General features: G+C 41.3%; 2 protein-coding genes across 7 annotated transcripts in view; both read right to left on the minus strand.

The window, feature by feature from the left end:
- Window positions 1-25,503, minus strand: part of ppargc1a (peroxisome proliferator-activated receptor gamma, coactivator 1 alpha) — a 262,735-nt gene extending 237,232 nt beyond the window's left edge. For 2 of the 5 annotated variants that reach the window (XM_034901351.1, XM_034901349.1), the window contains exon 1: window positions 24,796-25,499. In XM_034901351.1, the coding sequence (XP_034757242.1) occupies window positions 24,796-24,876 (81 nt within the window). In that variant the 5' untranslated portion in view covers window positions 24,877-25,499. Of the gene's footprint in view, window positions 1-24,795 lie in introns of all 5 variants that reach the window. The other 3 variants (XM_034901348.1, XM_034901355.1, XM_034901356.1) reach the window with 3 other exon arrangements.
- A 6,327-nt stretch (window positions 25,504-31,830) lies between these two features.
- On the minus strand, window positions 31,831-60,259 carry dhx15 (DEAH (Asp-Glu-Ala-His) box helicase 15). 2 transcript variants are annotated; one of them, XM_034901170.1, is made up of 15 exons: window positions 60,249-60,259; window positions 59,181-59,328; window positions 57,404-57,734; window positions 55,326-55,519; window positions 54,753-54,912; window positions 53,208-53,426; window positions 49,080-49,247; window positions 42,058-42,144; window positions 41,516-41,665; window positions 41,201-41,309; window positions 35,533-35,724; window positions 34,451-34,573; window positions 34,169-34,359; window positions 33,098-33,267; window positions 32,372-32,489 (listed from the first exon to the last, which is right to left on the minus strand). In XM_034901170.1, exons 2-15 carry the CDS (start codon window positions 59,186-59,188, stop codon window positions 32,372-32,374), a joined length of 2,220 nt encoding a protein of 739 aa, XP_034757061.1. In that variant the 5' UTR covers window positions 59,189-59,328; window positions 60,249-60,259. The 2 variants fall into 2 exon arrangements, with proteins under 2 accessions (XP_034757059.1, XP_034757061.1); XM_034901168.1 differs by lacking the exons at window positions 59,181-59,328; window positions 60,249-60,259 and adding an exon at window positions 59,010-59,074 and having other exon boundaries at window positions 31,831-32,489.
- Between the last annotated feature and the right edge of the window lie 4,040 nt (window positions 60,260-64,299).

The raw sequence follows: 64,299 nt of genomic DNA on the forward strand, positions 1-64,299 counted from the left end.
AAAAGAGAATTGATGTGAAGACTATAAATAACACAAGTGGGAAGTACTTCATTTTTTCAGTTAATGCACTATTTAAATAAAGAAAATGTTCCTCTGGCTCTTGAAACATTGGTCCATACTATTTTCCATCATGACAACAGGTAATAAGGGGACTTACACATGCTCCCCAAGCAGTGTTTTTGTTGTTTGTTTTGTTAACTCTACTTGCTTATTCAATACAACCCAGTTTTACAAAGTCATCGCTTAACTCGGACACAATGTTCAAACTATTTGACCTTCCAAATAGCTGACCTAACAGACAGCTGTGGTGTTTCTGCTTTTGGTGGCTATTTACTTATCTCTTTTTTTTCTGTACTTTTGTCACGTACTTTTATTGCGATTTACTTTTTCAAAAACACTTTTTTTTTATATGATGTATTATGTAAATTCTTAAAAAAAGAAGTAATAATTCTACATTACAACTGTATGATAAAGTAGTCACTCATAACAGTAGATTTACTTTCTGTTAATCAGGTAATCATTTCAGATCTATTAAAATAAAAATGATTTTAAACAAGATTTTTTAGATGTAGCAGTATGTTTCCATTGTGGTGTTGTTACTCTGAGTAAGATAAGATAAGATAATAAGATAATTTGTTTATTAGTCCCCAATGGGGAAATTACTGCACTACACTCTGTGTACACACTTTTGTTAGTACTCACACACAGGCCTGAAAATACACACACATGCTCAGGACCTATACATGCACTATACATGAAGAGATGTCAGAGTGAGTGGGCAGCCAGCTGAACCAGCGCCCTGAGCGGTCGGGGGGGGTACGGTGCCTTGCTCAAGGGCCCAGGAGGTGAACTGGCATCTCTCCAGCCACCAATCCACACTCCCAACTTTTTGGGTCCATACGGGGATTTGAACCAGTGACCCTCCGGTTCCCAACCCAACTCCCTATGGACTGAGCTACTACCACCCCCAATAAAGTAAACGACTTCGATAAAGTATCCACCACAGAAAAGAAAAAAATATATTGACTTCTAGCCAAAAAGGCTGGGCGCCTCTTTGAGTAAATGTGATGTAGCTTAATAATATATTCATTCCCCGTTTTGTGTGTGAACCAGTGCTGAAACCAAACACATTATGGCCGTTTCAAAACGAAACCCCCTTTGTTTGGTGAAACCACTTTCTTAGCAGAGATCCACACTCCAGTTCAGCTGACTCGACCTCATGACCCGCACAAACACAGCCACTTTTCATCTACATGTGGGGAGTCAGCTGGCACATTTTCCAGACCATGATAGCTTGGCACAGGCAGCAGGAGCTTTACACACACTTGGTGGAGCTGGCATCAGTTTCCCCCTGTAAAGCTATGTAAAGGTCCAGCCGTGACGCAAGGCAGAGTATTTTGGAATCAAGTGTGTCGGTTCCCAGAGAGTGACAGGAGATAATTTTAACTGAATGAACATGATTCCTTCCTATTCCAGCATTCCAGTGGGGAAGTTATTTTTGGGTGATGCTTTACAAAGCACCAGGCACAGTGGAAAGAAATACCACACAGTTGGAAGAAACAGGAAATTAAACATCTGACACGGTATGAGGTCCTGCAGCCAGGGATAGGTGCTAAAACAGTGTATCCTACATAGAGTCACAGTCAAGCCCTTGGCTGGAGAACAAGTCTAATTTTGTGGCTTTAATATACAAGTTCCACAGCTTCTGACATAAAGTCTGATAGTATGATTGCATACAAACCTCCTATAATCAGTACCTACAGGATTTTGCGATGTTGCAATAGCGCCAATTCACGCAAAGTCAACCAATCATCGTGACTTTGGTGCAACTTGCAATTTTGACCAATAACCACAAATTTGACCAATAACCAGAGAACAGATTGACGTCACAGGTACGTGGCCATGATCATTTCCTTGTTTAACAAGACGTGTGTGACTCAAACAGCTCACATTTACTAACAAAACGTACAGCAAACTGTCCATGGAAAGACCGTGCAAAACATTTCAGACCGTCCTGCCAACCTGAATACGTTTAAAATCAACGTTTGCTGTAACATTTTCTCACTGTGATGTCTGCTGTTTCAATCCTGTCGGCTCTCTGCAGGGGGCGGGGCTGCTGAGTTCCATCCGCAAGAGTGAGCGAGCACACACACACACAATGCAGGAAAAACCAGGATGACTTAGAGCCGTACAGGATGACCACTCATTATTGTAAGTGCAAGTCCGATAAGTCCTTTATCAAACTAACAATGTAAAGATCAACAAGCCACTGACATCATTTTGTCTTAACTCCACCAGCCATTTTAATATTATACCAACATTTGCAACCTCTCGAGACTTTTTGGTAAGGTTACTAGAAAAACTCTACAGTACACTACAGCCTACAGTAGTTCTATTCTCTCGAAAACAAGTTTCCTTTTTATTTTAAAAGAACTATACAAAAAAAAAAATTCAAACTTTTTTTGCAACTTTCTCCGTCTCCCGCAACAAACATACAAAAACATCCCAACGTTTATCGCAATTTCCTACAAAAGCTCAAAAGATTAGGCATTTTGGGTGGCAACAATCTCAAAAGAAGTCCACAAAATCCTGGAGGGATTGTATAATAATGTAATAATGGGACTACTATGCATGACTGGTTTATTTCTACTAAGGATTAGATGTGTTTTTGCATTTTCTGCACGCAGTGATAAATTACAGGGTAAAGATTCAATGTGGCAGAAAAAATAGCAGATTTGGTTGGCTCAGAAACACGCTGCACGTTGAAAATATAGATGGACACTTTTTTTCACTTTCTAATTCATATCTTCTTCAGCAGAGAGACTCATTACATGATCAACACCTTCCTTGGCATATTGCCATGTCCTAGATTTACACAGCACACCTTGCACACTTCACACATGCACTCAGAGCAAAGGACAAAAAAATAAATAATGCAATCATTCCTATAAAAAGAAGCAAACAGAGTTTTGTTTGTGGCTAACAAGCTACCAGTTTCCGGGTTTCCTGTTGCAATGCTTTATGCGGACATTGCGTTTTCTGTTCCTGGGTTTCATGTAAAGCGATCCTGGCACACCACTGTTCCGGACCGTCTCGAGTGATCCATTACTCAGCCATGCCAACTGCACCCTTTTTCGTCTTCCAGCTTTGGCAGCTTTAGAACAGGCACACAATCGAAACATTTCATCCCAGATTCTTCTTGCAACGCATGTTTCTATTGCAAATCAGTGAATTTCTTCTTTCTGAGTGCACATATGCTTACACATGCCCCTTTATTAAGTCTCCATTTCAGTATTAAAGTATTTTGGGTTACCATTCAAGGCAGCAACAGTGGCCTGTGTACATCACTCATAATAACCTGCAAGCAAAACAGGTCATTTCACCATGTGAATATATTCTAATTTATTTAGCCCCAGGCTTTGTATAACTAAGCCAATGTCTGACTGTATTTAGACAAGGAAAAATGGACACACTGCATTCATTGAAGATCATGCAATAATTAGCTCCTGTCAGGCTCAAGAGAAGTTGACGGTTGAGTAGTTGAAATTTAAAGTTATAAGGAGGAAGAAAAACAAAAAAAAGACAAGATGCAGGCCAAGTATAAATCATTACAGCAGAAAGCAGTGTAAGAGTCTCCAGCCTCTGGTAGAAAGGGGACTTAAGGTGATATGTGTTGGGGTGGGTTGTTGAAAATGGTTGAAGTAAGGCTAACCTACCTTACTTTTTGCTCTCTGTGTGTGTGTGAGCTGTATGTGTGTGTGTTAGTGTGTGGCAAGGCCCGGTGATCCACGGCCCGTTCTCCTAATCGTGCGGAAACTCAGACTACTTACAGGAGCAATGAGGGAGGTAATGAGAAAGTAATTTTAACTAATTTCAGCTAGCTCCGCTTCCTTTCTGTATGACTGTGTGTGTGTGTGTTGTCTGCATCATTACAGGCAACATCTGCAACGACTCGCCATGTGTACGCCACCAAGAAGGGTGGATGTCAAAGTAAGGCAGTGGGGGGGGGGGGGGGGGGGGGGGGGGGGGGCAGAAGTACATGAGAAAGACAAGCTGCTGACTGTTTTGATGTGGCTTGAAGAAAACAAAGCCTTCCAATCCTCCATGCTCATACTGCCTCCTGTTGTCAGGAGTCTTCCTCATCAAGGTGGTTGTGGTCTGAGACAATGAAACCCTCTGTCTAGAAGCTTTTTTTCTCTCTCAACAAATTTGTCGCCAAGCAGCTGCCGCTAATCTCTGTTAGCAGAGCCCCACTAAACAGCTGACTACAGCCTTTAATCTGGTCCAACCACAATCATTACCTCCGGAGCCAGGAGGGGGGTGCCTAACACAATTGCAGGAGAGTAAACATTTGAAACCAGATTTGTGTCCATTTGTCTGTCTTTCCTCTGTGTGAAGGACCACTTTGGAGTTTTAATGTATGCCACTGATCTAATGAAATAAGTATGGAACGGGTTAGTGGTAAAATATTTGTATGTGCTTTAATGCTAGTTGTGTGTGATTGACCAGAAATTCTGCACACCTGTAATGTTGAAATGCGTCCCTTTGGTGGCACCGTAGTTTTTGCACAAGGGAACATGAGCTTTGAAAGGTAGCTGGCGGGTGTGAATGGCACGCAGCTGTGTTTGTGCCTACAGGATTTTATGTTTTATTTATGAACTTTGAGAATTTGACGTCTGTTTCATGACGGAAGAAAGGACTATTGTATATTGTTTTGCACTCCTTGGTGAGAGCAGCGAGGTACAATGTGTTTTATTCATGGTAATTCAGAAATTGTTGGCATGTAGCTGTATATACGGTCTATTTTGCTGTGTAATTAAGGTTTGTCATCCTAAATGTTAGTTTAAGTAATGAAGTTTTAATCCGTCTGTGAAATGTTTTTTTGTATTTATGTTTTCAATACAGTCAACTTATTAAAAGACACCTTATGCATCAGTCAAGACTCTCTTTATGGATCCAAGGGCTTTCATGTAATCTCATTTAAATATTTGTTAAGGAACCAAAGTCGTTTTCGTCAGTCTTGTGCATGCTCCACGGCTCGGCCGTGTGTTTGCCCAGTCTGTCTGATTGTTACAGAGATCTTTTTGTTAGCTTTAAAAAAAGCCAGACTAATTTAGTTTTATTCCACCTTTGACCTTCAGGAGATCCAAGCCGGATGTACGCACTTTCTTCAACATAGTCCAACTTTATTAAGCTGTGGCCCATGTAGCTGCCATAGCAGGCCCCAGTTTGACATTCTCTCTTGGTTGCTTTATCATTTTCATGTCATGCTTGCCTGTCAAACTAACACACTGAGGCAGATTTGTCTTTTTGAAACACGGCTCCACGTGTCACCACCCAACAAGGGCATCATGTAGCATGCTTCTGCAGTGGAGGCATTTGGCTTTTCTTGAATCACATGTCTCTGGCTTGGCCCCAGTGATTGAAGGAAAGTCTTGTGATTTGACTCCTCCGCCATGAGCACATGAGGGAACAGGTGCCCGTGAAATTAAAGTCAGGAGAGGAGTTGAGAAGTGTGCATGCAAATGCAGAGAGGCCCCTGCGCTACAGACTTGCAGATTACCTCTATATGGCATGAGGGCCGCTGGAGAGCTGAGGCAGCCCCCTGTGAGGAGCCCACAGGGAATATGTTACCAGCAACTTGACAATGACATCTGGACATTTTGTTCTTTGCTCCTCTGAGGGGGAAAAACTGGACTTGTTTGGTGATCACAGGGGTTTTGATGCTTGCTGTGTTATCAGAAGATGCAGTGCTTTGCCATTATTGTGCCCCTGTGCTTATTATAGATTCCATTAAGATGGCAGTTAAATTGGATGTCCCCATCAGCTCAGGAGCATGTTGTTTGTTTTAGAGAACGGGATGCTGAGTCATAGAAGTATTATTAAGTCTTCCAGGAGATAACAGATGAATTAAAGTGACAAAGTGAGCGGCTATCTTTTTTTCCCGTGACCAGCTTTATTAAGAAAATGAGAAATCAAAACATTGTTAAGCTACAATCCATAGTTAAGATAGTGTTATTACTTTTTTTTTTACATTTAGTGGAAATGTCTCAAAGCTCAATAGCATCAGCGACTTGAACGTGTGATGTCAAGTTACACAGCAGAGCAACGACATTGATAACAGACAACAGACTGACAACGTGGACACAGACAGTGGGACAAAACTAATGTGCTCCTATCCCCAATCAATAAAGTACTAACAGCTTAAATCAGTCCTTATAGATATGTTTAAATAAATGACAATTCTAGTTAGATGTTAGTTATAGTTACTTCTTAACATATAATAAATAATTATATTAACAAACGATCAAATAACTACTGGTACGTTGAAAGCAGTTTGCATTTAGTGACCCCCACAGATAACTATCCCCCAACTCTGCAGTTCTCTTTACCTTTCCAGAGTGTTCCAGTAACTTTCAGTGTCAAGATCTACTCAAAATGAGACTAAATACATCTAACTGATAATAAATCCTTTTTTTTTATGAAAATAAATGCGTAAAAGTAATGTTCCTATTAGTATAATGTTAGACAGGTGCATTCAGATTTTTATAGATGCAGCACGTACAGCATCTACTTACTGCCGCTAGTGGTAATATGTGCATTCCCAAACAAAATGGATCTTCTGTACCCTTTATCAATCATTTAAAAACGCTAAATCTCACCAAAGTTTAAAAATCAAGGTCAAAACTGGTTACGTGGTTACATGTAAGGAAACCAATTTTAGTCCACTAATGGCAGGCACAGACAGTCTCACACACACCTTACAAGTTGCCCACTGCAGCTATTAAAGTCCTATGACCTCTCTTATGATGATTACAAGATCCAGTAAAGGCAATTCCAGATATTTCTTTATTGCTTTGAAATTAATACCAAAATGAAAGTTTAAAAAAATAAAAAATACCCCTGCACAATCCTCCAAGGTGACAGTTCAACTGATGAGAAGCAGAAATTAGTCATTGTGTTTTTTTCTTCCCATGAAGCCCAACAATAACTCCAAGTACACAGTAACCTAGTTGAACTCCCATGCAACCAATCAGATTTTTTCACAGCAGCCACTTTGGGCTTTTAAGACATTTTCCTTGCATGGCTGAGGAAGGAGCACATTGTAAATGAAAGCTTAGTGTGATTGTGTTACATTATTGTGAGGTTCCCCTCTCAGCTTAGGCTGATTTGTGAGCCCGTTCAGCGATGTTTCCGGCACACTCCCTTTGTAATAGATTCACTAGGCCTTGAATTGTTGTGCAGTAGAGGCAGTTCAATTAATACAGCACCACCATAAAATAACTATTGAAATGACAAACGGGTAAATGAATAAGCATTTGCCTCTGCAGGCGCAGGGAAGAATGTGTGTCTGCTGAAATTTATGCCGGCAAATCAAGCGCTTTTGGGGACGATGATGCAGTCAACTAAATATATCCTGCTGTCGCACACAAGAAGGGAGAGGTAAAAGATGGACCCGTTATCTCTCACACCATCGACTGATGATGGCATATTTAAATATTTACAGCTGCATTTTAGGTAGCTAGAATGATCTCCCATCATTAGGCCCGTGCCTTCAGTGCAGCATAAAGATGTATCACAGAGAGCAGTAAATGCAAAAGAAATATTAAAGTTAGCTTTGTGCTCAACTATCTCACACACAAGTGAGGAAAAGAAAGGCTTTAAGGTGCCAGATGCACCAGGTTAGTGGGATAGAGAACACCTTTTCACTGTTATAGTCAGTATATTTGTCAATATTAATTTCCAGCAGCATTGACAAAAGCTGCCAGGATAAATATGCGTTAAGGCTGAAGGAGGAAGAGTAAGAACTCCTGGTTTTAGTCAATGAGCCCACAGTGTTCATTGCATGCTAATTAAACACTTAAGTGTAGGATGACTAAGTCATGTCTGACAACTGCGGGTGAATTTTTAATTTAAACTTCTGCATCCAGGAGGTTGTCTGGCATAAGTCATCATGGCTGCTGTTTTTAACTCGCTGTAATTGGACTTAGACGTTTTTGACTATCCAAAGCTGGTTATTTTTGGTGTTGCATGTCACCCCGATTGTAAGTATATTTGGTTTTGGTTGTCTTCTGACATTTTCCAGCAAAACTTAACTTTGACTTAATGGCTATCATGTACAGGGCTGGAAATTGCCCAAAAATGAGTTTAGTTCATATGGGTTTCAATTAGCATTGTCTTAGTGAATTAAGAGGTTTAAAGCCAGTGCTGTTCTAGTGGTGGTATTAACCTGGTGCTTCTCATTAGCCACCCCTGGCTGATAAAGAGAGTAAGGGGAGCAGCGGTGCAGACAGACACCTCTTGCTGACAACGGGTGACAGAGTGGATCACACTGCCTCATGAATAGTAATGGACGCCAACATGTCCCGCTCTCCCCCGCGTGAGGTGTGACGGATTCTTGTGTCAACAGGGCCCATGGCGAGGGAAAAAGGACTGACAACTGACTGAGACATTCTGGAGGGAGGAAGAATGGAGAGGAGAGAGAGAGAAAAAATGTCCTGACATGAAGGCTGCGTCATAAGATTGTTTGTCTGTCAGAACTGCCTTTAATGCCTCCATGAGATTGAGTAAATAAACATTGTTTGCAGGAAAAGGAAGTGAGACTGGATTGCTACCCAGTGCCCTTTGGGTGAGCAGGGAGGCGCTGGCACGTCTCAATAAATCAGGCTGAGCAGCCACTCTTAATGCACTCCCCAAACTATCGATAAGGGAAAGGCGAGGCCAACACTACTTTTCAGAGGAGTGATGTCACTGATAACCTGGCGGGCACACACTCTTCCTTACTGAACAGGTCAATCAATAGCAGCACAATGCCTTGCGTGGCTAATGCACAGTTGAGTAGAATGACAAATAAGCAGCATGAGACAGAGTTGAACAAAGACAAACGTTCTAATGGAGCCAGAAGTGGCAGCGCAAGCTGAGATGTCCAGCGCTCTAGACAGGAACCACACAAAATTCTTCTGAGCAGAGCAGTTCCCACTAGAGCCACATCCACAGCGTTGAAACAGGGATGGTGTGGAGTTGCCTCTCTGCTCCCACTTGTCTGGGTGGAGCTTTTTATTTTATTCTATCAAAATCTTTAATTTGGTGGGAGCAGGGAGCTGTTGACTGAAATCTAGGCACAGCTGGGCACATAGAGTTTTCATTTGCTCCTTGTGAACTCCCCTGGCCTGGGACGGAGTTTAAAACTAGTTGGTACAAAAATGTTATAGGTTGTACAAGAAGTCACTAACCGAATTTGTCCATAGAGGCCAATTACGGAAAACTCATGTGCAATATGTCTTGAGCCTTTTAACACGGTAGAACATGACATGTTTTATAACCGGCCAGTCCATAGTCCTTTATCCTATTTTAAGACACTCTACTTTCCACACTGCCGTCATGTATATGTCTCATACCCAGGACAAAATTATCTTCATGAGCCTGGCTTGTGACTCACTCCCAAACTCACATAATCCCATTTAGCAGGCTGCCTATCTCCACCAGGGGAAGCTGTTTCACTGTGCCACCTGTAGTAAAGCAAAGTAGAAGCAGCACAAGTTTAAAACAGTCACCTCCAACACAATGGCGGAGCCAGGGGGTGGCAAATGTGGGCCAGAATCTTGCATCACATCACAGCTGTTAATAATTTTCGCAGTGCGGAACTTTTCCTGCACTGCCATTACACTGTCCAACACTTAAGCTGCCCGCACATCCGGTCGCACACAGGGTAACACAAATCAGTGCCTGCTCAAGAGTTACGAAACCAACCCAACACGGGGCAGGTACATCAGAATGGATGTTGTTGTTGTCGTCTTCTAGTAGCTATGACTATCTCACCCATGACTGTATCTATTTTGAAAAGTTTAGAAGCAAGTTAACTCACCTTTTTTATACATCGTACAAAACAGTCAGAGAAGTTAACTCCAGTAAGTAGACTGTTAATTAAAACAAGGCACTAAAACAATAAATAGTTATGGGAAAGTGACAAGCATCCTAGTACGGGTTTGTTTTTAACAAATATAGTTATATAATATAATATAATAATGGTTAACACATTCTAAGCTCTACTAACGATCACGTTGGTAACATCATTTGCGGCATGGTTTAATCCGTTGAACCTATTAGAATGAAAAAAATCTGAATTTACAAAATATAGTAAGAGTGTTAAGAAGAAGTCAACTGAGGCACAGGAGAATGACAGAGGGTAAGATGGAGATACAACAGGCAGATGCAGAGGGCAAGAAAGAGAACAGTGGCTTAAGTGGACCTCTAGGTATATTATACTCTGTCACATACAGTATACGCTTGGCTATGAGGTCATCTTCTTTGCAACTGTCTACAGAGTGTGTGTTTAATAAACAGATTATGTTGAAAGTGAATTTTAAAACAATTTAAAACATAATGGCAATTCAGTCTGATTATCAGGCTAAAGATGTCTAAATTGTAGCTGGCAATACCTTGTCTGTAGATAGCGTATATACTGCTTTTACTTTCCTTGTTAACAGGTAGGCCTGGTTTCAGGTGCTTTGCAGCAATGCCACTGCAATGACACTGCTTATCCTTGGTCGGTTTGAAAGGTCTTCATGACCTTAGTACATTGCTAATAGAGTTGTGTGACAACTTTTGACTTAACAGACAAAACAACGGGTCAACAGACCCAAAGATTTAGTTTGTCTACTGTCGAATTAACTGGCATTGTTAACTGGTATATGTCACAAATTATGTCTAAATGTAGTCAATATGTCACCTGACTGTTTGAGGACATTGCTGGGGTAACAGTAGTCCAGGCCCCAGAAGATACAATGTTGACTGATATTTGAAATCATGCTCCAACTGCCCGGGATGTCACATCCAAAAAGATCTCTTTTGTGAAAGAAATTCATATTGGATCTCCCTCCCTCTAGATTTTTCTTATCACACACAAAATGTGCAGCGAGGCTGACAGGTCATGGTGCCGTTTGTCAGTCAGCCCTCAAATGGAATGGAATTTTTTTCCCCTGATTAAAACAGAAATGAACTATATTTTCAGGCTATTTGTTGTCACAAATTCAACCATTCTTCACATGGATGAGATACGTGCCATCTGTCAAGACTTACTGGTGGCAGAATGTTTTCATGTCTTAAATCAATGATAAAGTGCACTGCAACAGCTAAAGAACTTGCCCCATTTGTTAAATAAAATAGTTAAAGAACTGTGGTCATTGAGCAATACTCTTATATAAAGCTTGTGACAAACTGCACTGACGCACGCTCCATTAGATAATCTTTGACTCAATTTGTTTCTATATTTATGTTTCTAGTCATTTCAGTCAGCGAAATGGAAGGAAAATGTTCCTTTGAATATGATTTTCACAGCAGAAAAATGAGGGGATGCTAATCTAAAATCTTAAGGTGCATATTAAAAGCAATGGAAAGACATTTACGCGGCAATGTAATTCAACATATGCCATTAATGTTGGATTTTTCTATTATTTCCGCATTAATGTGATCACTGCACCCAGGGAAGCGCCTTACAGCAGTTATCGTAGGTGTTTGTATACAAATTGAAGGGTTTGTGTGTATGTAAGGGGGGGGGGGGGGGGGGGGGGGGGGGGGGGGGGGGGGGGGGGGGGGGGGGGGGGGGGTGTAATTGTAAATTCTGAAAAGCTGAGCCTGATTTCCAGCATCAATTATTCAAGTTTACAGCCTGTTTCGGTAATAGCTCTCCTATTGTCCGCTAAACGTCCCATATCACCACCGAGTCGACACGGAAGAAGACCGAGTGCATACTTGACAGGAAATTATGGCATGGGGTTTTTGTCAGCATCATTCTTGGGCATTTTTTAAGGTGGTGTGATTTACATTACACTGATAATTTTAATAAAATCAAATTAAGGTACATAGGTAGGTAACACTTGCTTATTAGCCCTAAACAGATGAGTCTGATGGGAATGTCATTGTTTTGCAGGAATTTAATCATAAACTTCATTATTGCACAAACTAAACACTTTAACTTATGATGAAAATTACCCAACTGATATCTCCATACTTTAAAGGCCGAGTGTGTGCATTATTTAATTTGGGTTATAAATGTCAATGTTTGGTTGTAAATATAATTCTCTTATGTTCTGGATATATAATCCATGAAGGACTGAGAGTAAAACAATCATGATGCCAGAATCAATTGTCACAGGGACTCGACAGCATCAATCCTCAGTTGTTCCATTTAATCATATTTAATCAATCACTGCTGCAATCACTTTTAATCTAGTTTTGTCACCCACTTCGTTTTGAAGTTGGATTTTGGCTGTCGATAGTCAACAGTCCTAACATTTATTGTCTGGTTTACAGCAAACAGAGGTTGATGTTCATTTCAGGGGGGGTTTTACTCTTCTCTGGGAGCTGGACAGCTCCTGGTTAAGGAATCAATTTAACTGGACAGCCTTACAAATTGCATAAAGAGACAAAGTTGTCCTTGGAGTGCGCCACAATTGATTGATGGCTCAACACACTTGCGCCGTAAATCCTCTCGACAGAACGTAGACAAGTCAGTCGCTTGCCTCTTTTTCCCACCCTTCTGTGCTATTTACTTACCTTCCCTATCTTCCCTCATTCTGCCTCTTCTCACAAAAAATGCTATTTGATTAAAATGTATTCAAAACAAAGTAAAAAATTCTTTCAACCTTTATGTTTAGCTAGAAATTGTGCAAACGTTCATCGACAACACAAATCAGACACTTATCAGAGCTTATCAGACACTTTATATGTAAATTTGCAGTTAGAACTGAATGACTATGACAGTGAGTTTGTTGTGAGGCTGTTACAAAATTAAAAAATATATCTTGTGTAGACTAGACAAAGCTGAATCCATCAGTGTTCTCTTTTATTTAATCAGCGCAATCATGTTCTCGTGATGTGAAAAACAAGGCATCGGCAAGCACGTAGTTTAAAGCCCAAAGTTAACAGCACTCTGGAGATAAAACAATTTCTCTTGGGGGGTTAAGCTGTGCTTGGGATATGGCAGTTTTCCCCGGGGAGGCTACACCACTGTTTGTTTCTGGAGAAAAACACTACAGGCATCTTCTTGAAGAACCCTCACTAATCAGAAGTGATCCGTTCACATGTGCTATCCACTTTCCCTCGGGAAGGACTGGAGAAAAAAAATAAGTGCAGGCCAGTCACAGACACAAGAGAACAACGTTGGAAATAAACATCCAGTAAGGGAAAATGGGTTGAAATATTAACTTGACTGTCTATCTTAAATTAAGGTGTTCATGCATGTGTGTACAGCAGTGTAAAAATACTTGTTCACGCAGGTTAAATGAAGATCCCAAATATTCCAGCAGCATTATATAAGAAAAAAAAATATTTAACCGTTGCACAAGTAGGCAAACATTCTTCCTGCCTAATGAACAGACACTGATACTGGATGATAGTATAGCGCCTGGGGTTTGAGTGAGCAAGTGGGTGGGTAAGTAAGTGAGTAAATACTGTAGTTGGTTGGTTTTTATTAGAGAATGTTCATGTTGGTGCGAGCAGGTAGAAAACTAAATGAGCAATCTGCTCAGGATTCAAGTGAATAGTACCGTTCCCTCTACCAATGTTACCAGACAGAGTAAAGAATTTGGAAAGCTAAAGTCTATACTCAGTGTTTCCTTTGTTGATTTTGTAGAGGCGGCCAGCCATCGCAAAATGTCTGCCGCCACGGTATCAGAAATACTGCAGACGCACAATGTAGTCATGGTTTCCTTTTAAATTATCCTGCCGACATAACGCACCCCCCGTTGGCTGCTGCTCACATTGCAACTTAACAAGTAGAACTTTTCCCAGGTTATCAACATACTGTTGTGTTGATGGAGTTTATTGTCAAAACGTTCGCTTTCTTCCGAGTCAACCATTAAACAAACAGGTCCACCAAAAACGTCACAGCGGTGGGTCCGTTCTAATAGGACAACGTTCGACTTGTCAGCTCTGTCAGCTCATCGTCAAATTGGAAATAGTCTTTAGATGTAGTCCTTTGGGTTTTTCATTCTATGAAGAATTATTTTGTAGACTTGTTGTAGATGTTAGTTCCTCAATAAATACAGTTCAATCCTAACTGAAAATATGCAAATATATCCCCACTGCTAAAAAACACTGTATACTAGACGCTCAAGGGGGGAATATTAGAATCCTTCTGTTGTATGCATGTTAGTGTCCTCCCAATTTTCATACCGCAACAGATAGATATAAATAATTAAGCAACCTGTTGCCCTGAAAAACTGGAGAGCAAAAGAGACTGAGGGAGGACAGAGGGAAATTAACAGCGATCATCCCTGCTTGCAGCATTTTAAACTACCACAACATTCTCATAATTAGGTCCCATCTCTCGGAATCACCAGGAATTTATTCTATTACAACGCAAGCCTTCTACACCCTCCATGCCTTTCTTATGATTAAAATACAGCCGCTGCTGCTGTTTACATAAACATGCAGTATGCACCATATTCTCCGTCACTTTAATGAGAGCAACATGTGCTATGCTAGCTTTGCCTATTTATAAATTGCATGGCAAAAATTTGTGGCATAAAGGGCAAAAATCTGATGAATGACAGACGAAGGACAGCTGTGGCATCGTCCCTCCATTAAACGCAGCAAATGGCCAACTGTGGCCCGGGCAGTTAATTAGCCAGAGAGAGCCTAATCAGACTTTTGGAGCTATGGTCCTCCCCAGGTAACACACTAATAGGAAAAGCTTGTGGAGACACAGATGGAGTAAAGAGTGTGAAAGCAGGGTAACTATTAGTTTTTGGGCTTCTTGCATGAGTATACTACAGTAACCTGCTTTGACATGTATGTAAAAAAGATAAGTTGTGAAATTGGCCAGTTTTGGCGATATTATGATTTATTTTTAATTATTATGTTTTGTATGAGGCATTGGTTCCCAAACTGGGATTCAGGGTGAATAACAAAAAAGCAAAAAAAAATTGCCACATGGCATTACTGAGTATAACTCTACACCCCCCCCCATGTTTGTATAAAACTGTGGGTCAAAAATCGTGATGCAAACCAAATCCTGGGTTTGATATGTAGTTACAGCCCATGTCTAGAGTAGGCATTGCTTGGCAATAAATGGTCATAATCCAAAAAAGGTTGAAAATCTGTAGTATGAGACACTGCTGTGTGATTGAGTGACAGTAAGATGGAAATCCCCTGCCTCCCTCCTCAACATGCATCCTTGCATCTTGAAGTCAACAGAGGACAGAAGCGAGCATCTCTGTGCGTCCTCTGTAAGTACGAGACAACAGTGTAGGAGCTCACATCGAGATAAGACACACAAATACCCTGAACTTGACTACAAAAGCTTTCTGTATACATATCAAATCAGTCCTCCAAACTAGAATCCAGCCAGCTCCTGTTACGTCATCTGCCACATAGTCAGCTAGCACATTCCACAGAGGAGAAAGTGTGAGCGGAGGAAAAGATGAAGAGGGAAAGAGGGAAAGGCAAAAATAAAGTCAGGTTGTCTTGACTGATGACGTGATGCTGAATACAGGGAAGCTTTATTTCTAACAATTAAAGCGAAGGGGATTATTGATTTCCAATGGTGCTCTCGAGTGACTTGCTGGCTGTCACAATGAGGCCCGGGATAAGGTGACCATGTCTCTGCTCAACGTGATAAACCTTGCATGTCATCAGGTAGGGAGGACACGGTGTCCCCCTTCCACCCCAACCTCTCTGCCTCGCAGACTGCCGCTACAACATTTATCATGGTGCGATCTGGAATTACGGAACACTTCATTTAGTAATGAAGTCACCAAGGAGTTGGCGACTGCAGCAGGCACATACCAAAACAGAAATGAGTGAGTCCAAGTTAGGAGCCTTTGAGTACAAACGTTTTAAAATCAGATGCTTATCAAGACACCAATTCTGAATTTTTTCCATATGACACTTTGGCCAGCAAGGCAATCATGCAACTCAATTTGCGGCTTTACAGGGAATGGGAAGTGGTGGCCATCTAGATGAGAGGTCAACTCCAGTCTTACTCTGGCAATAAACAACCATAAATCAGAAGACCAGCTGTCACTCGTGTAGATCCATCATGGGCCAACCCATCGCGCCTAACACATGCACGCACACAACACACAAATGCTTGTAACACGGCAAGCAAAATAGAGAAATGGCCCATGCAGATTGATTGGCTCTTTTAAATGAGTAGCTGTGGGGTTATGTTCATCGATTCCATGGATAATTGACTGATTCTGGTGCTAGAAGTAGAGTAATGACTACATGTGAGCACTGTGATCTGACACAGCCCCAAGCATCTGAAGTTATAGACCTTGCTGAGAAAGGACGTTGACAGCATGCAAAGAAAATGTCTAAGTTTTTGCTCTCTTTGAAAATCTTTGGGCTGTGTTAAAAGGGTCTAGCAACCAGATCGTAGCAAGAGGTTAAAACAATGTGCTTGCTGAGAACAGAACTATAAGAAGCCATGGAAAACAGTTTACAAAATCCACAAAATGAACTAATTTTTGCTGTATTTATATGGAGTATGGAGTCCCATCTGAAATGCATGTTGCATATGAATATCATTTCGTATTGTCTTGGAATAAAAGTTGATTGAAGTTTTAATGGTTGAGAATTCAGCCAAACAAAGATGCTTCTCATCTAATATTCCTACACCTCCACCAGAAAGTCGCCATGAATTACCTTGTTACTCAGGCATTAAAAAGGCTTAGCCAAGGTGGAGGAGTATGCATTTGGAAACCTTCCTGCTTTGAACAGAAATTCACAGCTGTTTAGAACTGTCAGTTGGCATCAGGAATATGAAAAGCAGACACTGCAAATTCAAGATTATGAGTCTTCTATAGACCTGTGAGAAGATAAAAAGATAGAAGAAAAAAAAAGGTCCAGAAAATGCCCCTCCCTTTTGGTGAGATTCAGACAGTTTTATTATGCAAAGAGGTGGCCACTGAGTAGAGGAAAGGACACTGATGCATAGAATGCAAAGCGACTTTTAATTATTCTTGGGAAAAGAGCACAAGCCCTTGGCTTGTTTACCACTTTACCGGAAACAGCTTATGATTGCTTTGTAATTATCTCCTTGATAATATAAAATTTACCCCCCACCTCCTTTCCCTCCACTCCTATTCCTAGAACACCACACAAAAAGTGATCAAGCACTCATCATTTAGCCCAAATGTTTTAGCTTTTATTTGGAGGAGGTGGAGGGAGGGCTAATAGATTATGGGTAATGAAGCAGCTCCAGCAGTAACACAAATAGGACTTGTTGTGAAAGACACAGGCTAAGGCACGGATTTGCTGTGATAATCAGTCTCTCTTTTGTCTCATGATAAGCTAAGAGCCTAACCTTCACCCAAAGAGCACATCATTTCCCCTATGTGAGACTTAATGAGACATTAGCCATACTAACAAATGGTGGACGAGAAAATGAAAGTGACTTTCCAGGTAAAGGCCGTTTGCCTGACCATAATCAGTCCCCGAGTGCAGCTAAAAGATGGAAACAACTCGGAGTCTCCGTCTCAACAGCTTGCTGTGGCTTTTATGACGGGCCTCCCAGGGCCCATCGAATAGCATGTAACATCTTAATATCCCTCAAAGAGAACAGGTAATCTGCTTTTGTTGTTGCCTAGTTTGCTGTGATATAGACAATGCAGGTGGCCCATTTTGGCTTGTAATTCGGTTTAGGTGTAAGACACAATTTAATAATAATAATAATAATAATAATAATAATTGCCTGTCAGCTTGGGCATGTATGTGAAAGCCTATAGTTTATATATTGCATTAAGGGTTCTATACTGCACAAATAATTCAAATTTGTACTATAGTCTTAAAAAAGCATTAGAGAGCGCATATATCATTTAGCGTGAGGCATGGACTTTGCAATGCATTTAAATCCTATTTAAGATCATATCAATATGCACCTAGCATTATTGAAACATTGAATTGTGAAAGTACTTTTTCTTTTGTGCAGCTCAGAGTGGTTTGGAGATATGGGACCAAAGACATGGTGGTGGATGGGATAAAGGAAGGAAGTGACGAGCCGGTGCGTGAAGGGGCCCTGTTCCCCCGCCGGGCCTCCCAGCTCAATTAGCTCAGCTCATCCCGGCTTTCTGCTGATGGGGAAAATCAGCAACACCACGCTGTACCATACAGTCCAGGGAGTCTAGCCCGTTTGTGAGTGAATGAGTGAGTCAGTGTGCACATTATGCGTCTGTTCTCACATGCAGATTTTGCATTTGTGTATACCTGTGTGTGTGTGTGTGTGTGTGTGTGTGTGTGTGTGTGTGTGTGTGTGTGTGTGTGGTCTCATCTCTGTTGGACTGGAGCCCCACAGTGCTCTCTGTTTCAAACACCTGAACCAATTAGGCTACACTTTAGGGTTTAGAGAAAAAAAAAAACTAAAACCACTTACATTAATGTCATCAACAGTCATGCAAAATTGTAATTATAAAAGAAGTTTGTCTGGATTCACTTATTGAGATAAAAAAAAGATGAACTGGAGAGAGACCAAGACCAAAAAGTTAGTGCTATGGATTATGAAACTCCCGCCAGAGACTGGAAAGGTTATACTGTATTTCTGACACTTTTCTGCAAATAACTCTAGGCTAAGACATAAACTTCTTCATGTCGACATTTTTAACTCTCAGTCAGCACCAGAAAATAAAAAGATTTAAACTTTTTCTTTACTCCTGCAATCAAGCTCTGAATCATTCTGAGAACATTTAGTGTTGCCCATACTGTGAAGATACAGTAGGTGGTCTGCATGTAAGATGTAGTGTATAAATCATTGAGATGGCCCCAGGATGTGCTTTCAGCATGTCCTAAAGAAGAAAACAAAAGGTAAAAGTCTGAAGGAAGCAGGCCATTGCTATATGACAGTGTATGGAGGCAGGGGCTGGGATCTTTTCAGAGATGCACATGCGTGTCTCAAAGGCAAAGTGATTTGGGAAAGAGCACTCAGTGTTGGGGAAAAACACGTGACTGAAATTGCTTGGCCAGCACATCTCAAGGCCAAAATCTATTTAATCATAGAATAAGGATGGTTCCAAAAAAGGCAGTGTAATATTCCTGCATCAAAAATGCCCCGCCTCACTTGACATGTGACCTACAGACACTTTATGACACACAATACATTTAACTGACAACACCAGACTTCTGATCCACTGCCGTGACTCTTTCTAGAAATGAATACACTGCTCACACATGCTCAGTCCTCCTTCAAATCTAGCCAAGAATGCTGCAGTGCGCCAAGTAACTAGCTAAACAAACAAAGTAAATACACTGATCATGCCGATGATAACATCCGAGGCAAAATGCAAGGATGAAGGTCAGTAATTGAGAGAAGGTGGTTAGATAGAGGCACGGTGTGGTTTGTTTTTCTCCTGGCAGGGGTCCATCTGGGCGCGTGCGGCGGGCTCCGGGGCGGTGTAGGAGCACGTCTGTGCAGAGGTTAAGAAAAGCAATTAATCCACAGCGGAGATAATCAAAGGAACCCCCCCCTCCAGACACCTTGGTGGGGGAGGAAGAGAGAGAGCGAGAAACGGAGAGACAGACAGAGAGGGAGATGGGAAAATACTTATTTACAGGCACTGTTGGCGCGATCAAAAACACAGGGGTTCAGCTTTGCCACCGGGGCCCTCCGTTTCAGGTGGAATTGATAACACTTCAGATGTACAATTCAATGTTTGTGAGAGTACTTTTACCTCCCGGTGAGAAGGCAAGGATTTTTCACAGTCTAAGCTGCATTTCCTTTCATCTCAGATTTTGCAAGGTATCAACAGATTGTCAATGGTGAGGAAGACATTTTCCCACACAAAATCAAAGAATGTAGTCTGGAGTGCCTGCACTCCCCCTGCTATGATGAGGATTCAGAAAGCACAGTGCGAGAAAACAAGATTAATATCTCTGGAAACTAATATTGTGATTACATTAATTCATCTGTTAAACAAGCTCCTCACAGAGACAGGATGAAGACAGAAGATGAAGCTGAAAGATATTCTGCCAAAAAGCATCAACACTATCTTTTTTCGTCTCTCTCAACTAATGTACAGTATGTGTTTGGGCGCGGTGGTGTAGTAAAAAAGCTTCTCCTGCTTAAAATCTTTACATTAGATTTAAACTCATCTAACTTAACTCAACTAATTCATGTTATAGTTCCAGGGACTCAAAAGCGTGTTGCTTCCTCTGGTGATTCACATACTCATTTAGAATTAAAATAAAGTTTAATTTGGGTACTATGTTTATGATATGGTCACCAAACTTGCTTTAGTCTTTGCTAAGAAACCCTGCCATCTCCTATTCGTAGTGCTCCAACTTCATTGTTAATCATTACAAAAAATTACCATGGAGACAGAACAGCTACAACTATGGGATGTCAGTAAATATATAAGTACCATGTTGCTATGATGTTGGCGTTTAGATTTGTCCTTTTTACATCTGTGAACATAGCTTATCATCATCAAAATCTTGCAGCAAAAACTGCCAGACGGTTAGCAGGTCAGCGGCAGCACTTTCACAAAGTCTTGATTAGATAATTACCCGTCCATAGCTTGGCAATATGTTGCAAGGGAACAACACGCTTCTCATTAAACTGCAAGACAGGCCCTGCTCCTGTGGGTTGCTATCAAAAGCAACGTGTTCAGCAAGCACACACTTGTTGATAAAAGAAAAGAAAAAAAGAAACGTGCCAACATGGAAATTAGATACACACTTTTGAGGGTAGCTGTAGAAGCGAGAGTAGTACTAGGTACACATGACCAAAAGTAAGTGAGTCGGGCTGTAAAGAAAACCATTTTTTGAGCTTCGAAGCTTTTCAATATTGAATATTCGAAGCTTCAGCGACAGCGGCAGGTAAAACCAACATATCCAACCGCACCTAAAGGCAGCTTTATTTCATGGAAAAAGAGAGAAAGAAAAAGAGACTAAGCAAGAGAGGAAGTGACTGCTTTCTTGTTGCAGGACACTGTCACCTGTCATTAAATAAAATCCAGGGCAGTTCAGCATTTGTGTTTTGTTTTTTACCTTCATAGTGTTTAAAACCTTTTTGCAGCAGCGATAGAGGCATTGACGTTTGCTGTTACTGTACGTTATGACTCCCACACAACGATAGGGACCGATTCTGACAGCTGGTTAACATCACACGATTGTCCACCGCAGGGATACGGCAGGTTGCTTTACTCCTAAAGTTGAATCTGACTCAACTGTTTGCTGTAGGCATTCTAAACAAATGGAAAGACCTGCGTTTTAGAGGCCAACGCAGTGTGTGCTGAGGAATGCTTAGCCAGCAGTGCCTCACTGTATCGGCAATATGAACACTGCAGAGCTGTACTATCTTTACCTTTCACAAATTGCCTGACGACGACACCAGGCTGATACAGTATAACCATACAGACCTCTAATCACATCAGACTGCTTGTTTGTAGCGGACAGTTACCTAGCAGCTTCACCACAGTGAATTTAAACCTGCATGCACATTGAAAAAAAATAATAATAATATTCAAATCCCAAAATTGAAAATCGTATACCTACCCATTGAAGTATATTTGAATATTCGGATCCAGCCCTACAAGTGAGTTAATGACACAGGTGATGTTTGTTTTTTTCAAGTTTTGCCTAATGTTTTTCCTGCATTTGTTCTTCAATTAAAATTAAATTTGGAATGGCCAGTTCACCTCATACTACATTTCTTATCACTGCTACCATGCGTCTTGGAGACAACCATGAGCCTCTGCTGACACACATGGGCTAACTCACTCCACAGTCAATCACTGGTTTATTATTCAACATATGGAATAGACTACATCAGAGTGTTCCCAGTAGCAGACATCATTCCGCTCATTCTCACTTTGGCCACTTCATAGCACTTAACCATGACACCCTATATGGCAGACTCAAATTAACAATGAATCTTTCTTTAATTTCTTATCAATTAACGTGGAGCACATTATTCTATACTCAGAACAAATAGAAGTATAATAAAGTGTGCCCCCACTAAACCGATTCAGGCTACAGAATCATTACACTGAAAAAATAAGTGAGTCGCATGGATCAAATACCGTACATGAGAGCAAGGAGCTTTCATTTAGCCAAGCCATTGAGTGAGTAGTAATGCAACTTGAGCCTTGCTGTGATGAAATATGCTGTGGGCAAAAGCAGACACATGAAAAAATGCATTAGTCCTTACTGCTTCTGAGAGCAAGCCACGTTACCTGCAGCTTTTTCAAACGTCTTGAATGATAGGCTTCACCCTTTTGAGCTGGCCTGCCAAGTGCTGGCACGCTTTTTGTCGAAACAAACTGAATACATTGCTTTTGAAGAGCAGGGACTGGAGCCTGGCATTCTAAAAAGACATGCACAAAATGTGTGATGAAACTTTCAGCACCACGGACAGCAGCCCCGAGAAAGCTGTCGAGGGGGAAGCGAGTGTGTAAGATGCAGAGAGTGGAAAAAGAAAGAGATGGAGTAAAGAGAGAGGCAATGAGTTCATTTGATAATTAAGCGAAGACATCATCTTCCCCACCCCGTGCATTTCAGCTATCCCCATGTCTGCTCCTGGAAAAGTGGAGGCGCTTATCCCAAAACACACACACACCGTCCTGCGGCAGGACCCACATTTTCCACAGTTTTTCCCCGTCTCTGTTTCTTAGGCTGAATAATGCAGGGCCTTTACCCAGCGCTCAAGCATGAGTGGATAATCTGGCCACAAGGACAGGCTGTGTCAACATTTCCCTTTACTCCCTTATTTATTTATTTATTTATTTATTTATTTATTTACTTACTTACTTACTTACTTACCCACCCGCTGTAGGACTTGGGGAGGGCGAGGGAGGACATGTGCATGGCTAAAAACTTGCTGGAAGAGCAGATGAAATTTGGGAGATTACATGCAAGCTTTTTAGGGAGACCAGATTTTGTTAAGTAATAATATGACACAGAAATGTAGAGCCGCCTGCAACTAACGATCATTTTTATTATCATTTAGTCTATGAAACGTCAGAAAGTTAAATTGTCTTGACAACTGGCAAGGCAACTTGCACTATCCTGGACAGAAGAGACCATGATTTGTTGTCAACACATTTAATGATGGAAAAGTTGAACTGAATTTAATCTGTTTGGTTTGTCCAACCAAGGGTCCAAACCCAAAGATAAAGATTAACAGAATTCACAGTATTAAATAACCTAGAGAAGCTGCAACTACACACATTTGAGAAGATGAGCAAGCCAATCTTCAGTATCTTTGCTTGGTAATTGACTTAAAACATGAAAGGATTTAAATGATTGGTGATTTATTTTCTTATTATTTTCTTATATCAGCTAATCAAAGAGTGGACTGTTTAATTCTGCACTCCATAAATGTGTCGGCTGTCATGTTTTTAGGTTCCATTTAAAGCACATTTTCTTCTACTTTTCAACCCTCCGTTCAAGTTGAACACAAGTGATGGGTGTGAATCCAACTACAATCTATGCTGCTTACTCAATAATTCATTGTGGATGTAAGTGTCGTAAATTTCTAAATGTGTGACGTGTCTAAATCCATTTTGCAGAAGAAACTGCTGAAGCTTAACCGTTGCACATTTAAATTGCCATTCACAATGACTTCTGAATCATATTTAGTGTGGCTTTTGTTTTCTGTGCTTAAACAACTGTTACAAAATGACTCTTAGCAGAGCCAATCACAGGCTTGAGCTTTAAGAGACTAATCTTCTTTAATTGTTGCTTGTAAATCAAAATGGTGGCCCACTAAACCATAGAAGATATTGTTAAAAAGTCCTCTTCCGCTGAATTGCAACCTGGATACTGATCACACAAAAATAAATATTCTGTAGCCTAACCTGAGCTCTCATGGTGGCATTCATGTAAATTAACATTAAAATCACTGTACGAATATTTTGGCATCAATCAATGAGCAAAAATTGCTAAATAGCTGGGAGTCCTCTTAGCATTCAGATAATGATTTCATTGGCATTCTTGTGGCAGATGACTTTAGCCTCGCACATTCCTCACACAAATTAGAATGTGAGAATTAAGAGGGACTTCATACTGCACGATAAGTGTATTTTAAGGGCAGAACTGATTAAACTTGAGGGAAGACGGAGGAACTAGGTAATTATCTACAGACACCACTGGTGCTCTGCTGTGTGAGAGAACAGGCCCAGCACCACGTATATTCTCAACAACAACAAACTCGGTCCAATCCAAGTTTGCATTACCGGATTTTAACACCTACCTGGCAACCCCATGGGTCTCCAGACACCGGGATATGATACGTCTTATGAGTCCACATAATACTGAAGCATTTCAGTTAGCTTACTTCAAAAGGAATGCCAAGTTTGTGTTTATCTCTAATTTATTTATAGAATTCCTGGCATAAGATTTATTTTGTCTACTATGTTAATTTATTATTGATTTCAAGGGCAGGAGCCCATTTTACAGAGCGCTGAGGAAGTTCGGAAAGACAACCCTTCAGAAAAGTAGTTGGGACACATTGGGGCTTTTAGTCTTACTTCTCCATTTAGTTAGAATTGGAATGTCAGAGCAGCAAAAGTGTGTAACATACCTGGTAGAAAAATACAAGAAATGGAAAGAGGGTATTCAGGAGCGTTTTGTGGATCATTAATTAAAAGGACAACGAAGTTTTGTGAAGTTTTGTGAAGTTGCTACAGTACCTGCTCTCCTCATGTAGGCTACTCACTCGGGACATCCTGTCACCTTAAAACTTATTTGACTATTTTTTTTTTAATCAGAGCATGTTCGTTGCACGCTTTTTGACGTTGTTATTTTTGTTGCCCAAAGTGATACGATAGCGTTATGTTGGAGAGAGTAGTGTCCTACCTGCTCGTAGCAATTCTCCCAGGTGAGGTTCATGAGGCAGGAGGAGAAGCTCTCGTCTTCGGTCCGGGCATAACCGTCCATGGCGTGTGCCAGTCGTCTCGGTTGGAGGAGTCTGCGGAGTTCGTATGTTGCAAAAGGAAATTGTGTCTTCTATTTGTCTTCCCTCGACGAGTGTCTCTTTGTCTGTGTCCCTCTGCCCCGCTTGCTTCTCAGAACAGAACAGCGGCGGTGTGCTGGCTGCTGGCGTCTCCCCGTCACGTGAGCGGCTTCTCCCAAAAAATAGATGGATGCTTTCGAGGGTGATGGTTCCCAATGCAGGGTCCGCGGACCGCCGGTGGGTGTCAGCCGCGGGGCTATGAGTGTCCCTGACGTGGTCGTTTAGCTAAATTCCACTTTATAGCTGAATGTCAGAGTGTTAAAATGACTGTTGTTGTTTTTATCTCTCTTGTCACCCCACAAATGTTGTGCTCGTGAACATACGGTACTAAGCTAGTTAGCTAAATAGCTAGCTTTCTCTTAATTAAATTTACCTGGTGCTCGAGCTGCAGTAGTGTTCAATGGCTGCAATTTAAAACAAACTGGTCCAAAATCACTCCTTATTTCACTTGTTCATTATTCCTTGCTACACTACTGCTAGGCTACTACTAACATGATATTCTGGACACTTTTAAATCATTAGTTACCATTTTGCATTGTCATTGGCCTGCTGCTGATTTGAAAATGTCATCAAATGTGCAGCAATGCATTGTGGCCTTACTAGCAACAAGTTGTGCCCATGCTTTAGACACCACTACTATGCTAGGACCCTTGTGCTGGAGTGACTTGGATTCATGTTAAATATTAATTTCTAATTGCTTTAGACTCAAAATAAGAAAGACTTCACATTTTCTTTGACTTGTTGGTGTCACTTACCTACAACCTACAAAACCATGTTATTAAAAAAAAAGAATCTGAATCAAACTTTGCACAACCTGGAGGGAACCAAAAAATAGACGACAACTTGCAAAAAATGTTGCTCTGAAAATACAAATGATGTATTTGTGTGACAGGAATTAAACACCAAGAATCACGTTACTTTTAAATGTTTAAAGTGTATTTGAAACTGACAAATATGACAATGTAATTTACAACCATAGTTACTTTGGGGTAACATACCTTTATCATTACTGTAGTACAGAGAAACTGGGGACATTAAGTCATTCCCCGCATAATTCTGCCTTACTTCAACCTGAGCAGAGGTCTCATCACACCAAACAAATACAAACAATAAAGGAAATTTAATTCAGATGAAAAACTGACATGAAAGTTAAAACATTAGACCTACAGTGGCTTGAGAAAGTTCACACACCCGTGCTAAAGTTGATTAAAAAGAGGAATAAAAAAATATCTTTTGGCAATTTATCTTAATGCCTTAATTATAAAAATTTAGGAAAATCCAACCTTTTAAGGGCATTCATTTTCTTTGTAAATGAATAATGTTTTATAAATAAATAAACGTTGTTCTTTAAAATACAGGGGGCATAAGTATACAACCATAAAACCATGCCAATCTCTATGTATGGTGAAGGGTATGTGATGATGGGGGGTTAGGTTAATTCCAAAGGCCAAGGGAACTTTATCAGGATGCATAGTGTCCTGATCCATGAAATAACTGGCCTTTAATAATAAAAATGTGCCTGCCACTATAGGATTTTGACATAGGGGTGTGTATACATATGCTCCCTGTATTTTAAGGATTATTCATTCACAAAATCACAAACAAATATTGGTTTCCATAAAAGGTTGGATTTTCCTAAATGTTTTGAATTGAGAAATTAAGATCAATTTCCAAAAGATGTTTTTTATTCCTCTTTTTAATCATTGTTAGCTTTCTCAAGCCACTGTAAAGTTCTTTCAAAAATTATGCTACAACCTCCCATTACTTCTTGAAACTCACTTTTAGAAGCTATGATGATGTGTACCTTATACTCTTCTCACTTTACTTACCTGCCTTATTTAACAGCACAAAATTTAGGTTTACTTAATTTCTATTAGGTCAACGTCCGCAGAATTGAACAATTCTGAATTTCGCTTTTTGCTTGGAATGCACCACTGGTGTCTAACATGTCCGTCTCCATCCTTTGGTTTTTAGCACCAGTGAACACAAACTGCCCATCCTGCCCATCCTTCACTGCAGTTGTTTCCTCAGTGTTTTTTTTTTCAAATGTAGTGAAGTACAATTCCTCAAACAAGACATACTTACAAAAGTACACAAAAAACTACTCAATAGTAAGGCAAGTAATTGCAATTCATTTCTTTCCACCTCTGATTACACATTACATCATACACTGATACATACATGTCAATGTAGTATACCAACCGTATACCTGATAAGCTAAAACCTAGGGGCTGCTGACCACTTGTGAATACACTGTGCAGTTGATCAGTTGGGTCAAAGGCGTTAATGCAGCTTCAAAAGACGAGCCCTGCTGGTTCATATCTTCAAGAGGCTGATTTCCATCTGAGCCACCAGGAGAATGCAGTAAACGAGCTGCTGGGATTGAAAAGAGCCAGTGCTCTGGAGCCAGGACTACCACTGCTGTAATAGAGGGAGCTGTCTGTCCACACTTGAGAAGGACCGAGGTGTACCATCTGATGGAAGACTTTCACTGGGTTGAATGGTGGAGAGGTTCTTTGTGTATGTACTGTATGCTGTGTGTCTACATCCATTCAGTGTCAGTCAAGAGTTGAACTGCACCTGGTTTCAGGGACTATCTACATGTCAACACACTTTTTTTAAGATGGAAAATTCATGTTTAATGCATAGCAAATTCAAAAGGTTTAGTTGCATAAAGCGTCATACCAAAAACGTTCTTTATTCTATTGTTTAACACAAACTATAAGACACATGTTTTAAACAAGCCAAACAATAAATATAGTTGTATAGCATAAGACAAAAACAAAAGATTGTCAAAACCAGTACAATATTACTACAGAAATTGTTATCCACGTGCAGCCATGCTGAGCACAGAAAATCTTTTAGTTCACTGCAAACTTTACAAGGAGGTCTGCTGGCAGAGCTCATTTGGAGAGCTGTCTTTAAGCCCACTATTCATTGTGACGTGAGCGCCGTGCAGTTAGACGGCCCTTTTGTTCATCAGCTCACTTTGCTGGCCTCCTTGTTTGATCAGATGCGTTTGCCACGCATGATCTGCACCCGTTTGAAGTGTGGTCAATTGGCACAACTCTGTGCATTTTCTTTTTCCTGGAGAAATTGTCAAAAATTCACTGCAGTAGTGAGAGAATAGAAATAATAAATAATAATAAAAAACAGTGAATGTCCCCCTGTACTGATTGGCCATATAACGCAGACTACATATTTCATCCGGTTAATTCTCACGAGGCTTGTTAGCAGGGTCAATACTGCAAATTGTCGAATAAAAATGCATTAAAATGCTATGCCTTTGAGTAGGAATAAATAAAAGATTTTGCGAGGCTTTGAGCTTTCTCTGAGACTTGCAGGTTTTGATTGTTGTGTTGCATATTTCAAAGGAAATGCGTTATTGGGGGAAAAATGTGGTCAACCAACTCAGTGCCTTGGAAGAAAGCGAGCCTTGATCTGGAGGGAAAGAAAAGACTGATGCAAGCAAAATGAAGAGTGGTTTGTTCTTTAGCCTTATCTGTCACCATCAACCATAATCTGTCCTGTGCTGTGTAGATTAATTTAAAGATTATGGAGTGCCATACATTTGCACAGTGCAGGGGAGTGCCAAGGCACAAGAGAAATCACAAATCATAGAGCTGGCTTCCTTCTGAATATATGGCATAGCTCAGCTTGTTTGTCTACTTGTGTGCCTGTCTGTATCTTCCGCGGGCCCTCTCTGATCCGTTTCTTCTTCTGCCCAGTGACACATGAAAGCGTTTCACAGACTCAAATCAACAGCCTGAGATAATTCAGTGTGACAATGTAACAATTGTGTTGGTGTGATTTTATGTGGGGATATTTCTATTGTTCACACAATATCTCATGTAGGCTGTGGCGGGGAAATTGGGTGAAAGTGCAGGACAGCCACCAATCTGGCTGTGTTAAGGGGGAAATAAATGAGGTCAAATCAAATATTGTTTCCCCTCTGCTGACAGGTAGTGGCTGCACATTTCAGCACAGGTGCCTTCAGTAGTTACGTGATTCATTTCAAACTGGCAGACCATTTTGAACATGCAGTCTACATGCCACATCTCCCCTACATAACCAATTTATCAAGCCTAACCCGGCAGTACGTGCATATACTCCCATATCACAGAGAAGGCTGGAAAGCAACTGTCATAGATGGCATGATTGAATTGTTCCCTTGCACTGTCACCAGAGGGGCTATTACTTCAAATTAGCATACAAATTCAAACCAGGACAGATGGATTTGTCACATTCCAGTCGCCATCTTCCTGGAAGATTGGCTGTGCTTGTGCTGTGTGATGAAGATAAGACACCTGTCTCAGCTCCGATTGGTGGCTGCGTTGGTGGTGGGGAGGGGGAAGGACCGGCGTGGGATGGGAGGAGGACTGGGTGGAGGGGGATGGATTTCCTGAAACGCTGAGGTGTTCTGCAATAAAGTTCCCTACCCACGGTCTCAAATGATGATGAGGCACTATACTGGACTCTGTGGGTGGCAGGAGATTGAGCTGTAGCGAGGTGGTGATTCACACCGTTTGGGAACACGCTGAACAATACCTGTCTGGTATTTGTTTGTGTTTGCTACTTTTGTTGAGTTACTGTCAAGGAACCACATAAAATAGCCCCTAACATCAGCCCAGCGTGCAAGGATGGGTGTGTTATGAGCAGCTGTGCGAGGAAATGTACAGTATATCCTTGACCTCAAATAAGTTTTCAGCTCAAACAGCTCAACAAAAAGATAATTTCCAGATAGACTCGTTCCAACTCTGTCAGAATTCAATTTTTAATAACACCATACAGCCATTACATGTATACTGTATGATTAAGCAAAAGTAGGACTACATGCAATCGTTGTGTACCCTCATATCAGACGCTCACAAAAAAACAACTTGGAGACATTATAATTTTCATTTGTAATTATGGCAGTGTGAATCAATGGGAAGTATTGAGCTTGAAAAACTGTTCTTACCTCAGGATCAATTCAATATAATTTCCAGATCAGCTCAAACTAATGGGTTTTCTATTGGCTTCACTTTGGAGGGACTAATCTCCCCGGCACCATTTTGTGGTTCTGTGTACATTCCCAGGCAAAAGGCCATCCACTTAAAAACTTGTCTCCCAATAGTCCACAAATATTAAAGCACACATGCTAATATCCTGACTTAGCATATAACACAATCTGCAGGCTTAATTTAAATACTCCCTTAGCAGGTCTCGTATCTCTGCCCGTCTACTTCCAGACACTACAGAGATGGGGAAAAATGCTTAGTGGTGCATTTCTGCCTCTATCCTCAGGTCAATGTTATGTATATTCCCTTATAATTGATGTAAAGTTGAGATACAGAAGAGAGGAAGGCAAGGTTATGCTATCATAAAGGCTACCGGAACAAAAAGAAATCTGGATTAGACGCAGTTAAAGAAATTGCTTTTTAAAAAGGTGATGTAAGAAACCTATGAAAACAAAATGAGGGTCTTTGATTTGCATTTGTCATTGTGCCTAGACAAGGTAGAGCTCAAACTTCGTTGATAAAAGAGTTATTTTGCATTTCCGTGATTCCAACTTTCCACACAAAATGAATAGCCGATCCAGCTGGAGACACAGACTCAATAGACATCAATTAAGGCTATATATATATCGGACGTTGTGCCGCTCTGGTGCTCTGGTTTTCACATGTAAATTGACTTTAATATGTAAAATTGGTGGAGGTACCTTTTGCTTGTTTATTCGCAAAAATACTTGGCATATTAATCAATTCTATATATATAAAAAAAAGGTTAGCTGCAGCCCTACTAACAATTAAGTTCCATCTCAAAAAGCACAAAATCCTAGCAAGTGCAACATTTTGAGGCACAACGGCTTTCAAAATGTCTTCTTTAAAAGTTGAAAGGTCTTTTGAGACAGGTTAAAAAACGTTGGTGCAACTGTTAGTTAGATCTTCTCTGCTTCATAAACGCCCACCTTTCTTAAACACCAAGTCCTCAAATTTTGATAAAGGCTTTGTTTAAATTTGTACGTCTCCAAGTCTGAGCTAAAATGCCTCAGTTATTGTGTCAGACTTGACGAAGCCCATCCAGAGCCACAGAAGACGTTTCACAATGTTTCCATTGGCTGTGGAGTACTGCTCATGAATAGTATATTGACTATTGTCTGTCGCAAGTGTAATCTCTGAAAGCCGAGTGGTTGTGTTTAAGAAAACAACATAAGACACACTATTAACTGGCAGCTGCAAAGTAGCAGTAACCAGTTCTTTGAGATTGTAGGAGCAGGATGCTCAGGCCTCTCACGAGTCCGGTTAATCACACTGTTCATGGAAGTCACGCTCCGCCACTCACAGGCAGCTCGCTTCGTTTAAGTTGTTGACCCACAGAATGAGAGAGGAAAGCCTTCCAAGAAAGTTTGTCAGAACTCATCCAACTTTCCTAAGGAATTGTTGCTAAGGAATTCTAACAAGTTCAATTTTAACCTGACAGCCGTGGTTTGACTCTAGAATTAAGTACAGATTCAAGTTATGTCACTGACCATTATTCTAGTTATTTTCTATATCGCTGCTAGAATTTATGCTTCTCCCAGCAAGCTTTACCTTACACTTTACAGAGGCGCTGACACAAAGCAGTACAGCCAGAACAGGCTCCAGCACAGCAGGGATTTCACACTGATCTTCTTCTGAAACATTTGTAATTAACATTCCCCCTCACTCCAACTGTTTCTGAAGCTATCAATATCCCAATAAGAAGATTTAACTTCCCTAAAGAGCCAGGAAACGAGAGGGATTTGGCAGGTCAAAACGTGATTGCTCAGTGTTTGTGTGTGTTTGTCGGTGTGTGTGAGAGAGAGAGAGAAAAATTACAGATTATCCTGTTATTCTAATGCTGACACTGGAAAAACGTTTTATTACAAAGTCTTTTTTATTAAGTTGAATAGCGACAGGAAATGTGACCAAAATGCCCCTCTCAGTATCTCCATGACTAGAGAACAATGCATTATGTCTGCCTCAAACAACAGCTTTTTAGAACGATATTTGATCAAAAGCTTCCACGGATTTATGCCGTTTTTAGCAGGAGAAGCAAAACAGCCGAGAATCCCGAGCTGTGACTTATGTCTTAGAGAGGAATGCTTAAATTTACATGAAATATCATGCTTTAAATCAAAATGGTTTATGACTAAATTCCAGATAACTACTCATTTACAGTTGATTTCTGGTAGCGCACTGCTAAACCCTTTTGGGCTTCAGAAGAAAAATAACAAGGTGGCCCTTGAAGGACACAATTCATCAATCATCATGAAATATACATTACACACAGTGAGACAAAAATAGAATTCAAAATTAGGTTGTTGGTGGAAGTCAAATAAAATAAGACTGCTCAAATACGTTTAGGTTTTACTTTGTACAGATGCTGAGGATGACGTTGCAGCACATGCGAACCTTCTTAGTACTGAGTGTGTTCCTTGGATGAGATTTTTGCAATGATACGCTCCAACTGTCTCTTTGCTTCACACTGGGGGAAGTTACCCATCTCATAGTACTGCGGGGCAATTTTCACCAGCCTAGGAAAGAAAGCGAGTAAACAGTCACAAGAATCTTCAGTGTTTACTTGAAAAATAAATAAATCATTTTATCCGTTTAATGTCCAGGAAGTGATTGTCATGTTGTGCTTGGGTCAGATTGACCCGTTTTCCTTTATCAATGTTGTTTTTAACTACACAAAATTACATGATTTATTCCACACAATGGGCTTTGGTAAGTGCACAGCTCTACTTTCATTAATTTTGGGGTGTCTTATTCAATTTAACAGCATATGGAGAAAAACGTTGAAGTGGTTTTGGAACAGCATTGAGTAAAAGTTGACATATGCCAGTCTGTAATTACCCATCAACATCCATTCCTTTAATTTTAGTCTAAATGATTTCTAATTTCTGCTTTTCCATCTCAAACATTAGGTATAATTTCCTATAAATGATGTTTATTGACCATAAAGTCCAAAAATACCTGTAACTATCCCAGATGTACACAAACATTTAAGTCCTCATACAAGAAAAAAACCTTTATCTATAAGTCAAAAAAGAAAAGACAAGGAAATACCATTTGTGAAATTAAAAACATTTCTTTCTGATAATTGTCTTCATATTAAAAATGTGCTCCAACTGAAACTTACCACTCTGGTTTGATGTCGGTGCACGTGCGGATGTAGTTCTTGGTGGTCAGCACAAACTCGTTGTAAAGCACCCACTCCGGCTTGTGGTCCAGCACAGTGGATGGGTGCAGCTGGACGACTTGGTTATCCTTCACCGTCAGGTAATGGCCTGTGCGCTCCAGGTGAGCGATCTGTTGGCACCCAAGAGAGAGAAGAGGGTCATCGCGCGTTACAAACACTCACGGAGAAGGACCGTTGCATATTAGTGCTAGATTACATTTTGGTCTGTAATTTCACAGTAGAGACCCCATCAAAATCTCATTAGTAATTAACTGATTTTGATACAAAAGCAGCCTTACGGCCAGACGGTAAAGACCAACTTGTTTGTAACTGGGCGTGAGCGATTCTCCCTACTTTGTAGATGCTAGGTGAAGCCGCAGTGGCTGTAGTGATTAACCAAGGCAATCAGTCTCAATAAAGGCCTCTCCCGACAATGACATGATTTCACAAATGCTGTGAAAGCTCCAACACGTGCCGCAAATTTGTTTCCAAGATAAAGGTTAATGTTGACAAATATTTAAATATTAACACCATAATTCAACTTGTCAGGTTGCTTGTTTCAGGTAGCCCTGGAAATGGCTGCTTGCAAAATGCCATTTGTTTCCTTAAGCGCGGAGCAAATTGATGTGATTTCTTTTTATGTGTTAAAAACAAAGCAGCTCTGTGTGTGTGTGTTTGTGTGTGTACTTTAAAGGTGGTTATCCATTACAATTAACATCTCAGCTGCATTTTCAGTCAGCACTGGGTTTTGGACAAAAAACACTTCAAACCCAATAATGGCAGACTTCAATGAGCATCGGAATAGCAGCGGAGCTGGAAAAGGACTGAAGTGCACAGATAAACAAGGATTTATAATAATAATAATAATAATAATAATAATAGGGACCTTTAATGGTGTAATGACATTTTTTTTACAGAACCAAGATACTAAATAGCTAAGGTTAGCCAGTTCAAACCTTTTTCTACTGCAGAATAATACAAACGCAATACACTTCCATGAGCACTTCACCGAGGGACACTGGTGTGACTGACCTGCATGAAGAAGCCAGTGACCAGCGCACGCCGGATGTTGGTGTAGTAGTCTCTGCTGCTGAACTCAGTGCTCTTCCTCGGCAGGTTGAAGCGGTCCATGATCCTGGACAACTGTTGCCGTACGTTGTCTGCTGACATCAGCGAGCGGTAGTTGACGAAATTTTCATAGCACCACTGAGTAGAGTCGTGGTCTGTGTGTGTGTGTGACAGGGCCAATTCAGGGTTAGGTACAAATAAAGACAACTATTCAGTGAAGCGAGTGTGCATGAAAGGGATGCTCACTTTGTTTAAAGGCGTGGTAGACGTTGAGCAGCGTCATGTGGTCTCCGTCGATGTGGGCAAAGCGCATCTTGGACTCGTCGGCCACCTTCTTAGCCTCCGTGGGTCGGACGAAGCACTGTGGGACTAAACAAGGTTGGTATAGGCCCCAACACGCCGCCCATAGGGATAAGTTAAGCAAATCCCACAGAGAGGAACAAGGCCTCAGCTCAAGAGGCACAGAAGCACTTCACAGGGCACACTGTAATGTGAAGTGTTTATGGTGGGAAAAGGGGAGGTGGAGGGTCAAAGAGAAGGGGAGAAACATGTGATTCTCCTTCCTGCTGCACTACAGTATGGCCTTATACACCCATCTTAGAGATGCAACACTCAAGCAAGATAAATCAGCGGTGAAGCGATGATCCAGGGGACTCTGGTTCTGCCATCTACCCTCTGTGAACTTGCTTAAAGTCAAACCTGATTAATTGTGGTTTTAACGGGTAAGAGCTGTGTTTATTGAGTCTCTTGGTTGGTTGCTGTGGCGGCAGTGTTCTCAGGTGTACTTTCGCTGCTTACTCTAATGAACTCAGCAAAAACCTGCTGTCCTGGAACACCTGCTTTAAGTGCACACCACGTCCAAACAGCTAGTTAAATCCATTTCCCCACTCTCAAAGACCCTCGCACTCCCTTCAAAGGCGTCAAGATTCATCTCAATGAGCAGCATTCTGCTTTGGCAAGCCTAACGTGCAATTACTGCTGTAGCATGCTGGTGCTGCTACAGCTACACCTATACATTTTGTACAGACATGTATTACATTTCTTACAAATAATAGCTGACACCACTGACTTGACCGCAATTCTTCGGAGTTTTCAATTTCTGGGATTTATCTATTGTTCATATAGATTAAGTCAGTTCTTATCAAATTAATAACAAGGGCAAAACTAAAGTAAAAAAGAAGGGTCAAAGAACACAAATTCATATACGGGAAGTAGAAAGAAGCTGCTCAGTATATTTCCTTTAAGCTCATTGGTCAATTCTGAAGCATGGCCCATGAGCACAGGAAATGGAGAGAGTAGCAGCTCAGACTACACAGCCTGAGCATTACCTGACAACATGGCAGTGATGGAGAGGATCTCGTTTGAACAGTTGAATTCACAGCTGGCGATGACCATCTTGGCCAGCTGGGGGTCCAGGGGGAACTCTGCCATCATGGAGCCCAGCTCCGTCAGGTCACCACCGTCATTGAGCGCCGCCAGGTAGTTCAGCAACTCCAGGGCTCGCATCAGGGTCTCTGGGGCTTGGGAAGACAGAATGGGGGAGATGGGCCATTAACAAGTGTTCCAAGCCCACGGGCAAAACACAGACAGAGATAGAACAATTTCCAAAACTTCATTTTTTCCATCAGAACTTAAGAAGAATGATTTGAAGCCTTGTCACAGACATGTGTTTGGCAGGATTGGTTAATAGTCATGATAGTTAACTGAAGTTTTAGATTGTTGGTCAGATGAGACGTTTAAAGAAGCCACCTTGGGCTGGGTGTTATTTTAATGGACAAATAATTGAACTAATAATAGTCAGATTATTCCATGATAAAGAACATAATAAACTACTGATTATGCTCATTGTGGATTAATCTGAGTACTATTTCGGTCTACTATTTTGGCATCTTCAGATTCACACCAGATAATACATTTTACTATTCCGGCATTTAAAATTAGATGAAACTTAAGTATTTCAAGGAGGGTCTGGCACTTTGCTTAGAGATGTATGTTAAACGTGTCTGTTTAAGGATTTAGAAATTATGACTGATTTTCTGTTAGTGTTTTAAAAATCTAATTAAATTGGCTCCAAGGAGGAATCTTGATTTATTTTCTTTTTTGTCAAATATGTGTACAACATAACAGTCGAGCAAATAAATGTCAAAAGATTAGTCTAGGACATGAGCTAGCTTGTTTGATCAGTAAAAAGAGATCTGCAACCTGAACAACCAAATATGAATCAAGTAGAAACCCGAGAGAAAAGCTGATAAAACGACAGCAGCTGCTTTATTAGAAGACCGACGCAAGTTAGGAAACGACACAGTCAAAACAAAGGGAGCATGAGGTCAATCAAAATGAAAAGTCTCTGTGTTTGTGTGTGTGTGTGTGATGACTATGAGTTAGGCCTGCACGATTAATCGTTATAAAATCCCAATCGATTCTTTCTTTTTTAATGACTTTGGTTCTCATTTAATTTTATGAGCCGCATGCATCACAAACGCTACTACTTTCTTCTGTCAGACTGACTGTATAAAATAGGTCTTAAAGTGCTTCCAAGCGCTGCAATGCTCTCCCTTCTTTTCATTGAAGCCTATGTGTACAGGCTTGTAGTGATGAGCAATGTGCTGTAGGTGCCCCAAAAATCTGTTAGGGTAAAATTATTGAGTAAATGTCCTTAGTTTTCGTCTTTGTCAAATTCTTCCATAGAGCAAATAACGGTATATCTTTCCAACCGTGACATTTCCCGTAGACGGGAGCCCATGTCCGTGCCTCCTCGCCTGGCGTCATGGCGGTACAGAAAAAGGCAGCCGAGTCCTGCTTAATTATGACTGTCAGTAAGTGCCTTGCAGTGGAAGGTGGTCAAATATGTGGACAGTTTATTACAGGTAGACATCCCATGAATTTGAAAGTAGCTTTCATTTGAGAAACTAACACAAGGAGGCTAACCTAGCTTAGCTTAACAAGGTAAAGGAGAACACCAAGCCCCCCCCGCGCCCCCCAAAACAGAAGCTAACCCCGGTAACGTTACGTTGTGGATGTATGGATACGTAGAGTCAGCAACATGACGGAGACAACAGCAGGACAGAGGACACTAAAGACAACCTGATAGCTGATGACTTGGGTTAATATGTGGATTAATACGGGGATGTCGATTGGTTTCAAAAAGTTCATCACTTTACCCCAACCAAAAACACCTGTTGGTGTCTGTCTCCTTTAGTCTGTTGGTGTCTGTCTCCTTTAGTCTGCCGGTGTCTGTCCCCTTTAGTCTGTTGGTGTCTGTCTCCTTTAGTCTGTTGGTGTCTGTCTCCTTTAGTCTGTTGGTGTCTGTCTCCTTTAGTCGGTTGGTGTCTGTCTTCTTTAGTCTGTTGGTGTATGTCCCCTTTAGTCTGTTGGTGTCTGTCTCCTTTAGTCTGTTGATCTCTATCTCCTTTGGTCTGTTGGTGTGTGTCTCTTTTAGTCTGTTGGTGTCTGTCTCCTTTAGTCTGTTGGTGTATGTCCCCTTTAATCTTTTGGTGTCTGTCTCCTTTAGTCTGTTGATCTCTATCTCCTTTGGTCTGTTGGTGTGTGTCTCTTTTATTCTGTTGGTGTCTGTCTCCTTTAGTCTGCTGATGTCTGTCCCCTTTAGTCTGTTGGTGTCTGTCTCCTTTAGTCTGTTAGTGTCTGTCCCCTTTAGCCTGTTGGTGTCTGTCTCATTTAGTCTGTTAGTGTCTGTCCCCTTTAGTCTGTTAGTGTCTGTCCCCTTTATTCTGTTGATGCCTGTCCCCTTTAGTCTGTTGATGTCTGTCCCCTTTAGTCTGTTGATGTCTGTCCCCTTTAGTCTGTTGATGTCTTTCCCCTTTAGTCTGTTGATGTCTTTCCCCTTTAGTCTGTTGATGTCTTTCGCCTTTAGTCTGTTGATCTCTGTCCCCTTTACTCTGTTGATGTCTGTCTCCTTTAGTCTGTTGATGTCTGTCCACTTTAGTCTATTGATGTCTGTTCCCTTTAGTCTGTAGGTGTCTGTCTCCTTTGGTATGTTGGTGTCTGTCTCCTTTAGTATGTTGGTGTCTGTCTCCTTTAGTCTGTTGATGTCTGTCTCCTTTAGTCTGTTGGTGTCTGTCTCCTTTAGTCTGTAGGTGTCTGTCTCCTTTAGTATGTTGGTGTCTGTCTCTTTTAGTCTGTTGGTGTCTGTCTCCTTTAGTCTGTTGGTGTCTGTCTCCTTTAGTCTGTTGGTGTCTGTCTCCTTTAGTCTGTTGATGTCTGTCTCCTTTAGTCTGTTGGTGTGTGTCTCCTTTAGTCTGTTGGCGTCTGTCTCCTTTAGTCTGTTGTCTGTTTAGTTGTCTCTCCTGAACATGTCAAACCCATTCTGCACTCACTGCTGCGTCTTGTGTTGACTGTTTACATATCTAATATATCTAATATATAATATTACATATCTGTACTCATCATCATATGTCTATTGTTTGGACTGGTGTTATTGTTGAATATACGCTGATTACATATTTCAAAAAATCTGTATGATGTTTTTGTTAAGTTATTTTTACACAATACTTTTTCTGACCTTTTCGAAACCCTCGAGAAATAACATACTTAAAAAAAAACATATTACAAAAAAACTAAACTAATAAATCTAATCAATCACTTCCTGGCCATGTTCAAATAATAACCAAACTAGCACCCCCTTTTAAAACTAATTAACCCTAAACTGAATTTGAAAACCAAAAGTCAAAATGAAATAAAAATAAAAATAAAACTTATGAAAAATGAAAAACTATAGTAACCTTGGTTTGGTTTTGTCATTTTGTTTTGTCATGGTCCAAAAAATCATGGCAGAGAATCGTGATATCAATTCTAAGACAAAACATCGTGATTCGTATTTTTCCCCGAATCGTGCAGGCCTATTATGAGTAATGCTAGACATCAACTTAGCAGAGAAGTAATCAAGGCAAAGTTCATTTTTCATCATCCGCCCAGGCAATCCTAAACAACTCATGCAATTACAGGGGAACTTTCTACTTAATGCTTCAACACAAAAGGCTTCCACCGCTTGGTTAAAAGATTTTTTCCTCCAGATGCAATTATTGACCTTTGGCTCCCAAGAGCTGAAGCCTAATGACCAGTTGCATGTTAACTGAAAATTAGCTTCAAACACTGGCTTCGCTGCTCGTTCACTTTCATTTCTCTGGAGTACCCCCAAAAAAATTCAATTTCTAACAGCAGGGAGGCATTTCTTTATGATTAACAAATATTGATTTGGGGTATCAAAGCTACTTTTTATTTTATTTTTACACAAAGTGTGTGCAGACCACATTACTTACCACACCAATGGCTTGTGTGGGGCTAAGTAAAAGGTGAGAATCTGATTTCCAAGTACTGCTAGCATGATGAACCAGTGTGGAAATTCAATATACACACACAGCACGGCTCATCAGAAAGTAAGTATTGACTGGCTCCACACGCAAGAATCTGATATATTAACCAAGGGCTAAATCAATGAGACGAAATGCTAAAGGCACATTAAACCACATTTGCTTCAAAAGGCACTTCTTTGGAAATGTCACCAGGTAAATGATCCCACCCAACCAAGTCCTTGTGTAAATCGCTACTGATTTCTTTTTGATTTTCCATTTCGTTGGCTGGCTCACACTGTCGCTCTTGTGTAAGCGAGGAGCGAGGTAAGCAAAGAGAGAAATAAACAATATATTTGAGCATCCCACAGTAAAAGGAAAAATCAAGGTTCCCATTGAGCTGATGGACAAGCTGAAATGGAAAACAGCCACTGGCTTTTGGGGCTGATGTTGTTGATCATCAGGGAGACAATACCTAAACTCCAAGTCAATTGAAATTTAAACGTAAGGAACAATAATACAAAATGTGTGTTGGGTGGCTCGGCCCCAATGAATTAAAAGCAGTTCCACCAACAACAACAAAACTAATCTCAAAACAAATGTACATTGTTTCATAGTTTATTTTTTTACTGTGACCTGTCCATTTACTCTAAAGGGTGGGCCTTTCACACAGCGCATCAAAATTAATCCAATGTAACTAGATACCATAAAGCTTGTGTCCAGGAACTCCAGCACACATAAAGCAGACTTCATCCGCTACACACAAATAACTCTAGTTTCCAGTGGTCTAAGGGGGTAGTTAGAAGAAACCTTCTGCCATGAGTGGATCAAAATATACAAAAGATAATCCTCCCTTTTTCCTTCACCCCACTGTTCCCAGTTAGAATCAGCAGACAAGCCCAATCCCATATGTTGACGCTTACCCTTGCGTTTTGTGAGAAATGTGGGGGTGGGGGTGGAGGTCAGTCACGTTTCACTGGAGGAATAAAAAGGGAAGGCAATAGCCAAGGTGATAGTGCTGCTATTGATGTAACCAATTTCATTCTCAAAATGGCGTTTGCCACGGTGGAGCGGGGAGAGATGGGTTTAATCTCAGAGGTGAGATGAAAACTATATTATGGTGAGAAAAGAGGGGAGGGAGGGGGAGGTTAAGGATAGGGAAAGGAGGGGTGGTCTCCGTGGGAACACACACTCTCCCGGAGAATGCCATAACTTGGCACTTCAATGAAAGTCAGTCTGTTTTTTGGCCCAGATCCAGCATGACTGAAATGTACAAGGAATATGAAATACAGAGACAGAAACGGACTGATCAGCCAGAATACTAACTCCACACATCACTCTACTGACGCACTTTGAACAGCAATAATCTAAACTTAAGAGTGTTCATAAAAACTGCACAACAAAGCTACTGTGTAATCCATGTCTGTCAGACCGCTTATACTCAAATCTCCCAACATTCACTATGCAGTATTTGTTATCTGCCAAGATCATTTTATCTTTGCTTTGTCGTTTTCCCCAAGCTCCCGAGTGACATAGCCAACACAGATTTGATATTGTACATGAAACAACCACAGTTCAACTGAATATACAATACATTTAAAAACAGATTTCCATGTCTTTATGGGACTGACTAGACATGTGTCTTTTTAAGCCAAAAAATAAATCAGACTAGTATTTTTTCCATACTAACCTGGTGGGTCCATGAAGTCAAAGTGCACCAGGTCATCAATCCCCAGTTTCTTCAGCTGCAGCACCACAGAGCCCAGATTAGACCTCAGAATCTCTGGATACGTGTTGTCCTGTGGCAGTTAAAAGGTACGAGACAAACCCAAGAAACAATTCAAAACAAAATTGTGGGAATCGTGGATTCTGAGAGCAAATATTGCATAATAGAGAGCTTTTCCAGCTGGAGGGCTGCTTTGGGGTAATACAAAGTGCTTGTGGCATTGAACAATGTGAAAATCAAACATGTTTCTAACCATTTTCAGCCTGCCTTGTTTCCTACCTGCATTTCTGTCTTGTAAGCCTTCTCTGTGTAAAGGCGGAAACACTTCCCTGGGCGTGTCCGCCCAGCACGACCGGCCCTCTGCTGGGCCGAGGCCTTGCTGATGGCTGTAACCAAAAGGGATTCCACTCGGATACGTGGGTTATATACCTGATAGCAGAGGGAAAAGATGAATTTCAGGTTAATAAAAAAATTCAAACAAAATGAACATTTTCTAGAGTAAAAAAAAAAAAAAAGGAAACACATACTTACACCCACAAGGTACTATATACAAGCAGCTTCAGAAGATATACAATAAAACAAACAAACAAACAAAAAAATAAATAAAAATAAAACGCCATACACCTTAACGCATATATAATCTCTTTCTGCACATGTCTGACTTAGCTCCAGCCCGGTGAAATGTCAGAGGAATAAATAACTGGCTTTTCCATCTTTGCCGCTGTCAGGTGTGCACTGCTATGTTTATCTGGGGATTCTCAGGGAACAGACACAGATGATCGCAGCAGATAAGGAGTGGTGGGGAGAAGGGGGAAGCTAACCTTTTGCTTGGCAAATCCGGGATCAATTACAAACACCACGCCATCGATGGTCAGGGATGTCTCAGCGATGTTTGTTGACACGACAACCTGTGGAAATGAGAAGGGATAGGTTAAGAAATTACCCACCCGGGGTGGTTTGGAGGGGCAGATAAGACCTCAGACTCTGGTGCTAGACCTTGCATCAAGTCAGTTTTACATATGGTCATCAGTTGTTTTGTTTTTTTAGGAAAAACATTCCAAAATCTAAACATTAAAATACAGAGAATTTAACAACTTGTGAGATTTCAGGGATTAAGGTAGTTTCTTCTGTTGAAATAAAACAAAGTGCATTACTTAATTTGGATTCTCATTCAATTATTTATAAGTTCTTTGTACAATCACAAAAATTATTGCTTTTCTACAGTGGGGCAGTTCAAAAACCATCTAGCCCTCCCCCCTCACCGACACTGACAACCACTAAGCTTTATGCAAATAAATGCACAATGATGTCACCAATGTGCAAATGGGCATTTGCAATCATTTGCACCTAAGCACTCTAAAAATCCAGGAAAACCCTTCATGGGTAAGAAGAGAGACAACGAGTGCAGATATTGGCTTTGCATTAACTCAGATAATGTTGACTGAAGAAGCTTGTAGAGATGCCACTACAGTCCACTGCACGCATGCTGCCTAACGCAAAACAACAGGAAAGTAGCACAGGAGTTTTTGCATACAAGTTCCATGTGCTATCAACGTATTTGTGGAGAGAGCTGGCTTGGTGATCACAGTCCAATCTAAATGCATTACCTCTGGCCTTTATGTGTCATGAGAATGTGCGCGTGAGGCTGGGAGTAATGTTCACCTGCATGCTACTGGTTTTGTTGAGATATCAGCTTTCCCCTCTCTCGTTAAGTTCTCTGCAGAGTTTTTTCAAAATCACAGAAAATAGTTGATGTAATGGTTCCGCTTAGGTGGCCTGCTCTTTGCTCTACAATGGTTACTGCTTTCATCCAAGCGTATTTTCTTCCCCCTAAATGAGGGCTGCTGTATATCTCCCATGTGAACCCAGCATGTATCTTGAAATTTGGAACACTGCTGTTTGCGGACATGCCAACTCTGCACAGCTCATTGTCACCGATTGGCTGTTGCTGTGTGCTACGCAAAAATGCCCCTTCCAAAGCTGTGCTTCAACACAACCAGAGGCACTGGAAATGTTTGCATAGCATTTCAGTTTGAAATATTGACAACATCACTGACAACATCCTCGCATCATTGGCTAAATTGTAAGTAATGCAAAAGTGCTGTTAATACAAGAGGAGGCTTATGGGGCAACTCTTACACCATGGTGGTTTGGTAGTTGATTTAAGCACAAGGTCGGATGTCACTGTTAACTGCCTCTGCACAGGGAAAAACTGCAAGAAGAGAAGACAAGCAGCGGAAGAATAAAAGAAAAGTTTAAAAGGGTTTAAGAACAAGGCAAGTGGGGAAAACTATGAACCTGCACTCCCAGTCTCAGATCTTTATTACAATTAGCCCCCACAGCAAGGGTGTCCATGCAAAATCCCAACTGAATTGGAGCAAAAAATAAATCAAAAAGATCAAATGAGTCACATCGCCCTATGGGTCGCTTGCTGTCAGCATGTACACACACAGTGGGAGGGGGGGGGGGGGGGGGGGGGGGGGGGGGGGGGGGGGGAGGAGAGGAAGACAGATTTTTCAGTTGCTCTCACGCAAACCTTGACCGCCGCTGAGTTTCCCTTATATAACAGCTGAAACAGACTGGACAGAGAAACCCTTTAGACCAGGGGTCTTCAACGCTTGCCTAACCAACCAACCCCTTAACTGAAAGAAAAAAATATTTTATGTCAAACAAATATGGCAGAGTGAATCCTTAGCATTAATTACATCTTTGGATGGCTACCTTACCTAAAAGGCCAGTAAGCCTATCATCAGTGCGGATTTATATTTGCTAATAATATGTTGAATTAATTTCTCTCTTTTTTTTACTTTTAAAAATTAACAATAATATGGAAGACCCCCTGCAGTGACTCACTAGGAGTCCCGGACCCCCTGTTAAAGATCTCTGCTTCAGACATAGACTGTATAAACTGGATCATAGTCCACTCTACTGGCAACGGCTGCTCCACTGTCACAGCTTAAAATGCAAGTGGGTGTGTGGAAAAATGCCTCTCCACACCTCAATATCTCTCGTTTGCTCACTTGCTCAACATGTACCAAGACAGTTACAAGCTGTAGGCTGACCTAAGCAGCCATTTGGTGGTAGCCGTCTGCTTTCTTGGTAGTCTTCACGATGGAATGCCAAGCACAAAACCACAGTTCTCTGTAGTCTTTGCTGATACAGGTCCTCAGAACTAATTTTGCACACTTGACACACTTCCTTTGTAGCTCTGCCTCTTCAGCTGTCTTCAAGCTGTGAGCCTTACAGACTTTTTAAATCCCACCTTTTAAGCGTGGATTTCTGTCGAGCCTGAGAATGCCTGACTGTTTAGTTATTCATGCCAGGGAGGGCCTTTTTTCATTCAGCCCTTGACCTCGGGTGGTTCACCTGTCGCAAGACCTATTCCCCTTTGATATTCAAGCAGAGGAATGAAGAGAGAGCAATAACCGCCTGTAGGAAACTGATCAGACTGCGGTATCTGCAAATGGTTGGGGGCTTGTTGGTGTATTTTTTTGATGAATGGCTGTCTAGATCTGATTGACATGAGCACTCCATGACAAATGTGAGTTCTTAATTTTGATAGACAACTGAAATGAATATGGGCTGTCAAAATAATAACCAGCTTAGTGGGAATAAACAAACACCAAATGCAAGGTACAAAAGCAAAGCGTACACTAGAGCCCGACTGGAAGAAGGATTTTAAAGGCTAATATCAATACAAGTTTTTAAAAACAAATGAAACAAATAACTTTTATTTTAAAACTCAGATATTCCGATATATCGGCCAACTTATTTAAAAAATAAATAAATACAGAAACGAATAACAAAACAAACTGATTTACCTAAAATGTGTTATTTGTAGTTATTTATGAGTCCTCACAATTATATGTATTATAATGCAGTTTAAAAATAAACTTGTTTGTTTTCTTATCGCAAAAGAACAGAGGAACATCAAAATATATTAATGTTCTGATAAATAACATGGATAAAAATACAAACGTAAGATATGAAACTTAAAAAGACCTTTGAACAAAATAAAAAAATAAAAATAAAAGTGTTGCCAACAGGGACGTTGTACAGCGCCCTCTGGTGGACAGACTATGCAACACCAACACTTGTAACATGGTCGGAGGGTGTTCCGTCCGTTTTTATTTATCAATGGTAAATTATTATAAAAAAAGAAAAAAAGAATTGATCGGCCATTATAAGTGCCGATACAGATAGTTTGGAAAATGCCTAATATCAGCCGATATCGGTCCGGCTCTAATGTACATATATTTTCCACAGTGAGAACTTAGCAAACGTAACAGCCATTATCTGCTTTTGTTTTCACTGTTTCCAATCCAATCTATTCTTTTTAATAGACAAAAAAGTATATCAAGGGTTGCTGTCATTCATTATTGGTCGAGCAGACGTGTCAACACATCACAGCAAGGAAGTCAACAACAAGCACAACAATAACCATCATTTTACTACTGCATCTGTATCAAGTAGGACAACCAACAATTAAGAACAACAATGGAGAACTCTTGAGGAGACCATTGGGCGTGAGCTGGCGTGTGCGGTTGGAAATGATAAGGTGTCCCAAAGGTTTTCTCAGTGTCTGGCAGAAATGGAGAAACAACTATGGCCCAAAAGTGCAGGGAAACAAACCTGAAGATGAAACAAGATTAGGGCTGCACGATTGTGTTGCTCTCGCTTCACCAACCACACACTGATGTCACTCATTCAGCGCCTGCCATTCTCGCTCTCACGAGTGCTTGATTTATGCTGCTGTTAAACCTGCACTCTTAATACAAAACGTATTATTTTATTAGGAATTTATATTTTTCTTATTTATTGTTGTTCATTAGTACTGTTGAGCAGAGCAAACACAGACTTGTTATTTAATTTGGTAAAATATTAAGTTTGAAAAAAAACGTATTGTACATTTTGTTTATGCAACTTTATGCTCGTATAACTTTGTATGTTCGAGTTGACATTTTAAATTTCCGTATTTTGTGCATTTGACTTAATAATCTTGTGATATTGAGATTCATGACATCATTGTATTGCAATCGCAGTATTGTAAATCGCAATATGACTTTTTCTCGAGATCGTGCAGCCCTAAACAGGATTATAGAGAAATAAAGCACCACATGGATGCAAATGTAAAAACTTTGACGTTATTTGGCATGCTAATAACACAGATTTCACATAAATTTGAAAGAAACACAGCATCCCTTCCTACGTTGTTGTAGCTCCCACCACTGCCTACTTTAACCTCCTACCAAACAGCACAGAAAGGGACTTAGTTGGTCGCGCTTTTGCCTTTTAAATGGCATATATCTGAAAAGTCCCAGATTGTAAAATTGTGTAAAAACTTAAACCTAGTACCAAAGACTCACAAGGATCCTTAAAGTTTAGTTTATGTGAAGCCTCAGGTAATGGGTTCCTGAAGTGGAAAAGGACCATTAGTGGCCTAAAGATACAGAAGAATTACATCTCTAGAAACCTATTAGCCACACTGTGGCAGTCTGAAATAATAAAAAAAGAGACAAGGCTATCAGACAGTGTCTCATGACAGACACTATATGCCAGCGACCAACATCCCAGCAAGGAATGAAAGGCATGGAATGCTTCCAAGTCCGGTTATCAAATGGACTAGGTGAGGTTGCCACTGTCCTGCATGTTGGGACACAGTCAGGGCTCCAGCAGATGCCACACATGACACCCTCTCACATTTCACGATCATATGGGTGGCCTCATTGACTGCATTGATTCTGAAGGATTATCCGGGCTAGGGCCATTACACCAAATGCAGACTGGCTCCTTCCAGTCTGTTGCTGCACTGGATAATCCTGGCTTCTTCATCAGTAATATCATTAGAGCATCATCTCTGCATGTTATTTCTGGGTTATTACCTGCAGGAGAGCAAGTACTATGGCTAACACAGGCAATCATTCAAAGTCCCTGCTGGGAAACACAGCCTTGTTGACAAATAAAACCTTCCCCTGACTGGGGAAAAGGAGAACATGCCTTGAGCAGCATCTATGCACGCACATTCAAAGCTCATAGAAATGAATCCATGGCAGAATCACGAGTGACATTTAAGGGAATATTCCAAACGTGACACAATGCTCAAAACAAACTTCAAACACTCAGTAGAGCAGATTTGTTAAAGACAATCTTTGTTTGTAATAGTCATTTGCTGCATTGGCCTCTAAATGATTAAAAATCAGCTGCTTTCCTGGAGAGACAGAGCAATGACGAGCTAGTGCCTAATGTTAATTGAGGGATGCCTAATGCAGGCGTTAGAATGCGTAGCAGCACACGTTGCAAACCTTAATCCTTTTTCACTACTTCCTCTTGGGTTGGCCTGGATGATCTATCTGCATTTTTTAATTGATGAGCCACTCAGTCAGTTTTGGAGGAGAGGCACATTTACTTCAAGCATGGCAACTTTAAATGTCACCTCCAGCGACTCAACAAGCACCTGACAAACTGATCTTGAGGGGAAAAAAGGCCTTGACTGTGATGTTCTGAAATTTAAAGTGGTTGCTGGGTGACAGGTCAGAGGTCATGCTGTCATTACATTCATTTTTTGGTTCACCATAACGCGTGGGAACCTGGGAGAAGTGGCTGCAGACCCCTGCTATCCAGCTGTTATTCAGCACGCCTGCCGCTAGTGGACAATCATTGTTTCCTCCTTGTAATACGTCTGACAGCTGTATACAAACTTACAGCACCACGCAGGTTCTATTGCAGGAGCCACGTAATACTTTAATATGTCCCTATGCAACTATGGCCCTGTTTCATGGCCACATCCCTTTGAACAGCAGAACCAAACACTGAGAATGACATTTTGAAAAAGATCTCAACCAATACTGGGTAATCAAATTACTTAAAATGCTGAGCCTCTAAAGCCAACATTCAAGCAGAAAGCTGGTAGAGATGAAACTATAAAACTGTAATTATGCTAGTGTGTAAATTGTTTGATCCAAACCTTGTCAAATAACACTTTTTGTAAAATGTCTGCTTAATTGCATATTAAAATCTCTTTGAGAGGAATCCAATATTCCAAAAATCCAGGTTGAATTGAGCATTTAGCAAGCACTGTAATGTGTTTAACTTTGACAGCCTATAACTATTTTCACTGCTCATATGTCAACTTGATCAGCCTGAATTAGAGGGGTTGTAGCAATGAGTCATTCATCAACACTGTCCCCTATCAGATGCTGGGGGCGAATGTTTGCTCATTCACTGGCAGTGATGATATTCTGATATTCTGTCAGATCCCTGGCCAACTGTATGGCAGCGCAGGTGGTGCTGCTACTCTGGTGATGAGCCCATCTGAATAGAAACTGTCAACACAGAAGAGACAAATTGTCTCTTGTCTGTACCAATAAGAGGATCACCCACTCCTCTGAGATTAAGTGATTGAGGAAGAAGAAGCCGACGCACAGCAAGAAAAGTCTGGTTTTTGATCAGCTCATACAACGTGCACCTTCCACATGGCTTCATGTGGCAGAGGTCTTAGGCCTCCTCTCTGAGCAGCAGCGCCTGTGCAAATGTAGTGGAAAGATAAAAATGACTGAGAATGCAGTGCTTTCCTCAGGCTCAGAGGGCATGAGTAATACCCCAGTTATAATTTAGAGCAGAGAATCGCATGCTGACAAAAGCAGCATATGTTGTGAGTCAGTTCTGCGCTAAAGCTGAGAAAGGGAAAAAAGTTTCAGTCCCTACCTTCAAGCTCTCTTCCTTTCCCCACCTTATTCCCCATCTGGCCTTTCTACATAATTTTCTCTTTCACTTACCCTCTCCCTCAAACTCCCCGCTTCAACCTCCCCCTCAGAGTATTTTTATAACAACAAGGCTGTTATACCTTCCTTCCAATGGCACCACTTGGTTTATTGGGTGGGGGTGGCTCAAAGATCCTCTGCTGCTGCTGTGGAGGCAGTGTGGAGTAAAGCGGGATGATCTTGATGTCACCGACTTCCGGCCCCAGGTCGTCGACCTCCCTCTTGATTCGCTTGCAGGCTTCATCAATTTCCTGAAAGATGGAAGTGCAACAATTAGTCCTGGCGTCACCTGTGTATGTAAACAGCAAAATCAAACAACACCTGGATGAACAATGGCGGTGAATCCTGAATGAAGGGGAAGGTGCATGAAGGCGACCGGGGAAACCGTGGTTCCCTGCAACAGTACATTTGTTCTACCTATCGCTCCATCTGACGGAGGAAATTAAACCTGGACCGCAGTATGCATAGCTGAGCTCCCTGTGGCTCTGTTTTCAAATGCAGCAGTCATGGAACAAGCACGCTCTGAAGACATGTGCATGCCCCCCCCCACCCCCCCCACCCCCCACACACACACACACACACACACACACAGACACACACACAGGGTTCATTATTCCACAGCGCAGTGTTGTAGGGGGGAATGTGAGATGAGACTGCAGCACTGATGCATAACCAGCGGCAAATCATGGCAGATCAGTTTAGTGGAGCTGAACGTTCTAGAGCCGGTGGGCTGGCAGACAGACACAGCAACCTGAGTAGCGCCGGGAAGAAAGCACGATAGCATGAGCACAAGGCTAGGGCCTTTTCTCTAAAGGCCTAATGGACTACACTATTAAATGTACTAAACAGGTCTACATATTCTACATGCAAGTCATTAACTTAAAAGTACTCATTTTATTTAACCTACACACATTTTTAATCATCGCACTTGAAGGTTTAAAGTAGGTTCTGGTATGGTCTGAAATACCATGTACATAACAGCGTTTCATTTTCCAAGCAACTCCTGCTGTTAAGAACCATTTTCTTTGTTTTACTAACAACAATCATTTAATCCTCATGAAGCAGCAGTTACTACATGTTTCATGTTAAAGCCTATACTGTTGCACCACCTGCAGGCCCATGGGAGAAAGGCAGCAACTTTTCAAAGACAGGAGTCGGGAGTCATTAATGAAAAGGGACCAGAATTATTTCCCTGATGCTTTTAAACTGAAAATGAGCTAGATCAGATCTCCATCATAAATGTTGGCGAAGAAATCAATCCATATAACTTTTCAGATTCTTTTTGTTTCCTTTTCTTTTCGCTGAAATTAGCGACTGAAGCAGACTTAATTTACTTTGACATGAGAAAGCACCACGGTGATGTTTCCTGCTTTCCTTCTGGACTGCAAGTGTGTTATTAGCCTTTTTGTCCCCTTGTTCATCGCGTTAAGTCAAACCCTGCTGATGGCCCAGTGCCTCTTAATCAACACACTGACAACTAGAAAACGGTAAATGTGAATGGATTGGTAAAATTAGCCTGGGTATTAATAGCCTATAAAGCCTCTGGATGCAGCAGCTGCCATGAAGAAGAAAAAAATGGCCCTCTTTGCCAAAGTGCTGGAAGCAAGCTGGCTGTCCCTCCCTTAGGGACATCAAGACAGAGTGTGCGTGCATGTCTCACACACACACACACACACACACACACACACACACACACACACACAGAGAGAGAGAGTTGGGAACCTGTCCACCAGCTCTCCCTGCCACCCCAGAAGCAACAATCTACAGCCAAGCTAATAACCGACACATTTAGGCACTCCGCTTGACTAGCAAACAACCCCCCCCCCCCCCCCCCCCCCCCCCCCCCCCCCCCCCCGCCAATCCCCACGTTTTGATGTTAGCTGCTGAGGGGGAAGCTTAAATATTAGGACTTATCTTTGCTCAACAGCTGTGATAAGTTTCGACTTTCTTGTTTTTGAGTTGGTGCTTCAGTTCTATTTGTTTGTGGAAGCAAACTATCTTCGAGAAACTAAGGAGGAAAAAGGAAGAGTCCTGTGCATTTTGCTCTTGCCTGTTCTAAATTAAAACAGTCACATTAAAACTATCTAGTCTATGGATCTGCCTCCCAATCATTAGTCTACATCAAAGTTGCTGGGATACTGAAGAGGTTAAGAAGCGCTTGAGGGGCGTGCTGCTTTACCCTTTGAACACTCATCTCTGCCAGACCTACTACACATTAACTTCTTTAACCCAATTAAGAGAGGTTGATAATGAACTCACCGTGGGAGTGCTCTCAGTAATGCCTTAGCTTTGCACAGTGCGTGAGGGGGGGGAGGGATATAAATCAACAAACTACATCTAACTGCATGAGCAATGTTCAACATTGCCTGCAAATATACCAGACTTTTCAACACATTCACGGGAGTGACTATCAGTGTTTCTAACCATCCAAGCAGCTGGGATACCACTAAATCTAAAATCAATTACCAGCCCTCAAAGGAGACCACTTCAAACACCATGCCCTCCAATGACTTCATCCCCTTCGTAACAAGCCGCATATTGATCCTGCTTTGGCAAATGAAAACTGACGTAGGTGCTCTGCCACAGTCAAGTTGATGCTGAGTGACAAATAATCACTGCTAATAAACAACCCAATATAAGATGTGATTAGGGAAGCCAGAAAGACACAACTACATGAGTTTTTAAAGATCCCTTGTGTAGATAAAAAATCGGTAGGATGTAGCAAAAGTCCAAAATGTCATTTAAATTTCCAGAGCAATTTATGGTGCATTCACACCAGTTACATTCTCCTTCACAACCATAAGTAATCACATGGTCTCCAACACCATTTGTTAGTGCTGAGAGAATAATCATACCAGCACAGGAACTGTTGTCTCTGACAGGCTCCTCCTGTCCAATGATCGGAACACTGAAACATTTGTTGGTGCTGTGTGTGTGTGTGTGTGTGTGTTCAATCTGCTGTGACCAAATTCATCATTTTGGGCATGAACCCTGCCCTCCATTACACTTCAGTGGACAACATTTGCAGGGAGGTGGAAAAAATAATAAATGACTTAATTTCAGAGATTTTTGAGAAGGGCAGAATCTGGGTCACTACTGTTCCTCCCCTCCCCCCTTTACAGTGCAAATCCTGGTGGTACCCGAACAGGCACACTCACGTGCATTAACAGCTATCAAATTGAGGAATAATAATTTCCTGTGCAGAGGGTGCACAAATGTGTGCTCATGGCACCGTGTATGTGAGTAACTCATCTATGTAATTACATTAGGATGCACATATTTAACTTTGGAGAGGTATAAAATCTTTGCACAAGTTTGTAACCTTGCTCGTTATGTTAGTTTGTTCTTTAAAAATTCCAATAACGAGGGCTCGGCGTCCGTCCTCGCTACCTCATTTTTATAATGACGTTAAACAAAAACATAGACGACGGGGAACATTGCACGTATTGGGGGTGGTCCCAAGTTACAAACGGCAGTACCAAATATATGATCAAATTGACGGTTTCTTAATGATCGTTAATGACTGTTAGGCCAACGCCTATGGTGCAGGTTTTCCTAGGTTATGTTATTATTATTTATGTTATATGTTATTAGGATTTATCGTTTGCAACAGCTGATAGTGTTTGCTACTTTAGAAATTAGCATATGGAAAATTAATAATCTGCACCAATTGCCTCAACATGTTCATTAAACATTTAACAGAAATTCAAAGATAATTTAACTTGTGTTTTCACTTTAGAAAAGATAAACGGGTTAGTGAGGAAAAGAAAGGCTGATGACAGTCATGATGAAGCTGAGGTTAGTTGGATCAAATTAAAGAGGGGAGGTGGGTATTTTGTGAAAATGTCAAAATGCCTAGCAGGGGTTATTTGATTTCATTCTTGTAGGTTGCTTAATCAAGCAATGTATTGCAATATTGGACAGGACGAGGGGTAGTATAGGTGAGAGAGGAAAAGTATAGAAAGAAAGGTGTGAGGACAGCAGAGAGAGAGGAAAGAGGCAAGAAGGCTTGAAGCTATTTATTAAACATCTTTGACATCTACAACTGTGTACACATGGGTCTAAAGCCCATCTTGTGTAAGATGACGCGTTAAATATCTTCCGGCAGCGCAAAATAAAAAACTTTCATTCTTTAGCACCACTGCTAGAAATAATCCTAGAGGAAAAATCATCAACCTGGCTTTTGTGGAACAGAACCAAACTTGTTGTACCTCTTGTCCAGTGAGGAAGAGCAGAAGGTCCCCTTCATCCACCTCACACATGTGGATCTGGATCACAGTGCGGATGGCCGCCTCCAGGTAGTCCCGCTCAGGCTCCGGTGTGTAGAAAATCTCCACAGGGTGGGTGCGTCCTGGGATGGTTAGCAGTGGGCAGTTGTCAAAGTACACCTGGAACTTTCCGGCATCGAGCGTGGCACTCATGACGATGACCTGGACAGAGACGAGCACAGAAATAAGAGAAAGAAGTCTGTGAAGAACAATGTATTCATAAAAGAGGGGAAAGGAAAGATAAAAGTAAAGACAGCAGAGTGTAAAAGACCGTGGTGATTATGGGAGTGAGCACTCAAGTGTAGAATGAGTTAACATTTCATATGGCTTGATGATAATTGAGGATAAGGGCACATGCTAAGTGGATAAGGGTGCAACCAAATACAGAATTGATGAAGAGTGCAAAAAGTTATGCAGGATGGATCAATAATGCTCTGAATCCAAATTTAGCGTGAGGGAGCTGGCACAAACCCAAGATGGTGTCTATAGTGTAGAACTTGGCTTTACACTCCAAGTCACTGACCTACACAGAGCTATGCCAGTCCTTGTTCCTGATGTTTGGTACACAATGTTCTCTCCAGAGCCGTTAGATAGAGCGCATTAGGATTCTGATGGGGAACGTGTCTCCCATTTTCAATCTCAAACATTTTCAGGTGCCAGTGTCTCAGCATTTCGCTTTACGCTCTGCGGGACATCATAATTGCTCTTAATCAAGGCAAATTAAACTTTCAAATTTGGTAGGGTATAGGGATGAAGGAGATAGAGAGGTGTGGGTGGATGATCATTCCCAATAACCTAGACCTCATTTAACAGTCCGCGAACAACAATCTAACCTTTGCTTCCACACTGACAAACAACTAGTCATTATCCATCTGCTTTATGAGAATTATGTCTGGCACAGTCTGCCTATAAAGCGCCTGCCTGTCTGTACGCTCCCATCCACACCGACACATGCTATTCTCCCCCTGGATGTTTGGCTTAAAATGGGGCTGACTCTAGGAGCAATCTCCTCTCGTGCTGCGGTGCAAAATAGATGTGCATTTCTAAACCCAACAGCAACATTTCCCTTTCCTCTACAGATACACAGCTGTCAGGCATGGGGACACTGTCAGGAGAAATGTGACAAAAGGGAGGAGTGACAGAAGAGGGAAATAAACACTGGCTGTCACTGAATTTATCCTGCAGGAAGTAACGGTGTTTTGAAGGCATTATGTGAGACATATTTGCAGAAACAAATCAGACTACTGTCAAGAGTACTTCCAACACCAAGTCGAGAGATAAGACAAAGTGACATTTAACTTTCCAGAATAAAAAGCAAATGTAGGTGCTGTATAAAGGGTTACATTAAGCTTTAGGAACTTACACTACCGTTTAAATAATCCACATGCTTTTAAATGGTTGCAGTAGCTAATCCTGAGGACATAAAAAAGATGCTTGTTTTCCATATTTATCAAAATATAATGAAGAAACTTAGAATATTGTTTTTACCTTGAGGTCAGCCCTCTGGCGGACCACCTCCTTGAGGACCCCCATGAGAATATCTGTAGCTAAAGTGCGTTCGTGTGCCTCGTCCAAGATGATGACACCATAGCGCTCCAGCAGAGGATCATTCATAGCCTCCCGCAACAACATTCCATCTGTCATGTACCTGGGTGAATAGAAGACATGCAGGATTTATCAGCATATGCAGTGGCATTATCTGAATACAAATCATGCTTACAATTAACGTAACAAGCACAGCATTCCTCTACAGAGAAATGTCCTGCTTCAAAGTGCTGTGGGCAGAACATAAACAAAGGGGGAGGAAGTATAAAGAGGATAAGATGGATTTGAGAAAGTTCATACCTAATGCCAGTCTGTCAAGTAAGACAATTCAAATTATCTACATTTCTTTAACAGCTCACTGAATTAATTACAGATCATCACATGTACAAGGCTCCTGTTAGGCTAATAGGCTCTTACTATTATCTACTTCTGCCAATGCAGCTGTTGGTTTGTCATTGGTCGCTTTTCAAAACATAAAAAGAGAGCCAGAGGAATACTTTAAACTAGCCTCCTTACTTGAGTAGGGTCTTGGGAGAGCTGCAGTCCTCAAACCTGATGGAGTAGCCCACCTCTTGGCCCAGCATGACATCCATCTCGTCAGCAACCCTCTGGGCGACGCTCATGGCCGCTACCCTCCTGGGCTGGGTGCAGGCCACTGCTCTCTTTGGTCCCGACATTGACCGCACCATGTCCACACACCACTGAGGGATCTGAAAGACAGCGGACATGACAGTTTTTTTTGTTTTTAGTTTATTTATCAGGGACCATGCAAAGTTTAAGCCCTATACCAGAGTTAGCTGTACAGCTAACTTAGATCTGTGGTCCCTGTGAAAGGGAAATAAAAAGACAATATACAAAATATAGACACTACAGACAATACTATTAAAACAAATAGATCAACAACAACCTATAACAAACATTACATACCGTACACACCAGTATATAAAATATACATTCCATGTTTTAAAGAGACCAAATTTAGTCTTCCTAAATTGAGTGTAGCAGTCACCTCTTACGGAAGCCCTGGAGACCCTTATTTTAGCTCTGCAAAATGACACACAATGCTTGAGTGGTGGTGGTGCAAGATCATGGTCAATTTATACATCAGGCACATGTCTGCAAAACAGAGAAAACTGTCAAAGGTTAATAGGTTGTGTTTTGTTGGTGAAGTCATGGTAGTTTCTTGGGTTTTTTTTCAAGAACTTTCCCAGCTTGTTTGTAAAGGTTACTTAAGGGTGTTAGCGTAGTCCCACCTGCCTGGGACCAGCTTGTAGAACAGTAAGATAAATGTGAGAAGATCATTGAATGCAAAAACAGTTTAGCTGCAATTATTGGTAACTGGTCAATTATATGTGTTTTTTAATTTATTTTTCAGCTCCCACTATGTGAGCCCATCTCTGTGTAACAAAGTTTGTAATGCCTGCCTCTACCACGTGTAACGTTAGACAGCCAATCACAATCATTATTAGATCTTGGTAGAAGCATGATGCATGCTTATTGGCTCACTGATATGTAAGAGATTTAGTCCGTATGTATTGAAATTAGGTATTAAATGACAAGGTATTTTTTCGATACTCGATACTTTAGAGGCAATTTAGTTGGTGCCTAAAAAGCAGTTCGGTACCCGGCCCTGATGAAGAGAGTCTTACCTCCACTCGATTAAGCTTGAGGTTCGGATGACTGCCCTTTAGAGATGATTCAGATCTTACCAGACTTTGAAATGTCACCCCAATCAGAAGAACAAAAACCTAATGACAGGTTTGGAAGATATAAACATTTCTCGAAGAGTATTAAAATATATTTGAACTTTCAGGGCCTGGCCCTACTCATCAGAATATGATCTGTATGCTACCTAATTTGCATCTGACAACCAATTAAGTGTTGTTTGTATTACCAATGCAGGAGCAGTGAAAAGAATTGTCTTAAAACTTGCTTTCCCTGATAATTTTAAGGAAGACGTTTTCCCTATATGCAATACTTACCATTCTTTTGTAAAATGTCAAGAAATACCATTTTGGTCAAATTTAAATGCATCATGATTATTTTCCCTTTAATTTCCAGCGCAATAACCGTAGATGACTATCTTTAAAGATCCATACATGTAGCCTCCACCTTGGTGGGTATTTCTGGTATATAGACGTAGAGGTGGCAGCAAACTAGACTGAAAGTCGGTTCAATATTTAATGATGAATGTGTGGAATATATGTTTAACATCATCATCAAGGCGGAGCACACTGACAAGATTACCCCACTTAATTTAAGAAGTGTTTGGAAGATAGTTTGTATTCCCCTCAGGAGGGGGCTAAGGCTCAACCAGTGATTTACTCTAATCTTATCTCTTTCAAATTTTAAGAACAGACAACCCAGCTTTTTCAAGAACTTTAAATAAACCTAACGACCACACACTGTGAAACAGCTCCATAGAGTAACTGCTTAAAATGCATCATCTGTTCATTACGCTGTTTTTTATGACAATATTATACCAATTATATTACTGAATTTCAATTCGAAACATTTTAGTTAATTTATATTTAAAAAAATAATTATGTTTTAGGGGCAACTGACAACAGTAGTGCATATGTACTGCCTCGTACCTGTGTGGTTTTTCCAGAGCCTGTCTCTCCCACCAGCACAAACGACTGGTTACACATCAGGATGTCAGTGAAGCGCTCCCTGTACTCCCAGACAGGGAGCTGCAGCCGCTTCTTCATGATCTCATGGTAGCGTGGCGTGTGGGGCAGGTTGGTGAAGGGGTTGATCGGCTGCAGAATGGGGATTTGCTTTAGGAAGCTTCCACTGCCTGCAGCTAGACTGTTGGGGGCTGCTGAAGACTTCACATCTCTGTCCCCGTCACGGTCTCGATCCCGGTCGCGGTCCCTGTCCCTCGACCGTTCTTCACGGTCTCTGTCCCTGTCACGGTCACGCCTGTGCGAGGAAGATGTAAGTTAAGATTTGATGAAGCCTTGCCACACTGAATAACCAATATAACTTACCACAGAATCACAACATGACCAAATACACTTGAATTTACCAGAATACTATTTGTCCTAGATTTGGTAAAGATTGTAGCAAACATAAAAGACACAACATTGAACAGACTATGCATGTGTTAGCTCATGTCATGTTTGTTTTCTTATAATTGAATGAAAAGGTTACTGCACACATTCTTATTAACTGTTGCTAAAAACGCTGACTAATCAAGTGTGGCATGCAAACCCCATGCATACCTCCACAAGTTTGGTCGAATGGGTCTAGTTTGATCTAGTTTGAAACCCCTCAACTTGTCTGGATCATGGATGGATTATGGTCTGGATGGACGCATCCCTAGCATTTATGCCCTTGACTATGAGAAAGCTGCAGTATGCACATCGTATGATGCTAGGCGCTGTTGTTTAAACATAAATATGGCCGAATTTGTCGTTTACACAATGCGTACAATATTATATATGCCTCTGAGTAAACTCGTAGTTTACTGGTTGATCTGGTAAGGTAAAAGCGATGTGAAACCCAGGGCAGTGACCCTGAGCGTAATCTCGGTGACTTTGACAACTCATAGGTACCCCGACTTCTCCAGGCCGATCAGGTCTTGTCTAGACACACAGCAGTCTTAATATCCCTAATGAAAGCTAGGCTTTACAGCAAACGTTGCCGGACACTGACTTGGGACTGTGTTATGAGACATGGCAGTGACACCTAACACTGCATTTTATTACCGCTAAACAGCTAGCTAACATTAACATTAGCCCGGCTAGGGGGTCCTATGTACTGCCACATACTGTAACAACCGATAAATCATGGCACGTTGACTTTGTCTCGTCAAATGTAATGTTATGTCTTTTGTATGTAAGACACAGCGCTCAAAGTAGCACTGGCTAACATGTGTCGTTAGCCACGTGCGGACCAGAACAAGTTGGCTGTCTGCTAAGTTAGCTTGCTAGCTAACGTTGCACTAGCCAATTTGCTCGACCATTGCACTGTACGCCTTTATCGTCCAACAGTATCCCTATACAGCTAGCGTTTTATTCTGTCATTGAAACAATTAGACTGTCCCACCCACCCCGTCGGTGCTATTTGTAGCTACATTTAGCGAAGAGTTGACGTTACACGGCTAGTTAGCAACAGGACAGCAACAAAACAGCCAGCAGCAATCACAAACACTGCGACAGCGGGAAGCTTTCAGGTAACGTTAACACTACATACTCATCAGAGGGTCTCTTTTTACTCGGCGAATCATCCCCCAAATCTAAACGATGTCGCTTGTACATCCTGCCACCGATATCCGTCCAAACAGTGGCTTTAGCAGTTTATTAATCCATGCAGATTTCCCCCAAAGCGTTAAACATCACCAAAATGGCGACCGGAAGCTCTTACCTCATCATTATTATCCTTGACAAAATTATTCGAAAGCAGTAATTTACTGTTACACCCGGCAAACACGATGCATAGAAAAGGTCCCTTCTTTACTATACACTGCACATGATGCTGTCCATGAACGCCTATTGCTGTTTAGGTCTGCTGCCTGCGGTCGGGTCGGGATGCTGCCGTCAAACAACGCACGCGCACGCACACACAGTACTGTTGCCTCGCCCCCTTCAGTCCAAAGCATCAGTCTCACTGCAGCACAGTCAGGTCTGACTCAAGCACCCAGCAACCTCTCTGAAAATATGTTGTTACTTTTGCTATAGGCTACATGTCATTATATAAATATTGCATGCCCAGAATAGTGTGCTCAGAACATAGCCTGCAGTGTTGGCAGCTCTGATGCTCCAAAAAGGGAAATCTTTATACAGCATCATCGCAGGGGACCCCATTGGAGTTCCATGCCACCATGATGAAACTGGGACCCTACTGTGTGGAAATTCAGCAGAGCGTATAATATAGGCTATTACAGAGTTGACATACAACCACAGATTGTGTTTTTCTAAGTCGAAATTGGTCTTCTCTGAATCAGATAAAGAAGAAAGTAATTTAAGTGCATGCCATATCATCATGATTTCTTTTTTCTCAGTGAATGCACATTGCATTTAATGATGTGGTCTTTAAGTCAATTTAATTTGCTGTTCTACCTCTTCATCACTAATTTTATTTAAAGCAAAAGCTCATTCGACTTAAGAAGATCAAGGCAAGGAAGGCCCGGGCCCGGTCGGCATCAGCCCAAGTCTCCTCAGGGACGGTGCTGACCAGCTCTGTAGTGTGATCAGCCATTTGTTCAACCTGAGCCTGAGCCTGGAGAAAGTCCCAGCCCAGTGGAAGACCTCCTGTGTGGTCCTGGTACTAAAATTGCCTCACCCCAAAGAGCCAAACCACTTCAGGCCTGTTGCCTTGACTTCTCACCTGATGAAGACCATGGAAAGGATCATCCTACGTCACCTTTGACCCCTGGTGGGCACACAGCTGGACCCCCTGCAGTTTGCTTACCAGCCTGGGATTGGGGTGGACGATGCAGTGTTCTTCCTGCTGCACAGGAGGACAGCTGGAGCACTGGGAGAGTCCCGTTTTTAACTCACAACACCACCCACTGCCACATCCAGAAGTTCTCTGATGACACAGCCGTTGTTGGTTTTGTTTCTGTGGAGAACGATCAGGGAATACAGGACTTCATCAGGGACTTTGTCGGCTGGTGTGAGCTCAACCCACTTAAGCTCAACACCAGCAAGAAGGAGATGCTTGTTGACTTCAGGAGGAAAACATCCCACTTCTCACCGGTGAGCATCCAGGGATGGGACATTGAGGTAGTGGAAAGCTACAAATTCCTGAGTGTTAACCTTAACAATAAACTGAACTGGAATGCTAACACCCATGCACTCTAAAAGAAGGGCCAGAGTCGCCTCCATCTGCTGAAGAGACTCAGGTCCATTGGAGTGTGCAGGACTCTCCTCAGGACTTTTTATGACCCTGGTGGCCTCTGCCATCCTTTATGCTGTGGTCTTGTATGCTGGAGGGGGGGCAACTCGGACAGGGACAGGAGCAGACTCAATAGACTGATCAGGAGAGCCAGCTCTGTTCTGGACTGTCCTCTGGACCCCATAGAGAAAGTGGGGCAGAGGAGGGTGTTAGCTAAGCTGACATCCATCATGGACAACAGCTCTCTCCCCCTGCATGATACTGGGGGGGTCCCTGAGCAGCTCCTTTAGCAGCAGACTGATACCTCCACGGTGTAAGAAGGAGAGGTAACGCAGGTTGTTCATCCCGGCCACTGTCAGACTCTACAACACCTGCACCACCTGATAATGTTGTAGTTTCTGTTCCTGTTTTTCATTTACTCCACACACTCTCTGTATAACTTTATTATCTGTATTTATATTTTTCCATTACAAGTACTTACTTTTTCAATATCATTTATGGTCACAGGTCAATAGCATTTATATTATCGTTACCTACTTTTGCTATATTATACAATCACGTAGTGAATTTAATTTGATCGTCCTTCACTTACTTACACTGCAATATTGTTTTTTGCACTATGGCAACCACCCTTTAAAATACCTTTTTTTTATTGATGCCACTTTACATTCATTCTATACCATTGTCTGTTGTTTGCCTGTTTGTTTGTGTGTTCACTTGTTTTTTTAATGTTTTTTGCTTTTACTGTAGGAAACTGCTGCTGCTGTAACAAGGGAATTTCCCCACTGTGGGATGAATTAAGTAATATCTAATCTAATTCCGAGCTGCCTCAATTTCATCACTCCTCATCAACCCTATGCATGGGCCAGTAGTTTATACCGTATCTTCCTGACACATAAAAAGTGTTGCATTTGCAACACTTTTGAATACCCTAGGTAGTGATATATGGATTTTTTAAATGTTTAATACTAAGTTAATTTAATGTTTTCAGATAATGCACTTTAAATTCTCTTCCAGAAGGAATAGGAAGTTATTTTTTTGTGTTATCAGGACTATAGTTTACAGGACTCTGCAGAGACTTGATCCAGTCTGGAAGGTGCAACCAGGAAAGGTGGAGAGCATGAATATTTTTACTCCCCAGCTCTGTTAGAAGAGCTCAAAATCCTTCTTTCAACCTCTACAATTATAAAGTGATGAATAATATGTCACTGAAGACAATCATTGCCGTTGACACAGGTAATTACACAGCCTGGACATTGCTAACAAGCTGCATAATGGCAAATGGCTCATTGCTTATAGCTGGGGGATTGATGGTGATGTTAAGGACAAGTCAACGTTGCAATAAAGTCATAATTCTCTAATATGTTAAGATAATTTAAAATACTGGGTTTCCCACACCTTTCTCTCTTTCTCTCTTTCACAGGCTATTAAATAGCACTCCAACTGTGTATGAAATAGCTCTGGCAAACACTCCTGCAGAGCTGGCGATGAGAGCATGGACAATACTGTGGACTAATCATTTTCGAATATTGCTATGTGAACTTTAACTGCCACCCCATGCTTTAAAGAACTGGACACAAAATAGGTTAAAGGACAGCAATAACTTGTGTTCAGAATAGAAAATATAATCTAAAAAAAATATGTTTCTATGCCCCTGTCATGCTTTAGTTTAATAAATTACCTGGAGCATGAATGGATTAATGAAACCACACAGACCGAGGGGTCCGAGACGTCTGAGGGCATCTGGGCCCGAGTCTCTCTTTGAACTGAATGTTAATATTTATTTTTGGAAAGTGTTGATCATGTGTTTTTGCTTCTGATATTAATCACAGTCATTTTTAAAAGTCAACACTGAATAGCTGCCAACCACATCCAACCTATGGGGCAAAACGACCAAAAAAAGACTCAAAACTACACAGAGATATGTAAACAACCACAAAGAAACACAAAACTACTACAAAGGCAAATGAGTGATGCAAAAGGACAACAACACAATGCAACGCCAACACAAAGAGATGCCAAACCACATTTTTCCAGGTGTCCAGGAGCACCCTGTGTTGAAGGAGTGCATTTAACAAGACACAAGAAAAGGAACATTAGCTGAGCATCAGCAGAACCTAGAGTTTCATTACAAAACATGCACTGAAGTACTTTAGTTAGCTGTAATAATAACTACAAAAGATCTACCACAAATGGTGTCTAAAAGACAACCTCATCATACCAACGCCCAGAACGAGTTTAGCCCAACTCTGTTTCTCCTGCTGGGTGGGGAAAGTAGCATCTGCAGCTGTTGCCCTATCACTGATATCACATCACCAGGTACTTTCAGCCCTTATCACTCTGGCCCACCATCTCCTATCTAAATAGAGATCTGACTGTATGCCGTGGGGACGTGCTGACCCCCGGCGTGGCCTTTCTGCTTATCGGCTGTGCGCAAGCTCACGCTCCTCCAACATTCTGCGACTTTGCCAGCCTTGCTTGCCAGCAGGGCCTGCAGAGCCATGTTATTGTTGTTGCTGGTGTTGTAGTCATTTTTAGTTTTGCCTCCAAGAAATCCGGAAACTATTGATGTAGGTCACAGGGGACGAAGAACCATATAGGCAGCGGCAGGGCAGCAGGATTCTGTGATCAAGGCAACTTTGGTTACACTTTACTTGAAGTTTTCTACATAACAGTGACATGACACTGTGATGAACATGTCATAAAACATTATAAACAAGTCATAAAGGGTTATAACATAACGCTTTTTTAGTTAGTATCATTTGGTTTTGTCAGGACAAGTTATGGTTATTGTTACACACACATGGTTAGGCTTAGACAGTGTCATGTTAGCGTCATGTGTTCATGACAGTGTCATGTCACTCTTATGTAGAATACTTTAAGTAAAGTGTTATTATATAGGGCTAATAACAGTTCTGGTGTATTTAAAATCTTTCTGATATATGAATAACTATTCAACTACATTTCATTTGATGCTGGTTTAAAGGAATAGTTTGACAGTTTGCGTAAATATATGCTTTCTTGCCAAAAGTTAGATGAGAATATCTATACCAATGTCATATCTGTGAGTTAAATATAAGGCTACAGCCAGCAGCCAGTTAGGCTAGCTTAGCATAAAGACTTGAAATGGGGGAAAACAGACAGCATGGCTATGGTGTTGTCATCATCATGAGGCTGAGCAGACAATCAGGCAATCAGTGGAGACTTCAGGACGTCACTACGCCCGACAGAAAGTAGGCTACTCCCGCAAAAAAAAACTGTGTAAAACGCTTATTTCTACACTTCAGTTTTTTAACTTCATATTTTATTTCTCCCCATGAGAAAATTTGTTTAGGACTCCCTAATGCTGTTCCACAATAATGTCTAATGTTAGCTTCAGACACAGCCAGGCTGGCTGTTTCCTCCGGAGTCTAGGTCAGGGATGTAGTGGAGGCTAAACGCACGTAAACGCCGTTTATGCCCCTCTTAAAATTCGGAAATGGCGTTTACCCACCTCCAAAGTGCGTTTATCCACCTCTGAATTGCCTTTTGTCCCAAAGCCATTCTTAATTAAGCTTCTGTTGTTTTGGTTTCATATTGTTCATTATTAGTTTCATAGGTTGTTAAACCTAAGACGAAGTCTATCATATAGTGCTGCATTACTGTC

Source organism: Etheostoma cragini, chromosome 19, assembly GCF_013103735.1.
Source record: "Etheostoma cragini isolate CJK2018 chromosome 19, CSU_Ecrag_1.0, whole genome shotgun sequence".
Lineage (NCBI taxonomy): Eukaryota > Metazoa > Chordata > Actinopteri > Perciformes > Percidae > Etheostoma > Etheostoma cragini.

What these genes read in the sequence shown, in the direction of transcription:
- dhx15 (XM_034901168.1), bottom strand. Translation starts at nt 59,074, where the DNA reads ATGTACAAGCGACATCGTTTAGATTTGGGGGATGATTCGCCGAGTAAA. An exon ending in AAAAAGAGACCCTCTGATGA is followed by an intron (nt 57,735 to 59,009) that starts GTATGTAGTGTT and finishes TTCCTCGCACAG; the next exon opens with GCGTGACCGTGACAGGGACA. An exon ending in CTTACAAGACAGAAATGCAG is followed by an intron (nt 41,310 to 41,515) that starts GTAGGAAACAAG and finishes TAACTGCCACAG; the next exon opens with GACAACACGTATCCAGAGAT.